Below are 65485 nucleotides of genomic sequence, written 5' to 3' on the forward strand. Positions count from 1 at the left end.
GATAAATCTTGGCAAGCAGGTATACAAACACCTACCCGCCAAGCCTGCTCACCGAGAGCCCCTTGGCGGGCAGGTGCATTTATACCTGCTCGCCAAGAGAAATCCTCGGCAAGCAGGCATACAAATCCCACCTCGCCAAGAGCCTAGGTATACTTGCACCTGCCCGCGGAGAGGCTCTTGGTGATCAGGCTTGGCGGGAAGGTGCATGTAGACCTGCTTGCCAAGAGAAATCCTTGGCAAGCAGGCATACACCTCTCGGCAAGCAGGCATACATATCCCCGCTCGCCGAGAGCCTTGCCTGCTTGCCGAGAAGGATAACTCTTGGCGAGCAGGTATACAAACACCTGCCCGCCAAGCCTGCTTGCCAAGAGCCCCTCGGCGGGCAGGTTCAAGTATACCTTCTCGCCAAGAGCCCCTCAGCGGGCAGGTTCAACTATACCTGCTCGCCGAGAGGCTCTTGGCGAGGTGGGATATGTATGCCTGCTCGCCGAGGATTTCTCTTGGCGAGCAGGTATAAATGCACCTGCCCGCCGAGGGGCTCTCGGTGAGCAGGCTTAGTGGGCAGGTGTATGTATACCTGCTTGCGGAGAGGCTCTCGGCGAGGTGGGATCTGTATGCCTGCTTGCCAATGGTTTCTCTCGGCGAGCAGGTGTAGATGCACCTGCCCGCCAAGGGGCTCTCGGTGAGCAGGCTTGGCAGGCAGGTGCATGTATACCTGCTCGCCAAGAGGCTCTCGGCAAGGTGGGATCTGTATGCCTGCTCGCCGAGGATTTCTGTTGGCAAGCAGGCACATATACATGCACCTGCCTGCCAAGGGGCTCTCGGTGAGCAGGCTTGGCGGGCAGGTGTATGTATACCTGCTCGCCAAGAGGCTCTTGGCAAGGTGGGCTCTGTATGCCTGGAGCAGGTATACATGCACCTGCCCGCCGAGGGGCTCTCGGTGAGCAGGCTCGGCGGGCAGGTCTGCTCGCTGAGAAGCTCTTGGGGAGGTGGGATCTGTATGCCTGGAGCAGGTGTACATGCACCTGCCTGCCAAGGGGCTCTTGGTGAGCAGGCTTGGCGGGCAGGTGTTTGTATACCTGCTCGCCGAGAGTTATCCTTGTCGGCGAGCAGGGATACATACACCATACCCGCCGAGGGGCTCTTGGCAAGCAGGTATATGTACTTGCGCCTGCCCACCCAGGGGCTCTCGGCGAGCAGGCACGGTGCACGCTTGTGCATGCCTATGTGGGGGCGTGCATGCCCTTGATAAACGGTGCGCGGTCCCACACGCCCTGTTCAAAAGGCGTGGTTGTGAGCGTGCCCCCGGAGGACAGGTGTGCATTTATCAATGCCTGTTCTTGCTCATGCAAAGGCTGAGCAGTGGCTTTTCCTGTGCCAAGACTGGAGGCAGCTGTGCCTGGGACAAAGCTGAGGATCAGCTCCTGAAAATTGCACTAGAGGCTGGATAGCCAGCTGGAGCAGGTGTCATATCAGTTGTCATCTAGTGACTACTGATTTTTCCTGGTGGTATTTCATGTTGAGTTCCAGATAGATTCTGGTTGATTTCTGGATGATTTCCGCCAAATTTCCATAACAGTTCCACACCAGTTCCAGAATCAACCCTCATATTTCATACTATTCTTACCAAAGGCATCACGAACAGTTACAGAAAACAGTTGTAGTATGGCACTCTCTGGAGAGTGGGTCAAAAAGATTTCTGCCACTGGAAGACTTCCCATTGAGTCTGGGAACCTTCCAGATCTCAATTTACACACCCAAATCCTTAATTTTTGACAAAAAGGGAAATGTTTTCCTAACCCTACAGTTCATTAAGTCCATGCGCACTGGTTGAGTTTTTGATAGGTGTCTTAATTTTGGATTTAGAGGGGCATCTAGAGCACTCTAAATGACAACGGGAAGTCATCCACTGTCTCTCAACCCAGAATAGGAATTTTTTCAACTCATTAGCACCAAAATGATCACAAGCTGTTAAATGATTTTGCAGTACCTATCACTTCACCCATTATGGCTTCAGATATTTCTGGCAGTAACACCAGTATTGATCTGCTGCATTTTGGCTTTTGGTGGGTGATATATTTACATAATGCGTGTTTAAGAGCTTTTGATTATTTTGGCACTAATATCTTGAAAGAATTTCCAAGAATAATTGCATTCTGACTGGCTTGCATCATTTCAGCTCTGCGTTTGGCTCAAACAGTGTTCTGATCATGTCTGACTTGTACCCATCAGCATGGCTCATGGGTTGCTTGGCATCACTGAGAGACACAAAACCACAGCTCACCAAGTTGAAGATATCAGAGACACACTGGCTTGTTAAAAACACCGTCAACAATCCTTTGCTCATTGAGGTTCCCCTGCACACAACCTGGGAATTTCTGCTAGTCATTCATTGGTCACTGAAAACATTTTTGAGCTGCCAGGAAAATGTCAGCCTTAGAGTCAACACAGCTGACCTAAAGTCTGCCTTTTCTACCTTTTTACATTTGAATTACTTCATATCTTTTTCATCTTGGGAGATATCCTTGTTTTGACTTTATGTTGTGTTTCCTCATGCAATTTTAACCCTAGTTACAACTTACTATTTCTTTTTCACTCTACTCCTTCACTGAGTTCTTGAGTTGTAGCGCGCATGCTCAGTTGTGACGTGTAAGCGCTACCAGGTGCGCCAAACCACATGTACATCTAAGTATATTAAATCCACACTTTTGTGGAAATTTAGATCAAGGGTTTCCCCCCACCTCTCTTAAGAAACCCCAAAGGCTTCATGTTTTGGCATTTTGCCTTGCATTTCTTTCTATTTTTCTTGGCAAAAGTAGGTTCACTTGATGCCGCAAAAAAATTATTTCAAGTCCCCAAACATTAATGCACTCGGACTGGCTCCCCAATTCATGAAACATGAATGAAAAGGTGCCGGATTTAACCACCTCGCCTGTTGCAATCGCAAGGGGTTGAAGGTGGGCGAATTTTTATAAAAGTAAAATTATTTTGATGCGTTCAACCTCGAGACTCCCGGAAAAATCTCTCCGCAAGTGCGGCCGGAGGTTGTCTCGAATACTCTTTTTATTGTGAAGTTCTACTACTGGCAAATGCACAGCGTACGAGTTGATAAATCTGGCACCCAAAAGATTCCACAAGTGTGTCTACTTTTTTCGGCCTCGACAGCTCCGGAAATATCCTTCCGCAAGTGCGGCCGGATGATTCCTCGAATACCGTATCTTTTTGCAAAGTTATACTACTGGCCATTTCAAATATTTATGTCATAGCAGCTCATCAAATATATAACCCGTTGGCAAATGCCTTGCAAGCTAATGTTCAAAGTAAAATTCTGAAGTTTATGTTCAAAGTAAAATTCTGAAGTTTAAAGTATGAACGGACTTATTTCAACCTGCGCACTTGCAACAGGGGAAACTTGCCCATCCCAGACAACTCGCCAAATTCAACCTCTCCTTAAATGGATGCTGTGCCCTTGAGCCAAGATCCGCAAGGGTTCACACAAGCCTGGCTAGCCCACGCTCTCCCAGAACTCGATACAGCGGACGCCCTAATGCTTTCCCCATTTGGACATCTGACGCAAGCCTCCGTGCTAACTACACGACAACTCCTATGAAGCCCAACTTTTTCCACCCCCAGGACTGAAACAAATACCAATTATCTCCCGCCTGGTATGGGCCTATCCCCACCGCAGAGGGTTGATGTACGTGTCACACCCTTCTCCCAAACCGGAATATTCATCCCCTTATCCTCGATACTCGCAACCAGAATAAACATTCACGCCTATCTGCCCCTGATTCGGCGAGTACTTGGCGCAGGTTTTGGCTTTGCCTCCCTCTTCAAGCCTGTTGTGCGTGTCAAGACCTCCACGTTTCATTTCCTCAGACGCCAAATCTCTTGAGCCACGGTCATCTCCATATTTACAGCGACGAACTCGGCAAACGTTGCCTGAAATCTCAAAGGTGTTGCCAACTCTCAGGCAAAGGGTTGAACAAGTCGAGTCACATGTCGATTGATCAGGGTCTAACAATCCAGTATTTGGCGAGTGTTCTTGCCTTGCCGACCTCTTCAAGCCCGTCGTGGGGATCAAAACCTCCTCGTTTCATCTACTCAGACGCCGAACATCTGGACCCACGGTCGTCTCCATATTTACGGTAACCCAGCAGGTGAACGTTGGCTGAAATCTCAACGGTGTTGCGAAGTTTCAGAAAAAGGGTTCACTATCTCGAGTCACACTTCGTTTCACGAGGGCCTAACGATCATGCTTACAGACTCGAGCTCTTTGCTTGAACGTGCACTCCAATCGGGGCCAATGTTGCATTATTTCCCTAAAGAACGGTCGCCGTGTCGTCAACTATAAATAACCCCTGTCTGCGCTCTTAAACTAACTCATTCAATTTCCCACTTCTCTTCAACTATTGGTATCACTTCCACCTTCAATCCAACAGTTACACTCAACATCCAATCACCCTTCGTCTACCGGTAATCCAAATTATCCAAACTTAATCTCCCCAAACTTTACAATCAGTTTCGCCGCGCAAAATGGCATTAAACAAGGCCCCCAACCACCCAGTCCACACGACTAGCCTATACAAACCTTTGGAAGAGGTTTGTTGATTATCGATAATCTCCGTACCTCTCCCACTATTGCTTTGCTCACATAATTGTCTTCACCCTGACGTTTTGCCCAGTCGATCCCTGAGAATATCCGAGCAAATCAGTACGGAAATGTGACGACTCAGTCGTTCTTTCAATGCGGCGGGCTGGACGGTTCTACCCATTGGGACTTCGAAGTCACTTTGAATACAAACACGGCCCTTACTAACCTGCTCCTCCCGAACAACATTTACTACATGTCAGGGAAATTGATTGCCACCAACAATGGCAAAACCCCGATTTTAACATACAACCAACACTCCGTCTCACGCATCCGCGAAGTCGGCAACGAAGGATTTGATTTTATCAATAAAACCAATATTCTCGGGTTAGGCTTGGTCATCAAACGCGATGAAATTGTCATTGGAAACAATAGCCGATTGGAAGTCATCATGGAACACAACGACTGGGACGCCCAAGTAAGCTTGATCTTCGTCTCATCGTTACATAAATTAACCTCTGTCTCTTCAGGAGCGCCGGCACAAAACTTTCAAAGTCAAGTATGTCGTCCCTGGCACGAAAAACTTCATTAAAACGCACTCGCTTTATGTCATTGGCCGAGAATGCGAGATCGCGGGCGTCCTTGTGGATTTTGATACCAAGGAGAAAATCGCAATTGTCCTTGTAAGATAATTTGATCACCAGCAAAGTAGCCAAACTAAAAAATTTTCTTACAGGTCAACGATTGTAGTATAACAAGCGGACACCAACCAAGCCGCGCTTCCGGATCTTCGTCTCCTATCAAGGTCGGCATCCACGGTAGAGGTCGTAACATGTTAGTTCCAGCCGTCTCTCCATCTTGACCCTGACGACTCACTGGTTATCTCAGAGTGAAACTAGGGAACACCGACTCGCCGTCGGATTCACCAAGCCCATCTGTGTCTCCAGCGAAGCAAACCTTCATTCAAATGACTCCCGAAGCAGGAGGATCGGACTCTAAAGGCAAACAAAAAGCCTTGCCCAAAGAATTTCTCGAAGAAGAACATGGGGTGGAGGATGAACCCCAATCTGAACCGGCGGAGGAGGAAGACGACGATAACTGTCCAAAAACGGGACGTGGCCGACCTTGTAAGGCAATTCTCAAGGATGCTGCGAAAAGGCTCAAGAAGTTATGAAGAGGGTTGTAACATCCACCAACAATTCGCCACCCGCCGGTTCCCCCAACACCAGTACTTCTTCGACTCAACTCATGCTTGGAATTTCGGCTCTTATAATTCTCACATCAAATTCATGCACGCTTTCTAGCTATGCTCCAGAATCCTTTCGACATCTCCTTTTTCAAAAGTGCTCTCATACTCGGACAATGAGCGTTGCCAGTCAGTAAAACTTTTTCATATTTCTTTGATAATCACTGTCAGATGCTTTCATTTTTTCCATTTCAGCATATCTCAGTAAGATCCTGCGTCATCAACTGTTTGATTGATCTTTTAGTTTGACCGAATTATCATGTAACCGTCAAAGTGTATCTGGCGAGGCTTACTGTCTGATCTAGCTGCTCGGTTGCTTTTAATGTGTCATGTAAGCCAGAGGAGAACGTCGAGTCAATTGGATAATGAACTTGCCTTTGTGAAAATTGAACATCAACTCGTGCCCGTGAGCTTATTCGTGTCGTTATTTTAACTGCCCTGTGCCCAGTTGAACTTCTGGGTATTGCTCGTTGAAATCGAAATACTCGCACACCTTGCCGCTAAATCTTTGCAGGGACTTTGCAGCAAAGGTCCGATAAAGTTGATTTTAAAGACTGTGTGCTGCTTGACCGCAGGGAAATTGTAACAGCTGAGACGTGCCTTGACTGGAACGGTGGGGTGAATTCATTTTAACAGGCGCTGCCACGGTGAGAGCCATCTGATTTCAAACCAGTCCACTGTCAACCAGACAGTATTGAGCGCATTGTTGACGATTGTTGCTCATGTATCAACCCGCGGTCTCCATCTATACATCACAGACACGGTTACGAGCCACAAATTGGCCTCAGAGGGAGCTTGAGGGTGGTAATATTTTCCAACAAATAATCCGGAAGTCTCTCCTTCATTCAACCCAAATCTTACGACCAATATTCCTAAACGCCACCTGGCAAGTTCCACAAGTCATGGTAGACATCAAAGGAAAAATAGTCACGAACACCGGCCGCAATTGCGAATCTCATATTTTATCTTACAATTTTGCTACGATTCCTGTTAACATAGGGACATGTAACCGTCCGTGTGGTTCCTGTGGAGCACTTCATTGGGCGTCTGAATGTTCTGTGGGCGATTGACACAAGGCTGTGATAGATTATACAATGTGTTGCGGAAAGCACAAGGTCCGCCTCCCCATCTTCGACAAAGCGGCAAAATGCTATCCAAATGTGCTCAAAAGTTTATTTACCGGCACAACACCTTGTAAGCGCCATAAATTACTTTTGTCATCAAAACCCACTAACAATCAACTTTTTAGCTGCAACCAACTTCCAAAAATTCACCCGGATGTACAACAATGCAGTTTCATTTACATCCTTACGAGCAAATATCGATTGAACAGTGCAAGGACCATTAGGTGTCAACGTCTTTAGGATGTCAGGAGGGTTAACCCATTTGATATCTAGCATAGAACCGGTTGACAAGTCGAACCCTGGGTTTGCCCAAATTTTCGTTGTCGGCGACCATGGTACCAACAAAGCAGAGCTCCGCGTTTGGAAAGCTGAAGGTATTGGGTTTTCCAATGGGCGAGTCGCCGGCCTTTTACCTTTGACTGTTTCCACTATCATGAGCTTCATGTACAGTCACAACCCCTATGCTAAAGTCTTCAAGTCAGCCCGGCAAATCCTCGACGAAGCCAACGCGAAAACACTCAAGTTAAAAGGAATTTTGCGACCTGGGGATGACCCAAAGAGGTATAATGAACCCACAATGAGTGAAGTCGCAGCTGTAGTTTCTGGGGATGGTGAAATCTTGGAAGAGAGGGATATCCTTCTTCATCAAAAGGATGACAAACTGGTCTCCATATCCGATACACATTCTTCCTATTTTCCCCTCCGCTACCCGCTTTTTTTCCCGAGGGGCGAACAGCAATGGCACCAGCTCTACAGATGCTCAACGGAACGAGGTGAGCACGATCTCTTAGTTTGAAGTTAACATTGCTGACAAGTTGTTCAGTTTGAAACAGGAAGGTTGGATCTCTTGAGTGGTATGCCCACCTGCTATTTGAATGTCCTGGTCACTTTTCAGCAATTCTTCGCGGGCGGTCCCTCCTGCAAGAACTCGTCGTTGACATGTACGTCTGTGTGGAGCGCCAACGGCTTCAGTACATCAGAAATAATCAGGCGGCACTCAAAGCAAGTCAATACAAGCAACTTATTAGAGGACTTGAAAATCAGAAAACATTTGACGCAAGAAGGGTCATCTTACCGGCGACGTTCATTGGTAGCCCCCGCGGAATGACTCAACTGTACTATGACGTGATGGCAATATGTAACAAGTTTGGCCCACCCTCGCTGTTTATTACGATGACAGAAAATCCAGATTGGGTTGCCATTTCAGCAATGATTCCAAAGGGCGAGAAGGCCTTCGACCATCCGACGATTGTTGCCCGGGTCTTCAGGTTGAAAGTCAAAGCGTTAATAAATGAACTTGTCAAAATGGAACGACTTGGACGTGTTGCAGCTTACGTATACACAATCGAATTCCAGAAAAGAGGCCTTCCACACGTCCACTTGATGGTAACACTCAATGATAAGGACAAACCTACTACACCTGAAAAGATCGATTTGATTGTTTCCGCAGAAATCCCGGATGAACTTGAAGAACCTCAATTGCATGCTCTTGTCACCCGGTTTATGCTGCACGGCCCGTGCAAAGGGAGGACTTGCTGGAAGGACGGGGTTTGCAAACTGGGATTCCCGAAACCATTTTCCCCGCGAACGGTCACTGTTGACGGAGCATACCCTGTTTACCTCCGGAGAAACAATGGACGATTCATCACTAAGCATACGACCCGCTTCGACAACGGTTCAGTAGTTCCATTCAACCGTGTCTTGACATTAATGTTTCAATGTCATATAAATGTTGAAATCCCAGTTCATTCTACGGCAATTAAGTATTTGTATAAATATATTACAAAAGGCCATGACCGAACCTATCTTGCCATGGAAATGGAAGATGAAACACAAGCTTACGTCGATGCACGTTACATTTCTCCGCCTGAAGGTGGGTGAATTGAATCCTTAAGAAGAAAGTCTGTAATGCTTACGCCAACTTCGTACAAAGCCGCTTGGCGACTCTTTAAGTTTCCTCTATCAGACAGGTCGCCGGCGGTCACAAGGTTGAATGTTCATGAAGAAGACGAGCATGTCGTCTACTTCAATGAAAACAAAGGAGCTGAAGGCCAAGTTAAAAGCGGCATGGCCTCTTGAACGACTTTAACCGGATTCTTGGAACTAAACGTCAACGATTCAATTGGGGCCGAGGGACGAAGGGCGAGGTCGCTGCTCTACGCCAATGTACCAACCTTTTTTTGGTGGGATAAGTCAACTAAGCAATGGAAACCAAGAAAGACAAGGTCCGAGTCCGTCGGGAGAATCTACTTGGTTTCTTATTTGGCTGGGGAGAAATTCTATCTCCGCCTTCTCTTACTTCATGTTCGTGGAGCTATGCATTTCGATGACTTCCGGAGGTTTAACGGCGTTCTCTTCAAAAGCTATCAGGCTGCTTGTAACGGCCGAGGACTACTTGCCAATGATTTGCTTTACGATCTTGCAATGACGGAGGCTGGATTCAGTCAGGATACCAGCTTTCCCAAATGTTTGCTATAATCTGTGTCCACTCTCCACCCTCCGATCCAAACAGTCTCTTTGAAAATCATGTGGATAACTTGACGGACGATATGATGAGGGTTGACATGACACAAAGGAATAGCCACCAGTTGAGATTGGACAAACGGCGGGTCATGGGACTGTTCAGACTTGAAGCTATGATTTTGAGCATGGGCTCTTCGCTTGAATCTTGCGGCATCAATATCACACGTGAAGAGAGGAGTCTCCTCAATGAAATGGCGCTGGAACGTAAGGCTCCCTTTGACCAAGATAAAGTCAAATCAAGGCTTGATGGGGCAAGATTGAAGTTCAACAAGGCTCAACAATCAATTTACGGCAAAGTTATCAATTCGCTGGGTTGTTCAACCGGAAAGTTGTTTTACGTGGATGGACCAGGGGGGACTGGTAAAACATTTCTCTTGAATTCGATCATTGACGCATCAGAACTCCGAGGGCATGTTAACATCGTTGTGGCGTCTTCGGGAGTGGCGGCACTTCTCCTTCGCGGTGGACAAACAGCTCACTCAGCTTTCAAAATTCCAATTGACCCTTTAGAAGGGGCCGAATGTTCAGTTGATGTCGACACTATATTAGGGGAAAAGCTCAAATCATGCAAACTGGTCATTTGGGACGAGATAGTAACGATCCATCGGTTCGCCATCGAAGCCGTTGACCTTACTCTAAAAAGGATTTGCCGTTCCGATAAATTATTTGGCGGAAAAACAGTTGTATTCGCTGGTGATTTTAGGCAAATTCTTCCTGTCGTAAAGTTCGACGAGTATCCAAAGTCGTGGGCTTCAACGTTGAAGTCATCACATATTTGGAAACATCTTGTTGAACTCAAACTGACAGAAAACATGAGGCTTTCAAAGGCGCTCGCGGATGACGGATCAGATGCAAATGTCAAATTTGCAAAAGGACTTCTCGCCTTAGGCGAAGGCGTTAATCAGCAAAATGACTTCGAAATCGTGAAGCTCAAGAATATCTCAACTGTAAACTTGGAACCGGATGAAATTACTTCCCACGCGCTCATCGATTTTGTCTATGGTTGCATTGCAAATCAAGCCCAAGCATCTGTCTCCGAGAAACTTGCGTATCTCAACAAGCGATGTATCTTGGCACCGCTTAATCGTGATGTCAAAGCTCTGAATGAAGAAGTAATGGCCAAGCTTCCTGGCAAAACATCAGTCCTCTTCTCAATCAACACGCCAGATCCCAATGCTTTTGAAAGCCTGCCGGAAGAAAACTTGAACAAGTTATCACCCCCTGGTCTACCGGAACATGCACTAAAGCTGAAGGTTGGTATGCCAGTTGTGGTAACTCGCAACTTGCGCATTGGGAGCGGTATTTGTAATGGGACTCGAGTCTTACTCACAAGGATTTCCAATCATGTTTTGTGTGGGATTCTCATGGGAGGACCCTTTGCAGGGGAAGAGGTTACATTGCCTCGCATCAAGCTCCAAAGCAAGGCGAATAAGCAATCAGGGCAATCATTTTTCCGTTTCCAGTTTCCCGTAAGGCCGGCTTACGCAATGTCAATCAACAAAAGCCAGGGGCAAACTCTGGCGTTTGTCGGCGTTTGCTCCAAACAGATATTTTTGCCCATGGACAACTCTACGTTGCACTCTCTCGCGTTTTGAACGTGAAGAATCTCCTTGTAGCAAAACTAGCCAATCAGGAAGGCGTGATAAATGTGGTTCACAAGTTCATCTTCAAGTCCGCAGTCAAAAATGGTTAGTCTTTTTTTGCTCAAGTCGGTGCTCAAGTCTGATCTTGATTTTCAAAAAACTCCACGAAAAAGTTTGCTAGGCGTGGGAGTGCTTTGATTGGTCACAAGGTACGATGTCGACGGAAGGCTGCTTTTACTTGGCCAATGTCAAATATGCTGAGGTTGAACCTGAACCACGCAGCGAGGGGGATAAGATGCGCAACTTAATCAACCACATCACCTGCGAATTGGAGCAGTTACATCACTTGTCATTGTATCTAGGTTATCATACCATCAATGGATCAGCTGATGAATTTCATCAATGCATCCACGTAAAAAGATGGTTCATCACAACAGGCAAAAATTAATTGTGACTTAACATATCTTTGAGCGGTTTATATCTAGGCAGAATTTGCCTGTCAAATTTCTGACCTAATTGGCATATTGTGTTTAATCAGGCGCAAGTTGCTGGCTTCTCATTGTTTTCATTTGGCTTGTGACATTATCCTGGATGAGCGCAAAATTAAGCGTATTGATTAAGGTCAAAATATTAAGATCAAGGTTGATCAATCCACATCGTCAGCCGTTGACTGAACTTGGGGTCACAGCATTAGCTAGGTTGTTGAGAGCTGTTCAACACATATCTTCGGATGGAAGCATCCTAAGAATCTTTTGCAAGAGCCAAAATATTGCAAGACACCTCAAAGCTTTAGCTTATTGTTTAGGGCCTGAAATGGTTGGCAGGCAAATGTGTCGTGAATGTATTATGAGAAGGGTTATGTGGTAAGATAATCATCAGTTTGAGGGTTCGAGTTCATTATCTCCTTCTCATTGATTAATCTAGCAAAATTACACATATGGTTAATCAGGAAATGACGCAATCGAGAAACATTCTTTTTCATGTGGATCTGTTTGAGATTATTGGTCTGATGTCCAATGGACCACCCGCAAGTCAAAAAATTTGCCCGAGGTGGGGTAACTCTGAATTGGTCAATCGGTGTTGAGGGGGATGACGCGCACACAAGGGGAAGGTGTAATGTTTGAGAAGAATAGTTGTTCGTTTTGATGTCTTGCAATGATAAGACGTTATGCCAAGCCCGGCGCCGTCATAGAGAAGCTACGTCCAAGGCTTCCGATGTTAAGGCGTCAGGCCAGTTGCTCTACCAACCACTTGGGCTTCAATCAACAGTTTTGATCAGGGAACAATGCTGATGGTCGGGCTGCCATGTAGAAGGAACCCGTGTGGTGACCGTGACATCAAAAGATACTTCAGTATGATCGTCAAGGGTCACTGAATGTTGACAGCGTAGGTTGTCCTCAACGCTTACAATAAGATAAGAGTTGATAGTAAAAGGGCGACGCCTACGGTTGCTGGGCCGTAGACGTCAACAGCTCAGGGGAGCGAGACGAGGGTTTCGACTGTAACTTGATGCCAGGGTTGGGAGCGGAAACGCCTCGGCTGGGTTGACTGTTGTTGGGCTTCTTAAGGGTCAATCTCTGCAGGTAGAGCGTTGAGTTTTGGAAGCGATTTCTAGCTTACTCTTTAAAAAGGGATATACTTCATCTGCAACCTTCACCTCAACAACCCGTTAAACTCATTCATTAAGTCGCGGATAATACATCAACTTTACCAGCAATCTTCAGTAGTTTACATGGATTCGATTTGTTTGGTTGAGTGGTTGAATAATTTGAATGAACCTCAAGACTTACGCTTCGCTGGAAAGTTTAAGGCGATTTCTACCGTAAGCCTGGATTTTTTTTTGATCATTTTGATTATGATTGACAGTTAGCTTGAATTTAGAAGCGAGATTATGAAGGTTCCGAACTTGAGGTTCAAGCAATCAGATCTTTGGTGACATTAACGTCGGCAGTTGAAAACATGATTCCCAAACTCTTGGTCAGCTTGTACCCAGTTTCTACTAGCGTCCCGCGGCTGGTGGCTGGTGAATTTTATAACCTTGAGGGAAGCGTCAGAGTCGTCGATCAATATGGAAACCAAGAGTTCGAGTATGTTTCTGAAGGTCTCAGGTGGAAACGCTTCACTCGTGCAACTTCGAAGTTGGAACCACTTAAGATTAATGGAACGGGGACAATCAGACGCATTAATCACGTGAAAACAGTGAATGATACATGGATTCGACTTGAACTCATAGTGGGGCACCGTGGACTTGTAAGTGTTCCTTTTACACGATGATGAAAACGATACTGACTTTTCCATATAGGCACTCCCGGATGGCGAATTTTATGTCAAGTACGTCATCGACCCATTGTTGGTGAGGCTCAGCGACGCAGTCCGTTTAGAGCCGGGTATAAAAGTTGATCTTGAAGGAGAGTTGGCAGACTTTTCAGCAAGTTTGGGTCTTCTCGTCGTTAAGGTAAGTCGGGTTGAATGAAGTAGTTTAAACAAGGCTGACTTTTACATTTCAGGTTTTCTCGGGCTTTGCGGGCTGGCCACAAGATTATGCAAATGGTCAAGTCAGGGAAGTGGTTGTTATCGAGGACTGACAACAAAACGAGGATGAGTTGGCAGGATGAGGGCTTGAACGTAGCACGATTTGCGCGAAAAAGCAAAAAAACTTTATGTCTTTTCGTTGTTCATCGGAGGCATATGCACAATCAGGATATGTTAGCATAGAAGAATGATGTTCAAGATCAAGCTTGTGCCCTCAGTGAAGTGTGGAATCGACAGACTATTTTGTTTAATTTTTTGCGACAAGGGACGTGCGATGATGGTGCGGTGTGTGTCGGAGAGTCCTTCTAAATAAGGGTGGTAGTGGTGGGCCCTGATAAGAGTTTATGAGTCAGACATCGGAGCGGGTTTGAGTTTGGGGTTTCATGGAAAGCGTAAGTAGCTTAATCGCGAAAGCAGAGACCAGACCGAAGCACGGCGACGAAATGAGAGCTAAATTGAAACGATCAGACGCGCTTTGGGGGCTTGTCGGCATGTTGCTATGAATTTTCATCTTAAAAATGGATGCATGACTAATGTGCATGAGTCGCAAAGCGGGTGATGCCCGTTGAAGGGGGTAGTTACTGCTTTGGCCAGGGCGTAAAGCGGCGATAATACTTTCTCGTGAATTGATGCTCCTCTGTCGAAAGGGCTTGTCTGGATCTCACGCTTCGTCTCTCCGTCAAACGTAAATTATTGCGGAAGTTGAAAACGTTGTCAAGTCTAAAAGTTGAGTATAGTAGTGTTTATCATGTGAGTCACATTGAGAGTTACATGCTTAAGAAGTTGAATTACTAATTGAAATAATATTGCTATTGGTAGAATAAGATGCCAAGTCTTAACAATCGACCCAATGACCTTTTGGACATTTGGTCTAGAGGTTATTATTCGGACGGGATTGACCGCGTTTACGGCGATCTTGCTTTGGTCGCGGCTTGCTTATACGGGGATACTGCTGAATACTTTTTGAACCGATCACTTATTATTCAAAACAATGATGAAAGACGTTCAATCAACACAAAATTGTCAAATATGCATCGCAGCGAGACGTTTGTTTGCGAGGCTCGGCTCGTCGATGAAATTGAGGGCGTACCAATCATGAGTACTATACCCAAGTCGCTCCTGCTCGACAAAGTTAGGCCGGACATAACGATTGAGTTGAAAGTCGGAATGCCAATAATATTGACTAAGGATTGTACTCATATTTGGCCAGGAGAAGAAATGGTATACATGAAGAAAGGATCAAGGTTGGTGGTTGTGGACGTTGACGAGTGGGTGGTAATTGCGAGGGGAATAAGTCCGGGGAAAATTGGGAGGACATTTAACATTGGACGAACGATGTTACATTGCGACAACATCAGCGATAAGGATAATGCCTACTTACGTCATCAGTTCCCTGTTGTGATTGGGTATGTGAATGCGGAAGGTTGCTGGGATAAAGTGGCTGAGTTTTGTGGAGGGAGTAGGATTCGCCCCGCTTGAGAACGGTGAGTCGGGTATTAAGTTTGGCTGGGTTTCGCTGTGTATTGACTGGTGACGGTTGGCTTGCGGGCGGTTGCTTTGGGTGTGAGTAGAACTGGCTGTATGAGCCTTGTGGTTCCGGCGGTGGTTGCGGGTAACCGGCGGGGGGGGGAGTAGGGGTTGCGGTTGACCGGGGGCCTCTGGCAGCTGCGGCGGCGCAGCCGCTTTGTACTCTAGTATTTAATTAAATAAGCAAACTGTCAAAATCTTTGAATCCAGGATCCCCCTTGTCTGAGGAGGATCTACAGACTTCAGACACCCAGAAACACACCCCCAGATAGCCCAGGATCACCACCAAAGAGGATACCACGCTCCCAGTATACCTACCGTCACAGGCACCTAGGATATTGACAGTAAGTATCATTCTTTCACTGAACCTTGTTCATCTCAGAGGTAAAACTCTGTTTCTCTTTGATTGTCTCTTTCCCTGTTCTTTTGCTATTCTTTTGATCATAGGTCTTCATATATCTTGACCTCATAACCCCAAATGATTCATCTGCTTCTCATCCTTCTTTTTTTGTGGTTTTTGTAAGAAACAAACCACAAAGGTTTCCCTTCAAAGAAACTTGACTATCTAGAGTGAAGTCTAAAAAATTGTGGCTGATTAGAATTGTCTAACTCAGAGGCCCTCCACGTTTCTTTGGTAAGAGGAGGCTGTTGCACTCTCTATCACAGCTTGGCAGCACTCCTTTAAGGAGGTAGTATTGCCTGTGGAAGTTATTCCCCACCAAAATAACCTTGAATATCTGCTCAGTTTCTCTCTCTCTCTCTACTGGAGGACTTCCTGTCGGTTCTGCGGGCCTTGCAGAAAATAATTTACAAAGAATAATTCTAAAAGTCTAGATTTGTGCTTCCGTTGCTTGGAGTTCCTAAAATTTTACAGCTTGCTGGCTTTCCCCCAAAACTCAATCCTGACTCAAACATAACCCCGCACCTGGACCATCCATTTTGCCACTGATCCATTTCACCCTCAGACCATGGACGGACTGAACTTGCCAGTACTCATTTCTGATGATGAAGAGTGAGCCCTTCCGCTTATTATACATGATCTCCTCCCCAGAACTTTGCTGACTATCCCTTTAGTGTTCAAAACGCATACTACAATGGCTGGACATGCTCACATTATTGTAGCTGTATCCTTGTTTTTGCGCCGGATGGAACAATCATGTATCCTATACTCAACGCACCAGGGTCTTGGCATGATTCAACAATAGCTGACCTGCTCTACAACCAGCTTCTTGAGCGGACACCACCGGGGTATTGGATCATCAGCAACACGGCCTTCCCGCGCAAATCCAAAAGGCTCCAAAGTCTGATCCTTGCCCCAGTCAAGCGGGGGGATAGCCTGCCAACCAACTCCCTTGATTCCGCCCGACTACAGCTGCTCAATGAGCAACTTGTATCTGCACACCAGGCAGCCAAGTGGGGCATGCAATTGATTCAAGGATTGATTGCTCAATTGAAAATTCTGCTTCCTGCAAGCAATCATCAATATTGAGCAGACCATCTGCAAGTTGTATGCCACCTTCACCAGCTCTGATTCCAATTGGTAGTGATAAACAAAACAGCCACAGTGTATCAGTCTGTATGGGATGAAAATCACATCCTATCCTGCAAATTTCACAAGATGCTATTTTTGGAAATCCAAGTTTGATGCCACATCTCTCAATACTATGATGGATGGCTATGAATCAAAGGGTTCCTTTTCTTCTTATGTTTTTTTGCTTGAGTCTGTACTTTTGTTTTTCAAGCACTTCATCTTGTTTGTCAACCCAAGTCAATCAAGGTTTCTTATATATTGGTTTGTTTACTTCAAGTTCTGCTACTCTCACTCCCCAATTTACTCCTGTTTTCCCTTTGTTGTTTATGGCTGAGAAGCAGTTGAATTCACATGTCAAATAATAATTAAAAAAAATTGTGTTTCTACATGTGATATACAAAAGGACCAAAAAAAAATTATTTGATTGATTGGAAGTTCAATGCTTCAATTCCATTTAATGAGACTTATGAGAAAAAAAAAGCACACCAAAGATGAATGAAGAACAGAAACAGACAGGAGCAGATATGGTTTGATCAGAATCATTGATTGCAAGGACTTTGGCTGGTAGGATTGCCGTCCCAAGAAGATTCCCAAGAGGATGATGGTTGATGTGGACCCGACTGAGGCAAAGAAGGAGCGTGATGATGAGACAAATGGTGATACACCCCACCTTGCATCATACTAGGTGGGTGCATGTACAAATTGGGTTGTTTCAACTCCATTCAGAGTTGCATCAGCTTGATCTGATGTCTCAAATCCTGATTTTTGGTGGTCTTGTCGGCCAGTTCTTTTTGGGCCTGCTGAAGATCATCCTGTAAGGAGGTGGTTTGCCTTGGCCTGAAAGTGGCTGATAGTCAAGTTTGCATTGTGTAGCTGTAGAGCGTAGAATTGAGACATGCTGGTCTCATGCTGATGGGCCTCACGTGCTTCGGGATCAAAAAAAAGAAGTCAGAGAGGCTTGGAGGCTTGCTTGAGACTGAGGCCCTGGGGAGCAATGGGCGGGGCTGCTTGGTGGTGCTGTGTTGGTCAATTGGGAAGCTGGATTTGCTGATGGGCCGCTGGATTCTTGGGCCGCGGGTAGATTGCGTGAGACCGTGTTATCAAGTGGGTGAGGAGTGGATCAAAGATCTGTTGTTGATAATTGGGTGGTGCTTGCTGATCTGGTGGAGAAGCCAGAAGGGATGAGGATTTAGAAAATCAATGGAAACCCTTGTGTAAATCAAGAAGCCAAAAATTTAGCTTTTTCTGGTCTAAACTGAGATCTGCGGGGCCAGCTGAACCGACAGGAAGTCCTCCACTATTTGTAATTTCCTTATCCCAAGAAATCCAAATCTTACCCCCCATCTTCTTGTATCCTGTTGTCACTATAGAGACTCAGTCTCACCATTGGGGGCCTCATTGGGAAATTTACTCATCCTTTTCATAATTCTGGAATGCATAAAGCAAAAGGACTGATCATCCTGATAAAATAAACAAAAAATCACAAAAATTACTAAAAGAAAAAGAAAAAAATTACTCTCATCTGACACTTTTCTTTTGGCCAAACTAACTCCTAAACAACTCTAAAAATCAATCAAAATCTAACAAAACCCTTGAAAAAAAAATTTACCCACTCTCACTACCAACATCGATGAATTTGCAATTTTGTATATTGATCAGTATAGTGTATATTGATCAGATTATATTGATCATTTTTCTATTCCTCTTGATACCATTTTTCAAAAAAGGAAAAACATTGACCCCTCACCTCTCTCATGATACCATCCTTCATGTATTGTTAATTTGGTGTGACCTTATATTTCCTGAAGATATTGCATATAACCATCCTTGATATGCTACGTGCATACAAGGCATTTTGAAATTAGTTTACCTTGGTTCAGCATATTTTTGTCAGGGTCTTTTTTTTATCTAATTTTGCTATCAACCACAGATTAATTGGGAGTTGCCGTAGCGTAGCGGAGGTGGCTTAGGTCCATGATAGGAACTTGCCTCTGACTGCAGAGGTACCCACAGGGTATCCTTAGGTCCCTGCAGACTGCAGAGGTACCCAATGGGTATCTGTAGGTCCCTACACTCAAGAAAGAAGCAACAAAGAGATATGCACACTCACAACGGACTTGGCAATACAATAGGTGAGCCCTCAAGAACCAACCCGTACCTAAGGATGGTCCCTTGAAGGACCCAGTTGCCTACAGGGAAGAATGAGGACCAAGGCTGAAACCAACAGCTACTTAAACCTCCGAGTTCAGTAGGTTTGTTCCCCAGTCCGTATTCCATCCCATTCATTCCGTCTCCAAGCGCGTCTCTGCTGCAAAATTTTTGTTTCAAAACACAAGTCAACCACTTAATCCATTCCGTTATACATTCATTCCCACTCAGACTTGATATTAACCATCAGTTCTGACAAACCGCATCCATTCCTTCATATCTCCCATTGCAAACACGCCAGACTTCAGAATGACCAACAACACTTCCAAATCTTCCTTGTCCAAGAACCCTACCAACAGCGCACTTGCTAAACCTACCCCTACAGGAGGAACAGCTGCACTAGTTGACACACCGAGTCAAGAAGGATCCCCTAGTGATGATATTCCTCTCACAATAGGCAGCGAAGCATCACAAGTTGAAGCTCAAAGGGTTGAGGCATCCTTAATTCCGCAAGGTAAGTTTACCACACCATGACCCTTCCCGTAATGGTTGGAATAGCTCTTAACAAGCTGTCATTTAATTAGAATCCCGATCCCGCTTTGGGCCCCGCTAAAAACACTCGCACGAAGGCAAATCCAGCCCCAAAACCAAAGAAGAGCACTCAGAAGCAACCAGAACCAACTGAAAAGGCATCCACCTCAAAACCAAAAGCTCTCACAGATGATCCAGACCACAAGATTCTTGAGGTCCTAGGTGATAGTGACAGCTCTGTTTATGAAGCTTTGGGCAAAAAAACCCGTCAAAATTAAGGGTTTTGGGCCCTAGCACTATAACTGTGCTGATGTAAACACTAGTAATGTAAATTACTAAACTTGTTACATGGTAATTTAGCCACTACAAGGGTTTTAAAAACTCTTTTAAAAAGAGGAGGATTTATTATGTAATTAATAATATATAATTATTAATTACAGGGAATAAATTTGGTGTAAAAAAGTAGGTGGTAAGCGCTTAAGCTGATTGGCTACTTGTCAGAGGCGGAGGTCTCACGGCAACCACTTTTAAGGATAAAGCTTGTAAATATGCTAATAAGGGATTTTTGATATTTAAAGGTTTAATCCAGTGGATTTTACGTGCTGGGGATGGTTTAAAGGGAAAAGGGGCTTCAGTAGTAGCAGAGGAGAATATGCACTGCAAACTTACGGTTTATGGGCGGTGAATGGTCTGGGGGATCTTTTCCTGAGGGCCAAATAGGCCTCTATTTATAGAGGGGACTTCAGTGGGTGTAAACACTGAGTCCTTTTCTCCCTATGGGAGTATCCAGGGGTGTAGCCGTGAAAAGGGCTTGGCTGTGGGTAATTTAATTGTATTGTAATAGACTAATTTCCCTGACTCTGTCACATGACATGTTTATAACCAATTGTCATGTCAAAGAGCTTCAGTAGAAGTCTACATAATACTTTCACGGGGTATTTTTACACAAGTAATATTACTCATTAATGTACAACAGTTTAATTTTATGTACATTGTTTGTTTTACTAAATTTATGTATGTAATATTATTTTTGGGCGCTTTCTGGGGCCAATTCTTATTTATACAATTAGTACATGAAGGAATAGAAATAAGGGGGTACTTTAAGTGGGTGACCCCCCTTAATTTAAGATGAGGAATCTGATTCTGCAATAATAATTTGATAATTATTATTATTTACTAAGTTATTGCAGTCTTTTGGATACTTGATGTATCTCTAAGGCTGACAGATAGAGACTGTACCAACGCAAATGCTTCCCAGCCTCTGATTGAAGTTCCCCAAGTTTCCATTGGGAGCGGCAATAACAGAGAGGCAATCTGGTTGAAAGCGGTAGAAGCGGAAAACAAAGGAGATTTAGAGAGATCAAACATGTCCTATCAGATGTTCACATCCATCGTCAACAATCATCCGACCCCACTTCCCCCAGCCGAGATCAATGGGACCACCATCAGACCTTCCCTCTTGTCCAACATCATCTTGTAATCCGCCACACCTCCACAATCCTTCCCAATCAGAACCAACCTCTTCACCGCTGATCCATTGGTTGGCCAATCCAGCAAGCAGAATGGCCTTGGTTTCATGATTGGATGTTCAAACCAGCATGGCAGCGTAGGATTCACTCCGTTTTTTGACAAGAACCTCAAAGAACTGAAGGCTCCTATCCCCCTAACTATCTTTAACTGGAAGTGGCAGGCGGACACAATGTCCTTTCACGCGGTCTCTTGTTCAAAGTCTGATGAGAATAGTTCGGAGAAAGGGCTAAGATATTACAGATATCCTTATCCAAATGAATGGAGTCTCACGCTCGGAGCATTGCCTCTAGTGTTGTCAAGGGTGTCTGCGGTACCCGCTTGCCAGATGTCCCTATCTCTGCCGTGGGGGATAAGGAAGGGGTGGGAGACTCAAATTGGGGGGTGTTATTGCACCTAAAGTGCACACCCCCTGTTCAAATTGCCTCGCTGGCCTCACAGGCTCCTTCCCGTTTACCAAGGCTGGATTTGGCATTGACAAAGCTGCTGATGCGGCTGCAATGGGTCCCTGGGTGGCGGGTGCCCCGTCTCCATTGTTTTTGATTTGGTGTTGTTGCCAGTTGATCAAGTGTCCAAACCGGCTAATCCACAGCATCCCCAGGATGCTTTCATAAGAGTCTTTGAGTTTGGTCACAATACAGTGCGGGACGTCACTTTTGTGCTAGCCCGCGCCCGCAAAAATGTTTTTATTTTTTGAGACCTATCAGGGTTTACATATATCATGTACAATACACCAAAGTGACATTTTTGAGCTCTACAGAGCTAGGGGATTCTATAAATATCTCGCCAGCTCTGTGGCACTGCTCAGAAAAAAGTTTCACTTTTTAGGTGGTTCGGATTTGGGACACATGGACTTACAGGCCATAGTATGGCACTATGGAGGTGCATTATGCATATAGACTATGTATTAAGTGTATATTATGCACTTATAGTGGGTTTTGGAGCATTGCGGTACAAAACCAAGGCCTTGTATTCATAGGAAAAGAACAAGTTTCTTTGAGTTTGGGTTGGAGCTAGGAACTGGCATCTTGTACTTTGAATTTCCACTTTTGAGAATTCGCCTTCTCTTCTGCACTTGCTCTTCTTTATCCTTTGAGTACAAGATCGGCCACAAGATCTTCCTGGTAGCTCTGTCAACTTCATCATTTTTGTCGGAGGTTTTGCCATTGCAACACCAATTAAGCATCTGTTGAGTCTCTTCAGCCATAGCAATTTATTTGTCTTGATATTTTTCTAAGAGAGGAGTTTTGAATAGACCAAAATTATCCTCATTGTTGCTTTCAATTAAAATAGGGTCGTCTTTTTCAGCAATAAGGACAACAGGCGGTTTTCAAGGCTGCAAGAAGGGTTTCAGCGGCTTTTTTGGTTGGCTTGAGGAGGATTTTCTTTGAAGTAAGGACTCTTTTCTTTGTCTTTCAATCTGAGCTCTTCGTGCTGTTGTCTTAGGCGCCATCTTGGAGGCTGGGGAAAGACATCTTGCACTTGGACTTGTGATTTTTACACTGGTCACCCCCCTAACCCTCCCCAAAACCCCCGGGGTATCGGGGGATTTTTGTGAATTTCTCAAGCCCAACATTTGGGACACCCCCAGGGGGCTAGCACAAAAGTGGTGTCCCGCACTGTAAACCTGGTTGGATGGTTGTTGCCTCTGAGGCCCAGTCTGATCTCCTGGGATGTGTGGCTCTTTGAGCCATCAAACCCGTATATGGTTCTCTCAGACAGGGTGGGCGTGCGCTGCAGGCGGGCCATTTCAACAAATCTGTTGCTCATGATGTTGTGGGTTGCCCCTGAGTCAATGGGGAAAGTAGCGGTGGGGGGGGGGGGGGGGGGGGTTGTGGCTAAGTGAGGAAGTATAGGCTTTATTTGGGGGTCAGCAGTATGGGAATTACTAAAACTACTGGCCCTGACTTCAGCTAATAAAAACTTGCTGTTGCTCAGGTGCGGCACAACCGTCACTCCTGAGCGGTGTAAGACTCAAAAGTGGTTGTGAAACCCTTTTGCTGAATGGAGAAGTCAATGAAGGAGTTGCAAGCTCTGCCCTTCTATACTACCAGCTACAAGACCCACCAAGCTCTGCTTGGCAAGTTTTAATGTGGTGGTAGGAGTGGATGCTCAACATGAGTTTGTTTGATACACCGTATAAAGAGTTGTTATTGATATGTAAGGGTTGTTATGAGTATAGTTGTAAGTTGTAAGTGTCAAGAGTACAAGGTGGTGAGTGAATCACTGATGAGTAATAAACTGAGGAACAAAATTGGGGGGGAGGGGGCTCTTTATATAGACAAATGTGAGGGATTTTAGCTCCAGGGCGGCCCCAGTGAGGGATTTTTGTTGGCCTGGGCTGTGTACAATTTATGCAAGGAGTGCATGCATGATGCGGGGAACAATGGCATGTGATGCAATAAAACCAAACAAAAGTGGGGCTGAAAGTTCTAGAATGCAGAGAACAATGGCACAGACTACAGGGGCAGTGCTGAATGATATCATGCAGGTAGAAAACAAAGGCAAACTAATATATGCAGTGAAGATAACATGGAGTAAGGAAATGTATGTGTATATTGGGGAATCACAGGGTGCTACAGGTTGTCTGGAGGGTCTAACTTCCAGTGCAGTGGGGCTCCAGTTACACTTTCAGCAGTGACTAGGGGTTACTGTGGCTGTAAAATCTGATTAAGGGGTCTTTTTGGTTGTATATTGAGGCCTTCTATGGGTGAAATATACTAGTGAGAGAAAACTTTTGATTTTTCCCATTTTGTATACCACATCCTCCCCCAACTTATTGTCTGTCCCCAGACAATTTGCCATTAAAAAGTGCTGCATTTTAAGTTGTGAAAGCTTGAAAGTTGAGTTTGCACAGCTGTCATTCCAGAATTCTTGAATATTGGCTGTTTTAGACGTTGCTGGGGTACTGCAAAGTGAAGTTTTGCACAAAAATTGGATTTTGTGATTTTTGAGTTGATTTGTGAGCCGGAAAATTTCTCATTTCTGGGAGTCAAGGTGCTGCGCAGTTGCGCAGTTCCGCAGCATGTGAATTTGTGTTGCCGCTGTATATAGTCGCCGTGCTAGAGCTCCAGAGTGCACGCGCTTGAAGCCGCAAGCCTGGGTCAACAAGTATTGATTGAGGACCTGTACCCTGTTTCTCATGAGCCAAGTAAACGGGCCCTGGGCCCGGTGTGGAACTACTCAATGACAGAATAGAGCTTGGAAGGGAAATGGATAGCAACACTAGTACTAATGTAAGCTATGCAAAGGGTGCTGATGAGGCTGCCTTCCTGACTAATGCTGAGGGGATGAGAGTAACACTAAGAAAAAGAAGAAAAGGTGTGGCTGATTTCTACTTGATCTTAGGAGCTAGTACTATGAGCTGGCTACTGCCTACTTAAGGTGAGAGGGTTGGAGCAATGGTTGAAGGGGGAAAGCAATTGGAAATGATTCAATGGCAATGGGTTGATGAGAATGGGCACTATAATTTCTGTATCTAAAATTCTCTATAAATTCTGCATAAGGTACAAGTGAGGAGGGAAGGACAGTTCTTATATGAAGGAAGGATGAGCACAGACAATGAGGAGTTCTCTGGCTATGGGAATAAAGGAATTTACAAATGGGGAAGAGTGATGTGAACATAGTAACAGTATGTAATGATGAGCAATGCTGAAAGGGGAATGCTGGTTATGGGAATAAAAGAATGTACTAATGGGGAAGAGTGATGAGAACATAGTAACAACTTGTAATGATGAGCACTACTGAAAGAGGTAAGCACAGATCCAATGATGTAATGTGTACAATAGGTATAGTACATGATGAGAAATGTATGTAAAGGGTTTAGTATGTGAGAATAAATATGTAAAAGGAATGTACTGTAATGATTCAAGTAGGTTACTAATGAAATGAGTATTGTAACTAATGAAGACTGTAGGTTGTCTGTAAGTCTTATATACTCTATAACTACTGAACCATTGAAGATAAGGGGGTACTATGTGTGAGTGACTATAGGTAAAATCTGGCGTAGAATCTGAATATGCAATAATAATGAGGTATTTGTGAAGGGTTATGGGGATATGGGAAATGTAATGATGAATATATGTAAAGAAAAGCAATAAAATACTACTTATGGTTTGGAATGGAGCACCACACCGGCAAAGCAAACCTCTGCTGTTTTTTTTTTTTTTTTTTTTTTTTGGAAACTGTTACATTTGTGTGTGTATCAACTGATCATGTTGCTCTTCTGGAATGGTCTAATTGGTCTTGTGGAGGGAATTTCAAGCTGGCTTGTGCAAATTTCAGGCTGAGGGCCCGGGCTAGGCTCACCAACTGGTTGGTCAGGATGCTGCTCTTTGTTGAATACATGGTGGTTCAATTGGCCCTAAATTTTTTATGTAGTGAGTGATTTAAAGTTTTTAAAATAGCACCCTCCAAGAATACTGATGTTTCTGGCTTTTCTTGTATGTCTTTTGACATACCTATCCATGTTCACTTGCCTTTGACTTGTTGGCACCACAGCTCTGATGGTTATGAGTTTTGTGAACCAGCTTTACCCAACATGGATAATGCACCCAGGCCAACAGACCTTTCTGCTCAATGTGGGGTAGAGAATGTCAAAATGGACCTGGGTACCAAATTTACCGCCGGTACCTGTGTGTTTTTTGCAAAAAACGGGCACCCAGCACCGCATCCGGCAATGCCAGGCGGGTACCACGGGTACCAGCCATTTTTCTTTTGCAAAATCAATCTCCAGTCCCAATGTCAGATAGCTATTGTATCAGAGCTAGCTGAACAAAGAAAAAACGCATAAGAATGTGTTTCATTTACGTGTATAAAAAATCTAAGAATAAATAAGAAACCTACTTAAAAAGAAAGGATGCACCTCCTTGAACAAAGTAATAAGGAGGCTCAACTACAAATGGAAAGAGTACATAAGCCAAAAAGTTAAAGGTCTGCGACTATGATTGCAAGTTACAACCTGTCAGCCTTAGAGTCAGCACAGCTGACCTAAAGGTCCACCTTTTCTACATCTCAAATTATTTGAGCACAACGTTGATCTGCAAGCTCTAATTGAGTCCTGCGACTCAATGAATTAGGTTTAATCTGCCAAGTGTTTAAACTATTGAGTCATGCGACTCAATGAATTACAATTGGGTCCCACAACTCAATGAATTACAATTGGGTCCCGCGACTCAATGAATTACAATTGGGTCCCGCGACTCAATGAATTACAATTGGGTCCCGCGACTCAATGAATTCCAATGGGTCCCCCGACTCAATGGATTACAATTGGGTCCTGCGACTCAATGAATTATGATTGGGTCCGGCAACTCAATCTACATATCCATCTCCAAAGCGGGCCCTGAGCCGGGGCTGCCCCCTGGGGGATGGGCGGTACCCGGGTACCGCACCGCTTTTTGCCAAAAAAACGGACACCCGGCACCGCCTGGTGGGTGCGGGCGGTACCTGCTCGCGGGTGCCGGGTACCTAGCAACGTGTACCCTTTTACATTCTCTAATTTGGGGTATCTGGTTCAGTGTGTACTGCTGCTCTGCATGGCACCAATCTGCTCCCCTACTCTGGAAGATCTTTGGGGCACTTCCAATTGTCCAGTACTCGATGATCTGTTTTGGTCTGATTGTTGAGCCGTGGCTTGCGGCCTATCATCACCACAAACCCAAACACCTTGCCAAGGTGGCCGTGACCTTCCACAACAATGCAACCTCCAAATTGTGCCAAGTCTTCCGCCCATCTTGCCAAAAGCTCCTGCCGCTATTGTCCCAACTACAGTGAGGTTTTTGCCCTGCACATGGGCCTTGATGTTTCTCTCAAAAAACCAGCTGACCTTGTACCTGCCATAATTCTCCAGCTTGCCAATTTTAAGCTGTTCCTGAGTTTACACTCCCCTTGTCAAGGTGTAATTTTGGTCATCAAGGGGATTATATAATTTTTGGTACTTGATACTACTAGCCATCAAGGCAGTGTGGGTGAATATTGTCCTGTCCAAGACCGCCCCTGCAAAACCAGACACTTGCACTTGCCAGCGGGTAGCTGGAAATTTCTGTGGCTACCTTCCAACGGGTGCTGGGTACCAAGTGCCATTTGTAACACCAACTCACAAAAGTGGATGTAAGAGGCACCTGTCCACTTGAAAATCTATTACTATATTTCCACTTCCTGCTTTCTGTTGAGCTGGACAGGGGTCTGAGATAAGTGGGCATGGGGCATGGGTGAGTGGAGGGGTTTTTGGAAGGATGAGGGAGGGATCCTTCCATGTCTGGCAGTCTCAGGTTAACTACCTGACATATGATATGTGGGTGGAAGGGGAAAGAAATGTATTTAGCAGATGAAACACAAACAACCTCAAAACTTTCCACATAGCTTGTTCTCATTGGATGAGCATCCATAACCATTTGGAAGACATTGGTTTGCTTTCTTTTTCCCTTTTCCTTAGAGATTGAATGTTGAACATTGTACCTCAGATTTGCAGTGGCAAAGCCACCTTGGACTCTAGTTCTTATCATAATTTTAGATGAACTAGAGTCCAAGGCGGCTACGCCGCTGCACTGGCAGGGACCAAAATACAAGTCTCCCACCCCAGCCCACCACCCTGCCATGTGCCCCTGCCTGCCCAATGTAAAGATGCAAAGAGTACCTGGACTTTCCTCAGAAATTGAGGATATTAAACTCTTAATTTTTTCATAGAGTCCAAAAGTAAAAGTATGAAATTTGTCAAACAAGAGTAAATAAAAAAAGAAAACATGATAAACCCCATGAAGACCAAACCAACCAAGACTAAAGACTGGAGTCTTTATAACAAATGATACAACAGTTGTTACTCAAACATTTCTTGACAAATCCTCACAACTGAGTTTGTAACAAAAAAGGAACTACTCTAACAATCCTCAATTTGTAACAAAAGAGCTACTGTACTGTTTAAGTAAATGTGGAAAGAATAACTAAACTGTCTGAATTTAAATACCAGAGTACAAGGCCACTACGCCGCAGTACTCCCAGGGCAGCTCCAGAAAATCACCAAAGCAAATAACCTTGTAGCTCCCAGCCCGCCCTCAACTTGAGAGCACAACACTTTTTCAAACTCAAGTGCTGCCAACTCGTAACACAAAGGAGGCTTGCCAATCTAAATCCTACTCATACTGGCCATACAACCTTTTCCCAAGTCAAGAATGCAGAGAGGGAAAGATGTTTTCTGAAAAAAAATTTCAATGGAAACTTGTCTCAAGTAGATGTTTTTATAAGTAACCCCTATACACATCCAATTGCGGTCCCTACACCAGAAGAATTGATCACGGAAATCATACACATAAAACCACCACCTGTTTATTCCTAGGAGTGCTGAGAAAAGAGCCGCCATCAAGTGAGCTTGAGGTCCCATTGGAATCATTGTCCAGCACATTATCAGACAAAACCGTCACATGGGTTACCTGCAGCGGACACAGTTCAACTTCAAAGCACATCACCTTGGACTCGCTTGATACAAAGGGCACACCCTTTTTTTCCTATGCCCACCCACACATGCCCATTGTTGGGCGTGTGCTTTGCACAGGTGTGGGTGTGGGTGTGCGGGGGTGTGCACGCCCCTGCAGGGGCGTGTAGGGGCGTGCGAGGGGGTATATGTATGGCGAGCTGGTATGTGTGTATACCAGCTCGCCAAGAGGGAAACTCCTCCCAGCAAGCTGGTATGTGTATACCAGCTCGCCAAGAGGGACTCTCCTCTCGGCAAGCTGGTATACGTATACCAGCTCGCCGAGAAGGACTCTCCTCCCGGCGAGCTGGTATGTGTATACCAGCTCGGCGAGAGGGAAACTCCTCCCGGCGAGCTGGTATGTGTATACCAGCTCGGGGAGAGGGGGAAGTTCCTCCCGGCGAGCTGGTATGGGTATACCAGCTCGGCGAGAGGGACTCTCCTCTGGGCGAGCTGGTATATATTTATACCAGCTCGCCGAGAGGGACTCTACTCCCGGCGAGCTGGTATGTGGATACCAGCTCGCCGAGAGGGAACCCTCTCGGCGAGCTGGTGGGCGAGCTGGTATATATTTATACCAGCTCGCCGAGAGGGACTCTACTCCCTCCCGGCGAGCTGGTATGTGTGTATACCAGCTCGCCGAGAGGGAAACTCCTCCCAGCAAGCCGGTATGTGTATACCAGCTTGCCGAGAGGGAAACTCCTCCCAGCAAGCTGGTATGTGTATACCAGCTCGCCGAGGGGAAGTTCCTCCCGGCGAGCTGGTATCGTCAAGAGGGACTCTCCTCTCGGCAAGCTGGTATACGTATACCAGCTCGCCGAGAGGGACTCTCCTCCCGGCGAGCTGGTATGTGTATACCAGCTCGGAGAGAGGGAAACTCCTCCCGGCGAGCTGGTATGTGTATACCAGCTCGGCGAGAGGGAAGTTCCTCCCGGCGAGCTGGTATGGGTATACCAGCTCGCCGAGAGGGACTCTCCTCCCGGCGAGCTGGTATGGTGTATACCAGCTCGCCAAGAGGGAAGTTCCTCCCGGCGAACATATACCAGCTCGCCGGGAGGAACTTTCCTCTCGGCGAGCTGGCGGGGCAACGGTTTGGAAGGCACCGCTCCCAATGAGGGTCCAGCCTCAAACACACCTCCGAAGCGTTTCGTAGACGACTTGCTTGATACAGCAAGTGATGACATCAATCCCTATCGATCCTCCTGCCAAATCAGATGGGGCGCGGTGGCATACCCTGTATTTGGTTGAAGGTCCGAAACGCGAGGCGCTCGACGCCGCGTACAGGAACCAGTTTGAGGTTACTTGTATTCCAAAATGACTTCCTGCCTGAAACCAATCCCTTGGTTCAGGCGCCTGGGGAAGAGCTTAAATGTCAGGCTCCCTGACTATCTTTTTCCCCGGCGGTGGCTCCAGCTCCACTGTTGCATTTGCGCAGTTTGAGCAGACCCCGTCCTTTCCCCCTCCACCTTTGCACTTGCAATAGGCCCAAGGGGAACAAAATTTTTTTACTGCCCTGTTGCATTTGCACAGGTTTTTAACCCCCCCTCCGTCAATTACAATTGTTTTTGACCTGAGGCGGACATTCTCTGCAATTGCACGCTGAGCTTTTTTTTTGCCCCCCTCCTGCCCTTGCAATTGCAACAGGCACAAGGGGGTTGAATCCTGCCCCTTTTCATTCCTGGTTCAGGAATTGGGGGGCAAGTCCGAGGCATTTATGTTCGGGGACTTTAAATTAATTTTCTTGTGGTATTAAGCGTAATATGCTGATACCTGAGAAAATTGGAGGTTGGACGCAAGTGCTTGCCATTTGCGCACAGGGGGCTAAATTTTAAGCCCCTTTTCAGAAAATTGCAGGGGAAACCCTTGATCCCAATTTCCACAAAAGTGTGGATTTAATATACTTAGATTTTGATATAATTTGTGTTGCGTAAAAATAAGCAGAAATAAACTGGGTACAGATGCAGAAAAGGGGGTATGCAAAAACTGGGCATGAACGTGGAAAAACCGGGTACGTTTAGTAACCACCAAAAAAATCAACATAGATTGATCAGTATCACTTGCTGCTGTTCATTTTACCTAAAAATCTGTTCATAAAGGCCTTATAATTGGCTCTAAAGTTTTTTTTTATCCTATTGTGAACCCCCCTAATATACCTTGGGGAAAAATGAATTGTGCTTGTGTAGTTTATGCTTTTAGTTTTTGAAGCCAATTCATGCTTATTTTGTTTGTAATATTTTGCAGACTTCAGGTATACTCCAAAATGTGCTAGGTTTTGGTGCACCCAATGGTTCACCCCAATTTTCATATATTTTGAGTAAACACCAATTTGTGAAGTAAAGGACTCTATTTAGCATGACCCTTTATGTTTTCTTGTGCGTACCAAGCTACTAAAAAAGCTTGATTGCAATGAGTTTGGTTTGAATTTAAAGGAGTGTGCATTTTCTCAAGTGGAAAAGAGGAAACAATCAAATATATAGAGAAACAAAAAGCAACAATCACCAATAGAATCAAGCCAGAAAAGAACTAATAATTTAGAAAGCAGAGGAAAAAAGCAAACAGTAGGAGGTATTAAAAAAGAAGTGGTGTTTTGGATGTGAATGTACTTGTATATGATCTGAAGTGGATTACCAATAATTAAGTGGAGGATTTTATTAGAAAAAAAGGAAACCTGATTTTGTGTATCTTCTAACCAATGCTTATGGTGGGTAGTATCAGATACCTCACAGAAGAGATGCCAGTAGTAAGCTGCCACTACATACATCGGGGTCTCTCGTTCCTTTGCCACCAGACATTCTCAGCTCTCAAGATCGAATATACTAGTCAGTAAAGCTCAGCTCAAGGCGACGTTGAGGGGAAGGAAGAGATGGTGGAAAGAATAAATAAAACAAAGCACAAAAATCAAATCAAAAAATCAGAGACCACACCCATGGCTGTATCGAGTGGGGAAGGAAGACGGGAAAAGATATTCTCAGAAGAAGAGCCTTAAGAAATGAAAGGAATCGCAGGAAGGAGAGGTCAGTTTGTACTCCCAGTGCGTAGCAAGGATGGATCTTAGCGGAGATGGAAGACAGACCATGTGAAAGCAAATACCCCGATCGAGATCATGACAACAGTTTGAACCGGAACAAGACCCTCGGGGCCTTTGAGGCCATGGGAGTCGAGGGAGAGCATGTCTGCGCTGTGGACGCGTTGGGATTCATTGGCAGACGAGTTGGGAGTGCGTTTTCGCAAGCCTTGGTCCCGGGAGGTGGCCAAAGCTTTCAGTCTTTCGACCTCAGCCAGTGCAGCGGCGAGTTGGGATTTCAACTTATGGATGTCGTCGGTTGACGAGCTATTGAGCGAGCTAGCACCACCCTTAGTTCCGCTATTGGACAGGATGGACGACGCGGGACGGTGGTTGGGCATCTCGTTGACTGCAGTCGAGGAGAGATGGGATTGGGTCGAGTTGCGCGCTTTGAGGACTGCCAGGGACGGAGTGGTGGTCGAAGGACGATTGGGTCGGCCATCAAAGGTTTCATCCATCGCAATGTCGTAGACGGTGTTTTCCGGGTTATCGTTCGTCGGTAGGTCCGGGGGCGAGGCCTGGGGCCGGATAAACCCGGAGGCTGGATGGCTCCGAACGGAGTTGTAGCGAGGGTCCTAGAACCACAAAGAAAATGTTAGAGATACGATAGTTTCTTGGCAGTCTGACAGTGAGATTAGATGAGGGACATGGCCTACATCGTCTTCATCCCGATTTGTGTGGTTGTTGACGGGAGGGGAGGTGTGATTAAGATGAGATTTGTGGGAGGCAGAGTTAGGGGATTGTTGGCCGTCCTCGGAAATAGCGGAGAGATAGACACATCGGATCTTATGTTCAGATATGGATCCCTTGCTTTCTTTTTCGATTAAAGACCACTGGATGATGGCAACATCAAGGAAAGGGGTGGGAAAGGGAAGAATACGCAAAGTAAGCCATGATCCAGTTGAATCAAGACACGGAGGAGCATACCAGATCAGGGAATGGTGTAGATTCTCTTTCGGGGGTGATGATGATACTCTGAACGAGGAACTTGTCTCGACATTTCGCGCCAGGCTCGGGGTCCTCTTTCATGGGTTGAAGTAAGACTGGAGATAGAGAGGGCAGGTGATTGGTCAATGGCCTGGAGGTAACGGGGCATCTAGTTGGCTCGGTTTACCTGATACATCGACCCTTTCACCCGGTTCAATCCTGCCACTGTTGGGTCGAACGCAATACTGTTTGGGTGCAGTCGTCTTGACCTTGAAAGCAATCGGTTGCGGATTGGGGTTCGTGACAGTCAGAATGCGTTTGACGAGTTGAGTAAGTGGACCTAATGATTTCCAATAGCAAATCAGTTAATGGTTATCTTGACACGTGACTCTGTGAGAGTAATAAGAGACTGCTGACGTTGGAAACCCAGCTGGGAGGGAGATACTTCGACGGACATGATCGATCAGGAGGAACTGATAAGGTAAAACCAGATCGATTCTCTCTTCCTTAGGCTCGCCGGTTCTTCCCAGTCGATATTGGAGGGTGTGGTGGTGGTGGTCGGTGGTGGTGGTTGCTGTGTTGGTTTCGCTGCTGACTGGTCGACGGTTGCTTATGTCATCACAAAGTCAGAAAGCGAACAAAAGTCAGATTAAACCCAGTTTATCACACTGTGTATGCACTTAGGAAACATGCAGAACACCCCCAAACTGGAGAAAACAAATGTGACGAGATCCAGAATATCGATCATCATGGAAGCCCGTCATAGTCAGTCTTGTCTTGTGCTCATACATGCTAACAATCCTCACAGACAAGGCAGCTTAAGCACCATGACAGGCACAAACAATCCATCCGAATAGTATATAGTACGCGTGCTGAAGGCTGAATCCACTGATCAATTATAGCTGCCTTGAAATGGTAACAAAAGGAAAGAAGGGAAGAATACGAGGACAATCTGGATCGACTGCTAGCTGATAGGAGGGGTGCATAGACCGAGGAAGGTTTACTACATACCTCTTGAGTATTCGAGTCACAAGGATAACGATTGGTTTTGTATAAAACCCTGCTTGATGTTTTTTATTGGGATGTGTGTGGAAACGAGAGAAGCCGGTTTGATTCTGAGACTAGGCAGGAGGAAATAAAGAGAATGGGAGTGTCAGTAAAGTCACTGCAAGTCAACGTCTATGATAATGTAAAAGAGGTCACAACTAGAGCACCCTGCTACTTTTGAGGAAAGGATGTAGACGGAGATCAAAAGAAAGAGGAAGACAGCCGAGCACAACTACCTCAGGTGTATAGTTTTAAGAAGCCGGGCTGGTTCTGAGACTAGACAGGGTCCTTACACAAAGTCAACAGGAGCACAAGTCCCCCGGCTTTATACCGCTGGGTACTTGGGGGAGGTAGAATAACAAGAGAGCAAGATCAAAACCTTGCGGCTAAATTATGCAAGGAGCTTATTCGGTTTGCTCTTGAAACGGTGAAAAAAATCCATATGCCTTGTTCATAGAAGCGAAGAAAATTGGGGCCCGAAAGAGAGAAATAATCTTCCCTATCAGCATCCCCGAACGTGACTATATGTTATAATGGCCTAAAAGTAGAGGGAAGAAAAAAAAAACTTGCGTCGTGGACACTTTTTCTTCACAAATAAGAAACCGATGAATATGATGAGGAGGATGAAAAGTTCGCAGTTGACCTCGTATGAGTGTGTCGCTCCGTGAATCGGGGCTTTTTGAGACGTAAGATGGATCGTAGATCCAGTTACAATCCAGTTGCGCAAGCTATCTGATACGTTTTGAGAACCAGCAGCACGAACTTCTGGGTTGGTTATAGAATACCAAGCACGCGGTTTTTACTCCCGGTGTATTTGAGGATTGTTCCCAGGGGTTTTTTCCCATGTTAACAAAACCCGGAGTGTAAATAAGGGGGTTTTGAGTAAGATAGAATCGTAGATCCAGTTACAATCCAGTTGCGCAAGATATTGGATAAGTTTTGAGAACAAGCAACACGAATTTCTGGGTTGGTTATAACATACCGAGCACACGATTTTTACTCCCGAGGATTGTTCGCAGGGCTTTTTTTCATGTTAACAGAACCCCGAGTGTAAATAAGGGGGGTATAGAATTTTCACTTGCAACACGTGCATTGTAAAATAAAACCTACAACTAGACTTTCAAGGCGGCTGCGCCGCCGCCTATCGCATATTATGTCCACCAGGTCATTATACACGCACATGTGTGCCTTGCAAAAAAACAAGGGGTGTAAAAATACCCATCAGAGCCAAAACCTCCGGAATTGCAAGGCTGCTGTAAAATTCAAATAACAGCCAGAGTAAAATTTCACAACGGATATGATTTTGAATCTGATTATCAGGCCAATGCATTTCCTGCCTTGGCCACCCTTTGGGTACGACGTCCAGGCCCGCGAGTAGGGGCAGGCACGGAAGCTACAGCTAAGGTTTCTTGCGGCTTCGCCATTGGCAAAGCCGACACCGCTGGCGGTTTAGGCCGTGCCAGCTCAATGTTAATCTTCTGTATCTTTGCGGCAGCCGGCTCTAATTGAGTAGCGGGGAAGAGACCTCTGCTGGGTTTGCGGGCTTCATTTCAGTTGCCGGCCGGGACCTTTGCAGGCTTTGCCGTATCCGTTTCCGTCCGCGCGGGGTTTCCAGGGTCAATTCAGTCAGCGCCGAGACTGACCGCGACGGGACACATCCACCTAGGGTAGTACATTTTCTGTCTTGCAATGAGATTGGAGCCGCATTTGTCAGCGCCGAGTCTGACCGCGATGGGACTGTTCCGCCCAAATCCCATTGGCTGAGGCAACTGGATGACTTCCCGTCGTCATTTAGAGAGCTCTAGATGCCCCTCTAAATCCTAAATTAAAACACCTATCAAAAAATCAACCAGTGCACATGAAATCAATAAATTGTAGGGTTGGGAAAACACTTCTCTTTTTGTCAAAAATTAAGAATTTGGGTGTGTAAATTGAGATCTGGGAGGCTCTCAGACTCGACGGGAAGTCGTCCACTTACACAGCTGGCGAAGCCGGTGAAACCTCAGATATCTGGTCTTCGCGAATTAAAACAGTACATCATTAGTATAAATTGAAAAACAATCACAAAAAATCACACAGTTGCTTGCCATTGTCAATTATTTCACCCGTGGATGCAATGATCAACTTCTTCCCGAGTCAAGCAAGTCAGAACTATTTGCAAACAGTATTTGATGAGAACGTGCAGTTGGGAAATCTTTCTTGATTTGCAGTGTGCACAATGCTCTCCTCAACGTATTTTTTCTCTGAGGCCGTCCTGACCATACATGCAAGTCCATCATTTTCCAAACTTAAATACCCAAGTCCCTCTAGATTTCCTGAGGCTTTACCGGAGGTACTTATGACTTATCAGGAATGTTTGCTTGACAGAAATTTGGGTTTTGGTGGTGCTTTTCTTTGACCCACCAGAGCTCAACCTTGGAAATACAAAATGGCTAATTTTGAGGTGGTTGGCAGGCCTACATCTTCCCCTCCTGATATATTTTGAAACCACCTCCCCTTAATCTAGCTTTCCCCACCAATGGGTTTGCTCCCGTGTTGGCTTTAACAACCAATTGAGCTGTGGATACCTTTGGAACCTTTTGTGGCACCAGAATATCACTGAATAGCTCTCTGGAGGTTAAATTGTTGGTGAATTGTTCCTTTGTGAAATGTTGGAAAGCGTCAAACAAATTTTTGGCACTAGTAGATTGGGGTTGCAGTTGGAACACAAACACTTTTTTTTTTTTCTTCCTCTCTCAATGTTTCAAGTTTCACATTTGGGTCTGAATTATCTAAAGAAACATATCCTAATCTGTGAAATCAAAAAGAATTTACATTTAGAAATCATGATCATTGAATTTATATACATACAGTCCAAAAAGGAGACTCACAAGTTATCAAGGGACTTTGCAATGCGGAGCCAGACTGGGGTGATGGAAAATGCATACATCTGATCATCATCAGATTGCTTCAATGCATGATGGAGTCACAAAATCACTGATTTTATTTTTACAGACCTCCAATTGGGCTCAACAAGCATTAAAGCCAGACCCAAAGTATTTTCCCCACAACCACAACTTCCAATCATCTGGCAGATTGATGAGTGGTTACCTCAACAAAAAGGGACCACAGGCCTCACCTCCTTCCAGTTCTGGCCCAATCCAAGAGCCATGGTGCATAAAATGATTTGGAACTTTTGTCTTCAAAATCATTGAATATATCAATTTTATCCAGTTTTCCAGTACACAAATGATTGGAGGGATTGCCTTGTTCCCAATTGTTTTTCTGGTTGAAGAGACTTTTGAGTTCATTGCCTGATCCAAAGATGATTTCATTGGAACACAGATAAGACAAATTTCTGGATGGGTGAGTTCACCACCAACTAGCTTAATTTTTTCTGGCAACATCTTTAAACTGTTCAGTATCTTCTCAATTGCAATGTGTTTGCAGTTTGCCATGAGTAGAAGGATTGGTTTATCATGCATTGCAAGAAGTCTGGCACCCAAGACAACATACAAAGGCCAAAAGATTCCTCTATCTGGGAGGAAGTGACAACTGATCTTTTTACCAATTCTGCTTGCAGCTAACCCCTGCACATATGCCATATGTGCTTCATTGAAAATTTCAAGGACTAATCTTGATTGGAATCAATGGTCAAAAAATATTTGTCAGAACATTGAATTTTTCAAAAGACCCTTGGGGCTCTGAATTTTTGAGGCAAGTGTTAGCTCAAGTTTTAAAGATCAGTGATACAGATATCATGTATCTGAAATTAAAAATCACTAATTACGTCGGCAACTCCTTTTTTCGCGCAGCAATTCCCCATGTAAGGGTCGCGCAAGAAGGAGTTGCCGTCGCAATTAATGATTTTTAAAAAGAGGATGCCATTGAGAGGACGACAATAATGGCCAAGCCAGTCAATACCCCTCAAGCTCCGTGATTCAACATCCGGTGGGTGGTTCTGCTCCCTATTTATATTCCACAGAACAAAGACGTCTCCATACACACATGACCGATACCATCCGCACACCAAGTCAACCTTTGTTTCCCCTCCACGATCTGTAAACACGAAAGCGCAACGAACCCCACCCAATCCATTTCTTTATTTGGTACATGATTGAGACATATCACCATGGCGCATTACACCTGGAAATGCATAACACAATGCCAATTCCCATATTTGTAAAAACTTCCATTTCCGCCTCCCGAGCACTGACCAAGGCCATAGGCAAAAGTAACTGTATAGGGACGAGAGCGGCAAACAAGAATTTGACTACAAAGCCAAGAGTGGCGAAGAACAAGGCTGAGAGGCCCAGAGCGGCCAGAAGAGAACACAAGAGGTGGTTACCCAAACTGGAAGACTAAGGGCTACTGCCTTAGCCGGAAGCCAGCTTGACAGTTGGTGGAGCTCAGCTCCCATATGCTTTCCTCATGCCCGGATTGAAATTTTGACGAACCCAAATGCAGGACACAAGGGGAAAGTTTTCCTGATACATTCTCGCGTTCTCAGAGAACGCAGGTATCAGGAAAACTTCGTGGTTAAACTGGGGGTCCGAGCACAAACTGGGTTCCTGCTCCCCCATGTTGCCGCTGCTCAGCTCCCATATGCTTTCCACACTTCCTGATCAGTGGTCTCAATTTACACAGTTCTTGAAAATAGATACTTCGTCTGGATTTGTTTCCAATTCAATGCCGGCTTGCAACGATTGGACCTCGGGTAAGGTACTTTGCAAGGTTTTTGTGCAACACCGGCAGAGATTTGACATCCCCTCGCTGCCTTACCCCAACATGTTCCAAGGGTACCTTTCTGCTGAGACCAGTGTGCAACCGCCTCGAGAAATCAGCCTTGGAGTCAAAATTTTGCGAGCTGAGTCCCTCATGTACCACCGGATCGCTTCACCTTTGATCCAACTCGCGCTTAGGTAGTTGGGATGACCACTTCACCAAGCCGCACATTGTAACCGTCTACTCTTCGCCTATCCAAACTGAAGATGGGCCTTGGCTTGGCCTGAGCTTTGTTCTGGAGCTGACAGCGGGGAAACACAAGAGCCAAAGTAGTTGGGCGGAGGCGGCGGCAGAGCCCTCAGGCCCCGGCCAATGCCTTCGTCAACCGTCCATACCGTCCATCTCCTCGTGCTATTTGTCATCTTCAGTCATCATTTGCCTCGCCCACATGCTCTATCTCCGAAATCCATCCCATCGCCCGTGTTCTCTTGGGGGAAGAAGGAGCAAAACATTTACAATTCACAGACTTCGCGGAAAGCAATGGGTGAAGAAAAAAGTGTTGAAACTGGCGCTTGTTGCGCAACGGCAATCACTCTTGAGCCGCGGCTATTGTGCAAATGGCCGCGCTACTCTCAAGCCTCGCACGACCAACTCTCATCAAGATTCACCTAAATTCAGATGAGTATCACCTTCCTGCTCCCCGAGCTTCCTCCTATCTTGACGAACCTCACTCTGTTGTCCATCGATCCTCAAGACTGTATATCAGCTTTCAAGCTCATCAATCCTCAAGATTGTCAACTCGCTATTCTTTGAATACACCTCAAATCCGCTGAATCTCAACCCGCTGAATCACGCGCAACAAGTTGAAGACATCAACTTGGTCAGAAGCTGACCTTGATTCATTGGCTTCCACTCACTGAGTAATGTAGTATTTGAGGGATTAAGAATCATGACGATGAATGACCAACCAAATTGAAATTTAACTCCATGATTGTCCAACAACACATGCTATTCTTGTGACACAAGAATACAAGACTTGTTTATCTTGAAATTTGTGGTTCATGTAGTTAAACATAATGAACCACAAAAATATACCCAAGGAAATTCACAATGATGATTGATCAGCTGCTGTAAATCTTATATCCTGAATTCCTTCTCCCTACAATTTCATGACCTCTATTTTTCCTGACAAAAACAGAAGAAAGCAAAATAATTTGCAGTAAGATACAAGTGTAAGTTTCACGCCACACCACAAGTGTAAGTTTCACGCCACACCACAAGTGTAAGTTTCACGCCACGCCACAAGTGTAAGTTTCACGCCACACCACAAGTGTAAGTTTCACGCCACACCACAAGTGTAAGTTTCATGCCACAATTTAGAGAGGACCAGAAAAGTTGAAAACAAGATTTGACCCTGAAAATTGGAAGACTTCCCATAGGATCTACAACCCCCGTACAGACTAAAATTTCACAGATCTAAACCTTACTTGCTGCTGAAAAGTGATTGAGATCAAGTTCTCACCAGCCAGTAAGGTTTAACCTGGCCTGACAGATCTGGCTTTTTAGCCCATGGGAAGTCATCTTGACTTGAGACACATAATATAACTCAAAATTGAGCAAGAAAAGAAAGAAGTGAGACTAAAACAGTTTATTACAACTGCTATTTGATAATTTTTGTCTGAGTTTTCAACTCTAACTCTTGCAAGTAATAAACTGATGATTATTCTTGGACTGAGGTATCTCAATACATGAAGTCTCCACATAGCTTTAAGCATTTGCGGTTTCTGACTGGCCTAAAAACAATTGCTCCACATATAATCACAGGTAAAAAAATGGCTTGTGAGTCATAGTAATATTGCACGCTATTGTCTTAATTTGATGTTACACATTTGAATTAAAACCAGTCACCATAAATTGTGCTGCTGCTGTGTGACTGGTTTTTGTTGGTGTGCACTCCATTACATTTGGAGGAACAAAATTTACCCCTTCTTTTGTTGCATGATGATTGCACCAAAGAGAGCTGTGTGAGTTAATTTACTGATTTTTTCCTCAACTGAGATGTGCAAGATCTGGTTGCTCAGAGGGACCTCTGTGAAATTCATATTCTGCGGCGCAGCCGCAAGTTCCCTAGTACATGATAATTATGCTGAGGTGGATGCCATTCAGTAAAAATGGGTTGCTTGACTAGGGGTTGAGCATTGAATGAGCAGTAACAATTATAACAATCAGTGTGGTACATTTTCTGGTTCTTTCATGTGAAGGATCCTGATAAGTCATGAGTCCCTCCTGCAAAGCTTCAGGCAAGGGAAACTTTTAAGTTTGACTGGGAGCAGTGTGTCAAAAAATGTCATGTCAACAAAATGGCTAGAGCAATGGGATTTTACTTCCAAGAACGAGCTGGCTGGACAGTCAAACCTCAGCAGATGCAGCCTGATACTTCGGGTAAGAGAATATACTACTATGCCAAATCTTCGTGACCAACTCTTGGTAATCGACCCGAGTTATCCCGGAAACTTGCACGTCAACCTGCTCATAGATACACAACCTTATATCTTGTACTGTCCACGCTAGCAACTGTGCTCTTGACCGACCAGCGCAACGGCTCGCAACTGGTTATTCATCTACAACAACTAAACAAAAAAACATGGGAGATATGAATAGCTGAGAGGCTGCCTTCATGGAGAAGGATTGTGCGCGCAGCTCGAGAGACTATAAACGCGGAGGGAAGAGATTATATAGTGATATGCAACATTGGTGAATCTTGTTTCTTCATTTCTTTCTTCTTATGTATCTTTGGGTGCTCATTTAAACTATGCGCAGCGGACGATCACAGGAAGAGTAGACTATCGTCTAAGGGCCTTCTCCAAAACTACCGGCAAGCCAACTTGTATCAACAAAACACATCATGTTCTAGTGCCCATAATAATAAATCAGACGGACCTGTATCGTAGGACACCTCGCTGGCATCCGTGCCCTGAATCTCCAAGCCGATACCCACCAAGGCTTCACGAAGAGCTCTTTTCGAGGCAGCGTAGACCATCTTGTTTTTGATTTTAGCATCATCGGGTGACCTGCAGGCAGTCCAGAGATAGTCTCAGCGATCCAAAGATTGGATTCTCCACGCTCCCGATGATGGGATGATGTAACCTACCAGGTAAAGAAGCACAACTTGTTTCTTTTACCCTCTGTTTCTGTGAGGGCATATTCGAAATCGTAAACCGCATAACGACAAGACCCGGAAGGCAAATCCTCCAAGAAAGTATCGTAGGATGTCGATTCCGAGACCTTCTCGACTACGATCTCTTTGGAGTCATCCGAAATCGCATAGATAATGTATTTACTTTCTACACGAAAAACAAAAGCAGGAGTGTTATTTGTACGATCGATTTGGGCATGTGTTGCTGTTGATAATTAAGCGATGATAGTGATCGAAACTTACTCTTTTTCAATTTGAGATCGATGAAGTCATGCATGCATTGTGGGTTGACAGTAACGCCTAAAAGCTCAGATTTAATCTAGTAAGACTTGATGGACAAGAATCAGAATGGAGAGAAAGAGGCATGGGGTGGAAGATTTACCGGATGCCTGGGGGGAGAGATGTCAAGAGCGGTCAGCTGCGATGAAAAAGACGATGAGCGAAGAAGACGCGGGAAAGGCAAGAGCGGACCATTTTGGAGCGACCAAGTTGAGGATAGGGGAAGTGGCTTGCGGTACTTCCAACTGACGAGGCAGGGCAACACCGGTGAGGATGGTTAAGCTATCTGAGTTTGTATTGTTGGGGATCGACTTGAAGGGACTGGCTCAGGCTAGACGGTCAAGTGCAGTGACTGTGGCGGTCATCAATGGTTTCATGACGAACTCCGAGTCCGGGGCCCGGGCTGATCGGGGCAAAGCCGGGTTTACTCCCGGGGGCACTCGAGCTTTATTCTGTCACCGCGGGCCCCGGGGGGCGCTTAGCGCTTGGAGGGGGGCGCGACCTGGCGCGACGCGACGGCTACTCCCCCTGCACCAGGGGACCAGGACAGACCAGTACTCGACCAAAAGTTTTATCAGCTTCGAGATCTTTTAATTATTAACAATTTGCTGAAAACGGACCCAGAAATTTTCAGATCCTGCTGGGTAAAGTCTGTCTGACAGCTGCTTCGGCAGTGTTTCCAAATTGCACCAGCTATGGGGCAGGTTTCTACTTAGCTGAAAAAAAAATGGCGTTGGTTATACTTTATCAATTATGAAATCTTCAGTTTACCTAGCAGCTGAAAAGCTCAGGCACGTTGGCTACTTTGGGAGTTATTTCTCCAATATTTGGGTATTGACATTAACCAAGGCCCTTTTTCATTGCATAATCAACATATAACAATCCGGAAACATCGATTTCAAAAGTCATAATTATTCAAGAATACTTGCCTCTCCACTTGAACACGTGCAATTCGGAAGCCGAAGGGTCTCATACAATTCAATAGCATCCACAAGATTCTGAATAGCTGTAGTAAATAGAGAACTCCAAGTAGCAAACCAGGTCTTGAAGTAACTCGAAGGATGATTACCGTCGGTATCTGTGACGTCCGTGAAAAGGTGTTCTGCGATGATCAAAGAATCACTGAAAATTCTCCTGATTGTATCGGTTGCTAGATAAAATCGGTGACTGCTTTTTCGTTGGTCTTCCTCCAAAGTAGTAATGTCCAAGATATGGGCGAAATTTGCGATTTGACTGACAAAGTTTGTAGGTGACTCGCCTAGGTCAGCCAGTTGACGGGAGGTCAGGTCTGAGAATTGTGGCCGGGGATCTTCACCCGATAGTTTCTTCAAAAATACCCTTGAGAGCTTCAAGGTCGGAATGATTGATCTAGCCACGCTTACCAATGGGTGGGCTTCGATTAAGGCTGGGCATTGATTCATTACTGTTTCTATTTCTTTGGTCACCTGGAAGAACACGAACAACTCGGAAGCGATCCAGTTCATTTGCGTGGGCCAATGATATCGGAGGACATAGAAGTCAGATCCTCTTGTCAACCTCAAGGCCAAATCAATCATCCGAAAGATTTCAGAGGTAGCATTAACCACCCCTGTTCTTGCAGAGGCTATGTCGGTCGGATCTCGAAATCTTGGCCAGTCATCCCGCAAGCATATTTTAGTGAAGCACATTTCAGTCGGAGATTCAGCTTGGAAATTTTCCGAGGAGAGTCGCAGCAGTTGAATAAGCTTCGAGCAATACTTGAACGCAACACACATTGTCGGCCACAAGTCATCATGAATGCAGCAATCCAGCTGGAATAGTCTATACGACTTGATGTCTTCGAGGTGTGCGTCACTGGATTCGGTTTTCGGGCACGTTCCTCGAGATAGGACGCCCCTAGCAGATTGAAGTTGAGCAAATGTGTGCTCAAGTTTAGATTGGGCCTCTAGGAGCAGCTTAAGTTGGGCACCTGGCCGGTTCCTTAAGTCGATCGGGTCAAGTAAGTCCGATATCTTTTTGAACAGCTGATGTAGCAGAGGTAGAAGTTCCGTCTGCAAACGCTTCAAATGAGCTTTTTTCGAGTTGATCAGCTGGATAGGCATCTCCTGGGTTTGGCGGTAAGGGGGCTCTTCGATTGTTGTATTATAGTCGGCGACCAGGTTTCGAAAACCTTGGATGACCAAGTCTGATAGCAGGAGTTTTTTGAATGGTCAGTTGATGGCTTTGATGTAAAACTAGGGGAACAGATAAATACCTCCTTGTTGCTGATGGTGTTGCACTTCTGATGAGTCAGGCTCCAGAGTGCCCGGACTGGTTGAGCCGATCATTTCCTGCGTCAGTTTTCGCTATATCGAATGACGGTTGTTGACCAGTCGGATAATCGGATTGGATGGAGATGGGGGGGAAAGTCTTGCAGATGACCGCTGGCTTATCTTGAGTCAGTCAACACCGTTCAGGCCAATTCTTTAAGCCTTGTGACTTAAGTAAAATGAACTGTGGGTAATCTGCAACTGATTTACGATAGCTTGTAAAGCTGAGCTAACCACTGCCCCCCTGACCTTTGGAATTTTAAACAGGCTAGCATATGGGATCACCTCTGCCGGACTGGTTTGTCAGCTGTGGCACCCTAACCTTACGCTAGTCTGTTAGGAATCATGAGGGAGAGATGCTCTTGATGAATATGTTCAGCAGCTGTCGGCTGGTCTTCCGGTAATTACGGCCTAAACAAGAGTGAAGACACCCCTAACGAAATAGAGCCATGACTGGGGTCTGAACTCACATCCCGCCCAGCTCACACAAATGCGTGAACTTGCTGCCAGGGCCGCTGCTAGCCACTACAGTAGCACCGTTATATTCCATACAAGCATTGCATAGGGTTATTAGTCGATCTTCCAGTACCCTCCCTGGGTTCGGTTTGTTTTTGCTCGGCTCTATTCTTATTTTTTTTTTTAAAAAACTCCTGTAGCCTTCATCCTAAAGCGATAGAGGTGCAGGGGACTTTGTCTAGAGAAAAACTCAATCCATAGTTTAGCCACCACTGGACCACAACTGATGCTCCGGGCTTGACCAGTCGACGACGTAGGACACCCTTTGAGGCAAGTTGTGAGGCCCGGGCTACTTCTGTTCGCTAGTGACTATGAAATCTATCCGGGAGGAAGATTCGTCTATGCTAGAAGTAGCTTATTGGTGAACTATGTATGCTATCTGCAATACAAGCTCAATAGGGGGGTTCACAATAGGATAAAAATAAAACTTTAGAGCTAATTTTAAGGCCTTTATGAACAACTTTTTAAAAAATAAAGATGTTGCTCTGATTCTCAGGGAATACCCAGTCCTGTACACCTTGCCAGATTTTTAAAAATTTGTTGATAAAGACCTTAAAATGGACTGTAAAATTTTACTTTTATCCTATTGTGAACCCCCCTAATAGGGGGGTTCACAATTGAAATTTACAAAACTTTGGGACACATTTTAAGGTGTTTATGAACATTTTTTTAAAAAATTGATAAATTGCACTGATTGATCTGCATCACCTGCTGCTGTGCATTTTCCCAAAATTTTGAAATTTTCTTCATAAAGGCCTTAAATTTGGCTCCAAAGTTCAGTAAAATTCAATTGTGAACCCCCCTAATAGAAGGGTGAATCTTGTTTTATAAGAGTTATGAATTACTCAGATAAGACTCTTGAGTATGGTAAAATAAAGAACAAGAATATCGGGATGAGGAGAGGAAAGAAGAGAAGAACAAGAGCGGAAAGGAAAACATGTAATAAGATCAAGAGAGTTGGTAAAATGAAACCCAATGATTTAATTAACAGAACTCCGCATTCAATGAAACATTAAGAGATGACATCATAACCAGCCGATCAAAGCAATAAAGCTAATAAGATGCTGAATAATCACAAAAGTAGATTAGCAGATCGTTACACAAGTCTTCATTGGATGGATGTAGGGATGCTAATTGGCCAGGCTTGCCAACAGGCCGCCCGAGCCCAACGGGGTTCAGGCCGGGTTTAGGCCAACCTTTATCGGAAATTTCTAATAGCACTGTTCACGTAAGCTAAACATCAGCAAGATTCAAATAAAGTTTATCCCATTGTGCCAGCCAATTTGGCTGGGAAAGTATGCTGATGTATATCTCTCACATGGTCATAGATTTCTTACGTGAACAGTGCTAATGCTGGCCTGGCTCAAAGGACCCAAGACTGAAATTGGGTGGGTGCGGGTATACCGGTTGCGCGCTCATTGGGCCACCCCCGGTCGCCCCCGGTACCCCCCAATGTTGACCTGAGCAAATACCTCCCTTATCAGCTCTGATCAGAGTCCTGCACAACTCCTTGATTGGATGGATGCCTCTGGTCAAAAAGGTTTACTACCTCTTTGAACGGAGGAAACCCTCTGGATGAGGCGGCATACATACCCCCTCAGCCAGAAGAAATTCCTCTGGTTGAAGAGGTATGTATTTCTCTTTGACTGGGGCATGGAAATCCACAATTCAAAACCAGTCAGTTAGCCAACAATGGATCCCGTTCCCAAAATGGGGTATGTGAAGGACTAACATGCAATTATTGTCTTTTTAGTAAAGCTTGGACTTTCCAAGCATTTTTGGATGGTAAGGTTATGGACTTTGGGGCAGAGCACCCATTTAATCTTTGGGTATCTGCCTTACACAGCTCTGGGATCAATCTTCCCTGATTATGACCTTCTGAAGCCAGCTGTGTGGTCAGGAGGTGGCAACCATCATCAATCCCACCGGATATTGAGTGATACCAATACCAACACCTCCGCCAATCAATACCAACAATTTTATGGCTGTCTAGTCTCACTCAGCACCGAGGCCCCTCACAGAAATCTTGTGGAACATCAATGACCCTGATCAAGAAAGCCAATTTGCTTTGTTTTTTTGCTTCAGTAGAGATTTCTTGAGGAGGAATCAGAATGCACATCAGCTCTCTGACCAAGCTTTCCTTCACCATATCAATTTTGCTTGGTCAAGTGCCCAGCATGCAGAAAACTCTCATTCTTTACCCGCCACTTTAGGGGTCTCAGGACCGGGCAAGTCTTCGCCCTTATTGATGCTCTTTGCAATTTTCATTCTGCTCCTACCCAACTCACTCGAACATTTATATCTAGATCCAGATATGCACTTGAATTGATAGATTCCCGCCTGTTCCCGAGTAAAAAATTGATCCTCCCACAGAGAATTGAAAGCGAGCTCTATTACACAGAAAAACAAGCCCAAGGAGACATTCCTCCTTGGAGATGAAGTTGAGCAACACAGGCTGCTGGTTGTAGATACAGGTGGAAGAGTGCCGGTTTGTATGAGTGCTTTCAATATTGATGCAGCGGGGGAGGAGCTCCCATTCGCCGAGCTGCTCGTACCTAAATGGCTCCTCCGCCTCCTTATTCTTCATATGGGGGGGGGTGAGGTTGGGGCCGGATGATGGGGTCGGCGGGATGAGGGGGCGGTGTAGACAAGAAAGAAAGAGGAAGGACAGGCCAAGCAGCAGGGCCAGCGAGTCAAGTGTCAGGAGCGGCAGATAGAGCCGTTGTGGCCGTCGCCTCTCGCTCTCCTCTTGCTTGGCCTCCACCCCGCTCTTTGTCCGTCGTCTGGACTCTGGCCAGTGGGATCAAGTGGGCTGGGCGCAAGCTGACCAGTCTCCCTCGGCAATAGAAGACAAGGTATCCAAAGCGGGCCTGGTAGACTCGCCGCTTTTTTTTTCAAAGGATGTGGTTTGTGAATTGAAGGGAAGCTGGATTTGGTTTGCTTGGGAGTAGCTTCCCTGTTGACCATTGACCGGCGAGTTGAGGTAGTGCAGGAATGATGGCAGCTGTTTGCCAATGGCAACATCAGACAGATCATGGCTTTCAAAGAAAGGTGACAAAATCAAAACCTAAAATTGTGATTTGAGGATTTTGGTGAACCTTGCTGCAAATCAGTCCAAGCGTTCATGAAAACACAATATAAAAATGATGGGGTTTTCAAACCTATCAATTACATAATGGTAGAATTGGTTATATTTGATATCCCTTATTAAGGTATTACTACACATATGAATTGAATATTTGTAACAGTATTGAGATTTTTCTGGCTCTATTGGGCTTTTTTTTTTTTGCTTGGGTGAAATGATTATTATATTATCTGAGTTACCATACCAGTAATGGTCTTAAAAAACCCAACCTGTTTTGATACATGCAAGGCACAAAAAATACCATTGAAAATAACAACCAAAGAAAAGTAATACTGGGGACTCACAATGTGAAAAATTACCAACCAAGTATCAATATCTTGCAACTACCCAGTGTTGCTGTAGGCCAGCTCCTGCATGTGCAGGCCTAGTTAAACTCAGGCGCAGGGTGGCATGTGCAACTCTACCGCCAATGGTAGAGGGACTTGGATGCAATGACAACTTCCTGTGCTGAAGCTAGCAAGTGAAAGCATACATACCTAGCATGAGAAATAGTTTGAATTTTGATCAGAGCCATGTAAATCCAAGCCCCAATTCTCACTTCTAGAGACAAAATTTTCACACTGAAAGACTGAGTTTTCCAACAAATCTTCAAACCATACTTTAAGGGATATCAACCTAAGATATAATTATTTCATCCTAAACTGATACAAAAGCCAACTTTTCAGAATTTGTTTTTGTTGAAACTCACGCTGGACTCGCACTCTCTGCGCATTAAATATGTGACATCCACTATGTCTTGCATCATCACATCTGACCTAACCTCAATCAGTATCACTCATTCAATCTTGCTTTCCTGCTTCATCTCAGTTCCGCCAAAAAGGCCACCAACTTGGTCCATCAAGTCCGCCATCAATACACAAACTCATTCTGATCTCAACATCTGACACATTTCTTGTCAACTTTGTGTGAAGCTTTAACTCAGAAAGCCTTTGTAGCTTCCAACTTGGTGAGAAGTGAAATCATTGCATTTCTTATCAACACTCATCTCATCCTCACTTAAGCCATTCACTAACCCTTTCCTTTCTTTTCTAACTCAGTCATCTTGGCGCAGATTGCTCCTTACTCCTTATTCTTCCATATCTTGTTTATATCCTATTATATTTGGGTTTATTGTTTATTTATTGTTTATCAAAATTCTTCTTCTTGTCAACAACTAATCATCAGTTCTACATCTCTTAGTCTTACCCGTCTAGTTCTCCAGTGTTCACTATTCAGTTATCCCTATTCAATCAATCAGATACATTTCTAGGGTTTGTTTCATTCTTTTATCATTGTTCTCTTCTGTTCCTTTTTCTCATTTGGTAGAAATGCACAAGAGGAGACTCCTAATTTTCACAGAAACTTCATGTAAACCCCCCTCCTCCTCTGGGGTTCACAAGGTGTCACCAATGGACACCTGCCCTGTCACTCTTCCCTGGCTCAACAGGCATCTTTTTCTCTCCTCTCTGAGTCAGGTAAGTCCCTCCCCCTTTCTTCTTGTATCTCCTCTCTTCCTTCCTTGACTGAGAGATCTGTTTCTCTCCTCTCTGAGTCAGTCCTAGCAATAAAAGCCCCCAGTTTGGTCCTAGAACTCCTCCTCCGTGCCCCATTCCACTACTCCTCCATCATCAGCTCTAGTGAAGGGATTCAACCCTTACACTTCATCAAACATTGTCTAACTTGACACATAAGTCTCTCAAGGACACATCCCCATGGCTTGTCTACACTTTGTATTGTGGTCATTCTCATCTAATATTGTGGCTGCACCACCTCATCTTGATTTTGAAAATGATACTCAAACTTGTAGCTTTCTCAGGCTTCCTTGCCCCTTCCAAACTCATTCTTGGAGATGCTTGGTACACCTGATGAAGTATTGGTGGAATTGAGATCAGGTGCCACACACACAAAAATTACATCATTGTGCTTGCAATATATCACTGACAAAACAAGGCCTTGGATGTTGAGCTTATCAATCCATGGCTTCACAAGCAAGGCCTACCTGTGAATACCATTTTGATTCCTTGAAAAAATTATCAAAGCTGGATGTATTGTGATAGCAAAATTTGGGGATTCCAAAAATTGAAGACATATGAAACCCCAGTGGCACAAATCACAAAAACATAAAACCTCCTTTGTGGATGTTATGCTGTCAAAAATCTGCCTATTTAACCTGCATGTTGATTTTTGAAGAAGTTATTATGGTGTGCAAAGAAGATTTCCACAATATCTCAATTTTTGGCTGTGAGGAACCTAGCCTACATAGTTCTGAGCTGGGAGGGGAGGTGCTGAGGGATCAGGTGGGCAGGAGACTGCAGAGGCTGGAGGGGAAAAATATAGAGATCTGCAAATTTGGAAAGCCCGGGCCAGCCAATTTGCCTTTCTGCTCCTGCTCAAATCTACAAAGGCCAGCTTTGGGGCCAGTGCGAGAGTGCATAGCAAACTTAATTGAGTCCCAAAGGTGGAGGTGTTTGCACCTCCACTGGAGGGACTTGTGCAGTATTGGCGATTTAGGACTGAGAGCAATGGTCAAAATCACTGCATACTTCCCACAAATGTTTCTATGGCTCCGTCTGATGGAGCCACATCACCTTCACCAATCCCTGCAAATATTTTGAGTCATTGGCAAGCACTGCATCTTGGCTAATTTTTGATGCACTAATACAACCGTGGGCCAGCTACGCTAACCATGGTGTAACGTAGCTGAATTCAGCTAACCTTTAGCCCAGCCAGAACAACAAACAGCAATGCAGTGGCTGTTCTAGCCATCACGTAGTTTGCTGGCTACGTTCTTTATATCTTGGGTTTGTGAAGGCGTAAAAGGTGCCACAAGGTGGCAGGAGATAGCCAGCCTTCGAACAAGTCTACTTATACATGTAGAGGTGGATCACAACAAGCCCAAAAGGGCACCAGAAGATGTGGTATCAGTAGCCCACGTGGCCGCCTGATGTGTCCTCCTGTTGATCTGTCTCGGGGCTGCGTTGGCCCCCATCCATCAAGTGCATGCAAGCCCTCCTCCCCGCCGCCCCACACCCAAAGACGCCCCGGCCTGTACGCCGGCCCGCTGTTGCCAATCCAGCCCGCCCCAGAACCGGAGGCCCAGAACCGGCGGCCAGCAATGGAGACACCTCTCCCGCGGCAGAGCCCGTCGCTCTAGACACCCGCCCGTCTCTGCACATGTGTTCCTGTCATGCGGCAGCGGGTGGCCCGCGGCCACACAAAGCAGACCCAAGACACACGGCCTGCCGGGGAAAGCGCGCCAAGAAGCGGCGCCCGGCGCGCCCTGCAAGCACCCTGCAGAAGCACGGCGGCCCCGGCACGCGCCGGCTCTGATCCGCCACACACACACACAGGGCCAACACAAAAGAAGGAGGACAAGGACGTGGACAGGATTACGGTATAGCACAACACAAGCACGGGTATCGAAGAGCGTCCAGACGGCGAAGAAGAAGAAGAAGGAGAAGAAGGAGAAGAAGGGGGGTCAGGCGGGGGGTCCGGCTCCGTCGAGGATGTGCGCGGGGGAGAAGCCGAAGAAGCGTTCGAAGTCCTGGACGGAGAGGGGGCAGTCGAGAGGCAGGCCGGGCTGCTGGTCGGGCGGCGGGCCGGCAGAGGTCGTTGTGGAGGCGGCGGGAAAAGGGGGAGGAAGGTATGGGGGCGGGGCGGCGAAGGGCCCGGCCGTGGGGGGCGGGGCGGACGTGGGGGCGAAGAAGTCGGGCGCGGTGAGGAAGGCGAGGGCTGGGTCGAGGGATCCCAGAGGCTGCTCCCCCTGCTGGTGGTGGAGGGCAGCGGGCGCAGGGATGGCGGGCGGGCTCGGAGGGTGGGCGTGCTGGCGCGGGCCGGGGGCCGGGCCGGGGTCGTCGAGGGCGCGGAGGACGTCGGCGATCTCGTCGGCGGAGATGCCGGCGCTGATGGCCTGGCTCAGGGCGGCGATGATCTCGGGGGCCAAGACGGGCTTGGGGGTGGGATGCTGAGCCGGGGAGGGGCGGTTGAAGGAGGGCGTGATGTCGGCCAACGAGGCGCGCGTGGCGTGGTGTGCCCGCTCGGCGTCGCGGCGGACGGGACGGAGGGAGAGGCCGACGGTGGATGTGCGGGGCGGGACGCGCAGGGCCTCGTCGGGCTCGTCGCTGGCCGGGTCGGCGGAGAGCGGGGTGATGCCCTCGGAGCAGTCGCTGGGCGGGGGCAGGACGGGGGGGCTGCTGGTGGCCAGGGCGTCCGAGCGGCCGGGCTCCCGGGCGCCCCCCAGCCCGGCATGCAGCCCCCGGACCACCGCCGCACTCAGCCCGCGATCGTCGCCCGGCCCGTCGTGCTCCATCCCGCCCTCCGAGCACGCCGCCTCCGAAGACGGCCCGCCCAGGGCCGGCCCCAACAGCTGCTCCATCGCCCACTCCGACGACGACATCCCCCCCGCACCCTCCTCCAGTCGCCGCGACCAGATCGTCCGCGCCATCGTCTGCGTCCCCGTCGTCCGACACCCCCCACTCGTCGCCCCCCCTGGCTGGACAGGTCTCCTGGTGCGCGACGAGGCGCCGAAGGCCGGCGGGGACAGGGGCTCGAGGAGCGCCAGGTCCAGCGGGGCGCCGTCCGTGTCGGCCGGCGGGGGTTTCTTGGGCCGGCGAGTCTTGGACGGGCCCGGGAAGGGGAACTCCGCCGGGGCGGGTCTGCGGGGGACGGCGGGCAGGCCCCTGTGGGGCGCCTTCTTGGCTGCGGCGGCGCGGGAGGGGGAGAAGATGAAGCTGGGGGCAGAGGAGGAGGCGGAGTTGAGGTGGGCGTCCAGGAGGCCGACGGAGCCGGCGGGGCCGGCCGAGGGCGGCGAGGGGTCGGCTCGCTTGACGGGCTCGGCGACGGGCGGGAGCGGCTTGGCGGACGCGCCCAGGAACCGGCTGGGCGAGAAGACCTTGTCGGGCATCCCTGGCGGCGGGAAGTCGGCCAGACAGGAGGCCTCGGTGTCGATCAGATGCTTGTGCGCGTTCAGCCGGCGCAGCAGCGAGTTCGGACTCCCGTTCAGGAACGAGGGCGACAGGATGTTGCACAGCTGCCCCGGCGAGTCCCGCGCCGCCTGCGGGGCGTGGCTTTTGGCGGCGCTCGGGTGGAGCTGGTGGGCGCTCGGCGGGGGCGTCCTCGGGGGCGAGACGTAGAGCTCTTGTTGCTCGGCGGGCGGAGGGTCACTGGACAGATGGTGGTTCGAGAAGGAGCCCAGGATTGGGCCGCCAGGATAGAGGGCTGCTTCTGCGGTAGGATGGCGGCTCGAAGACGCAGCGACGGGGGGGAAGGTGTCTCCTCTGGTGGACAGTCTGCCGACGGAGGTGGGATCGATTTTCTGGGAGATGCTGCGCGAGGCTCTTCGGGCGCTGTGTTTGGTTGGGCGCGGCGGGGGGAGGGGGGGAGAGAGGCGGGGGTTGTCGTAGAGCTCGTCGTCCTCCTCGGAGATGTAGGCGAACTTGGGGGGCTCCTTGCGCAGCCTGAGCGCGTCGGACTTGGCGTGGGCCTTGGCGAGGCTCTTCTTGACGATCCGGGCCTCGCGCTCGGCGGCCAGGGTGAGCTGGGAGGGCGAGCGGGAGGGCCGGGGGTTGCGGGCGAGGTTGGAGTGGAGCTTGGCGATCGACGCCGTGGGGCTGGAGAGGCCGGGGTTGTTGTAGTCCGAGGGGCATGTTGTGCGGCGGGTGCGGGACGAGGAGGAGCGGGTGGGTATGATGGCTGGGGCACGAGGCTGGGCAGGGGGCTGCTTGGGTGCCCGTGGCCGGACGCTGCGATGATAGCCGTTCTTGTTCCAGTGGACACTGCATGCTGTGGGGCACGAAAAGAAGACGCGTCAGGCCAGTGCGCTGCGCTGGGTGCTAAGCAGGACGCACGATTGCAGAGCTTCTCGTCTGGGTTCCTCTTTTTGTACCAGCAAGTACTCTGCTTGGTGCGGCAGTTCGAGCAGCCTTCGGCGTCGTGTTTCAGCGCCGAGCGGGATTGTTCTAGCGAAAGACGCGTTGGTCAGCGGGCACATCTCCTGGGGCGAGAGAAGGGATGGGCTGACGCGAGGCGGTGGAGGGCCTGGATGGGGGCTGGCTGCTGTCGATGGCCGCGGCGGTGCGTTTGCGCTTGCGTGCGTGGAGCAGGGCCTGGTCGATGCAGGCTGCCCGGGCGGAGGCGCGCCGGTGGGTGTCGTCGCTCTGGATGTAGAGCGCATCGTCGTCGCCGACCGGGTCCCAGCCGGGCGAGGTGACGGCGAGGGTGCGCTTGGCCGGCTTGGCGGGGAAGGCGTGTTCGTCGCTGGCTGGCTGGGCGGAGGAGGGCGGGCAGGGGCGGGAGCGGCTCATCGTGGTTGCAGGCAGCCTCAGCAGCCCAAGCACCCACCAGAACAACACACCCCCGCAGCCACTCCCAAGCACCACAACACCACCCATCTAACCCCAGTGCCCGGGTATCAGGGACACCCGTGTCACTACAAAAAAATACTCCAGCAGATGCAGAAACTCATAGGGAGCTTGGGGTGATACTCAGGCCCTTCTCAAAGGGTGTTTCAACAATACACAGGCACTGTGCTGCATGAAAGGATGCCATTTATTCATGCGGAGTTAAAATGGCAGTACCTAAACTGGGTATTCAAATATATGGGTTTCAGGAAACCCATTTTTTTGTCTCTGAAGGGGCTTTGAGGGTTGTGAAGGGGGCGTGATGGTGGTCTACCCCTCCAAGCAATCTGTAATTCCTGTGACATATTGGCCAAATTTACAAGTGATTTCAACCTGATGGATGGCTTTCTTTTTATAAAAATTTGAAAATTTCAGGAAATGTTATAGGATATCACAAGGATTCCTAAGGTGCTCTCATACTTTGGAGAGCTAGGGGGTCATCTGAGGGGGTTCATGGTCTTTCCAGCCATTTGGCTGCTGCTGCTCCCGCGAGAACCTCGACATTGCGTGCAAGTCCCTTCACACCTAGCTTAACTAAGCCTCTCGAACGGAGGGTCTGGGGGACCCCGCCCGGAGGGCTCTCCGTAGGAGAGGCTTATGAATAATGTCTGCAGGCTGGCAGACAAAGGAAGGATTTTCAATCCTAAAAACACAAAAACAAAATTTAAAATTCACCAAAATATGTACAAGAAAAACTGAATAGACAGTTTTCTTGGCAGTGCTGATGGGCACCCTCCCCCAAGTTTTTGAGGCATAAACTCCAAAACTGATTGAAGGAATCCGTTTTGGAGGTCAAAGGAATCCTGGAGGATATTCCATTGCACTGAAGATCCAGTTTTGGATTTTCTGATAATATGCACAATTGAATATCCTATCTGCAACAATTGGATGGCCACAGGTGTAGGATCTTCAGATATCTGCAGGCTTGTGAATCCAATATCCACAAGGCATGATGGTTGTAATTCCTTGGTTTACATTTCTTTGTGTTTTTTTTTCATTTTTAAAACATTAGTACAGCAAAAATGATAAGGATTGGGGAGATGAGACCAGTGCCATTTGAAAGCTGAGATTGAGAAGTGTAATTTGGCTCTGGGGCAGGTCCACAGGAGCTGAGGGGGAGGCTGGGTGATGCTAAGTATTTTTCCTCCAGCCATTGGTGATTTCTTTCTCAGCCAAAATTTTGACTTTGTGCACAAGTCCCTCCCTGCGGGAGGGGCCGCTTCGCGGCCAGCCACAGCGAGCCTCCCACCAGGGGGGACTTGTGTCAAGTTAGCTTCACACTGACAGGAGGGACTTGTGCTAAGTTCAAAGGCACCACGCATCTTGCTGTTACATAGCCAGACCTATGTAACCCAACAGCCAGACAATCTATCTGACAACCCCTTACCCTCATGACATCATAGATACGGAACACATCAGCCAGACACACACCAACAGGAAAGTTCTCTCCCCACTCTCCCAAAAAAGACTAAAAGCAATCAAAATATACCAAACACATAACCCCAGGAAACAGCAACAGCAGCAGCAGTAAAAGTAACAACAACAACAGCAGCAACACATCAGAGCCAATGAGCGTAACAGCAAACTCGTTTGTGTCTTTAACCAAAACGAAAAGAGAGTGAGAGATGTATTAAGGAAGAGGAGAGCGGGGGAATATGGTGCTGATCCTGTTCCACGGTTGATGATTACGAAGAGGAGGTCTCCCTTGGCTGCTCACATGTAGGATGAGAGACACGAGGGAGAGGGTATCACAAAGAGGGGGAACAAGCGAAGAGGACATCGGCCCGCACGCCATGAAAGCGATCCGGACCGTCGACAGGGCAGACACAGGAAAGGCTACTTCTGGTGCTCATGATGGCCTGTCTGGTCTGAGGGGGGCTGGCTGGGAGGGTTGCTGTTGTGGGACGAGCCGAAGACGCCGCCGGCTTTCCAGACGATCTTGACCTTGGGCAAGTGGTGCTGTTGGGCAGGGGCAGAAGAAGAGGCGACGGGCTGGGCTGGAGGAGGGGGCGGCGGAAGGGAGGCGGGGCCGAGCTGAAGGCCGGAGAACAGGCTGTCGATGGATGGGCCGGGCGCCCTAGAGTCCAAGTCGGGGGCGTCATCGGCGGAAGATTCGTGGGCGGAGGAGAGGGGAGAAGAGAGCTCTGAGGCCGGGCTTGCGGGGGCGGAGGGTCTAGGAGGAAGGGGGTCGGGCTTGGGCGGGGTCGAAGGGAGCTGCTGAGGCCTGGAGGCGCTGGCATGGCGTTGGCTGCGACGGGGTCCGTGGGGCGAGCGGGCGTCGAGGAGGCCTAGGTTCTGCTGGAGGAGGCGCTGTTTCTGCTCGCGGCGGGCGACGGACTTGAGCGCGTTCTGGGCCTGGCCGAAGCCGTCGACGGCCTCGAACACCCGTCTCGTCTCCGCCAGCCACCGCCGCTCGGCGTCCCCCGGCTCCTCGCCGCCCTTCGCCGGCTGCCCCCGCCGCCCCGGCTCGCCCCCTCGCTTGCAGAGCCGGACCAGCCGCTCCAGCCGCCCCGCCTCCCATGCCACGCCCCCCTCCGACTCCAATCCCCCACAACCCATCAGCCCAAGCATGTAGCTTAGACTGCTCCCCGTCAGCGCCCGCTCGCTGTATCCCCCCTCGAGCACCGAAATCAGCCGTCCGCGACAATGGGCCTCCGAGAACCGACTCATGTCGCCCGCAAACCGCTGGAAGAACGCCGTGGGCAGCTTCTTCCCGTAGCGCGACATATCCTCGCTCTCGTGTTCGCAGGCATCAAATCCTGCACATCGCTTTCCAACAATCAGCATCTCCTGCTGAAGAAAAAAAAAAAGGAGAAGGTGGCCTACCCGCACTGACAAAGATCAGCGACCGGTCTGGGTCGGCAGCAGTGATCCGGAAGAAGGCCGACATGTGCTGCTCGAAGGCTTGCCAAGTTTTGGGGTACAGTCTCTCGAAGAAGTCCGGCTCGTCAGACCAGTCCTCGAGGTGGAGGTTCTGGATGAACTGGTTGATCGCGTTGCCGACGCAGATGTTGAGGGAGGCATCCTTGATCCTAGCGGGGTCTCCGTCCTCGCAGGGATAGGAGTTGATGTCGTGGAGCGAGCTGTAGCTGATCAGGAGTCTGCGCTTCTGGTCCGCTGGGCCCGACGGGGGGAGCAGGCCGGCTTGCTCGTTGATCCGCCAGACGATCTCCTGGCTGCCGTTCCCGTGGTGCAGGTCGATGTCGACGATGCAGATCCGGTCGATGCCGTAGTTGAGATGGCTGTACATGCACCCGATGAGCACGTTGTTCACCCAGCAGAAGCCCATCGGCTCCGCGTTCGTGCAATGGTGCCCCGGCGGACGGACATTGACGAAGGCCTTTTTGTACGTTCCATCCTCCCCCTTCTGCTCAGCTTTGAGCACCGAATCGATGGCCGTGTAGCAGGTGCCTATTGATCCCAGGATCGCCGCCTCGCTTCCCGGCGAAAGATAGCTAAGCAGAACACGGAAGCACACTCAGATTTTTCTCTTTTTTTTGCATAAGTTGTGGAGGCGAATTGAAAAGGGGAGATATTTACAGATCTCCTTGGGGTAAATGCTCGGGCACTTCAGACAGGCCATCCAGATTGAGGTCCGAAGCCTGAAGACACAGGCTGATGAGTTGTTCGAGATAAGTTTTGGAAGAATGGAAGGTGGCAAAGCGATCTGGGTGAGGTTGCGAGCTGGAAGCGATGGCGGGATCAGGGGAAGGTGGGCGATTAGGCTGGTCGTGGATGTGAGCGAATGCGGGATCGTGAGGGGCGATTTTGCGAGTGGTTTTGGTGAATGTGACTTGGGGGGTGAGGACGAGTGGGAAGGAGGATGGGGGCTCGTCGGTGGCCGATGGTGGGGCTGGGAGACGGGCGGGGGAGTCGGGGTTGCGGAGCGAGTGCCAGGCGAGGGCGGCGGCGAGGCCGAGGTTGACGAAGCGCAGCCGCTCGGGCCGCTCGTAGATCGTCGAGCGCTCCTTCGTCCGCCGGAACACGTGCTTGAAGCAGTCGTCCTGGGTCACGATGTGGATCGTCGGCTGGCTTGCCACGCCTGGCCTGTCGACGGGCGAGGTCGGCTCCGGCTCGCTTGTGTCCGGACGGCTACGCGCTGGATCCATCGGGAGCCCAGTCAATGTGCGGTACGGGTTTTCTGTGGATCTGTTGTGGACAGGGATGGCCAATCAGCACGTGTGGGTTGGGTGCTGGCCGAGGGTCAGGAGGACACTTACTATGTCGCGGAGGTCCGAGGGGAAGTTCGGTTTGCCCCAGCTGCGACTCGGGAACAATAGTTCGGTTGGAAGCAGATTCTAGTGCTCCCAGCAATCCAGTAGACATTGCTGCTGGAACTTGCAAGCTTGCTCCGCGCCGGTCCTCATCCGATCGTCGCCCGCCGCATCGCCAAGAGATTATATAACCTCTGCCTTGGGTGTGCTCTCCCCCAGCGAATGGAGGACTTGCCGTCAATCTGCCCCGCAGAAATCTGCAGCCCCTGGGAGAGTTTCAAAATCTGGTTCCCTCCCGGAAGAACCTGAATTGGAACATTCCACCCACATTCCCATCACATTCAGAGCACACGTGTCTGGTCTGTGCTGCAACAAAACAGGTTTTCTTGGATGTTGTTCATACCTGCAAGAATGATCCTCTCTTCTTCTCTGGGCTTGTTTTCTGGAAAATATGCAGACAACTTTCATCCTTCAAAGAAGCCCTGGTGTACTTTGGTGTCAGCTACTCTTCTAATTTCCTCATCTTGGACTGTTTAAAAGGTAAAGAGGGGTCCACATAGGGTGGATTTTGGAATCAGTTGTGAAACCTGGTGAGAACTCTTTTTCCCTTACCCTGTCCCCGAGCAAGTTTTCAGGTTTGGCAGGCAGTTTCCCATTGGAAGGAATTTACCATCCATAAAACTAGGGGGTTGAGAAATCAACTCTCATAAATTGCAAAATTCACTCCCAAACGGAGTTTACGTTGCGCGGACCACTTCGAGACGTCTCCCCGGGTCCTCATGACCCAATTTTGACCCAAGGGCATTTTAGGAGTTGGAATTGTAAGAGCATCCACCACCGTCTAGGTAAATCTTTAGGTAGCCAGCAAGTCCCGCAAGGCTTGGTTGCTTAGTCAAAGAAAAAACTCACCCTCATCGCTAGGTAGCGGCTCGGTAGGCAACACCAATTTAGATAAAGACACCACCGCCACCCTGCTCTGTACATATTTATGTACACCCCTCTTTAAGCAACACACACAACAGTCATCCTATTGATTACCGGTCATCCCATTGACAACGGTGGGCCGTTACAGTTAACCGTAACTGTAAAGTATCGTAAAGTATTGAAAAATAAGTTACAATACAGAAAATTAAGATTATCGAGTGTATAAAATAAGTTAACTATAACACCCACGGGTGCAAAAATTTGCAAAAATACCCTAAATAACAGCAAATATTGGCCATTTTTCATAGATACAGCCAAAAATGTATCGTAATTTATCGTAAAGTATTGAAAATTCAATATTTTTTTGATAAAATTAACACCTTTTTCTTAAAAATAACGGTCAATGCGTTACACGTTTAGGCCTAAATATCGTAACGTAACGCATTGGCCCACCGTTGCCATTGATGACCTGTCATCCTACTGGTCACATTGGTGACCGGTCATCCTGTTGGTCGCATCAATGACTGGTCATCATATTGACGGTCACATTGATGACCAGTCATCCTATGATCTATCTGTCACATTGATGTCCGGTCATCCTATTGGTTGCATTGATGACCGGCCATTGTATTGGTCACATCAATGACCGGTCATCGTATCAGTCACATTGATGACTGGTCATTGTATTGGTCACATCAATGACCGGTCATTGTATCAGTCACATCAATGACTGGTCATCCTGTATTGAACAACATGACGGTCATCCTATCAATCACCGGTCACATTGATGACCGGTCATCCTAGTTTTGTCATGACTGGTCATCGTATTGATGCCCGGTCTATCAATGACTGGGCATCCTATTGATACCCAGTCTATCAATTACCAGTTGGTCTGAGTCATTGTATCAATGAACAACCAGTATATGCGGTGGTCCGTAGAGATGAGCGCAGAAAAGGGGATCGGTGATAGCTGGTGGTTGGGGTGGTTTTGAGATGTTTGCCAGGGGTTTGGATCCTCGCCGGCGGTTGTTTTGTTTTGAGAGGCTGGGGAAATGTGATCTTAATGATGAGGAAGAAAGGGATCCAGGAAACTTTGGATGAAGGTGATCGGCGAGCTGAGCTCTAAGGTTCTGAACTCTGATGATATGATCTATATACTCAATGATGGTCCGTATTCTGGGGATCAGAATGCCATGCCTCTCCCATCATCCAAGTTCGGCAAACTTGGACTCCGGGAGAGCCACATGTCACATAGATTTCATCACATCCTCCGCGCGCTACGCGCGCACACACTCACAACAAACAAGAGAAGCAGGAGAAAAGAAGACAACACAAGGAAAGAAAATAAAGGAAATCACAGTGTGATGACACAGAAAGAAAAGAGGCAGAGAGAAGAAAAAAAAAAGAAAGGAAAGAGAAGACAGGAGACACTTAAGACAGGCAAAACAAACAGAAGGGAAAGAAACCAGAAAAAAACCAGGGAATAAACCCACAGCAGATGCTGTGTTAGGACCAAGAAAACTGAAGAAGGCTGGGGAGTGAGAAGGAGGGGAGATGGAAAGATGGAAAGAAGGAAAAGGAGGAGGGGGGGGGGGAGATCTTGAAGGGGGAGCCAGTTGGAAGTTGGAAGGTTATGAGGAGGGATGAGAGGGGATCTTGAGGTCTTGGATTCTTGATGCCTTGATGAGTCTTGATGATCCTGGTGGTGGTGATGATCCTGACTAGCTGGCCATGAGAGGGGCCACCACACCGGTTGTCGAGTCAATGACAGTTATGTTGTGAGCAGTCTATCAATTTCTGGTCATTGTATTGACGCCCTGGCATCCTATTGATACCCGGTCCTCATGTTGATGGTTGTTATGTACATCGTGGTCTATTGATGACGGGTCATCCAAGTTTTTTTTTTTTTGGTGGAGGCCCAGAGGGGGGGGGGGGGGGGGGGGTGAGCGTTATACATATGAAGCTATGTAGGATTATGCAGGCTCAGCAAAATTTTCCTTACAGAGGCTCTTTAGCGGTGGGTAAATCTAGTGAGCCTTAAAGATTTACCAAACAACCATTTAGCTAAAGAGCCCTAAAGAGGTCACTGGGGTTTAAAATCCCTTACATACTCTGTAAATCTGCCTTACCAAGCGGGTTTACAGAGACAAGGGTGGATGCTCTAATTCCGTGATCCCAAACGGGAGTCCGTATTTTAATTGTACAAAAAATCCCACAAAATAAAATAAAAATCATATCTCCTCACTGGAGCACTCAAATGATCCCAAAACTTTACAGCCATCTAGATACACTGTCTAGACAATATGTTGAGATTTAAAGCATTAGAAACCATCAGGAAGGCCTTGTGGAACAGGGGGGGTTAATTTGGCAGATTTCTTACTAAGGCAAACCCCAAAACCTCATCTACAGTGCTCCAAATGGCCCCAATTTTTTTCTGCCATAGGAATACAATCTTTAAAACATATGTTGAGCTTCACGGCATTAGCAAACCTCAGGGACACCTTGTGTAGCCGGGGGCTGATTTGGCGGATTTCCTACAAAGGCAATCCATCAAGTCCCCAGCTATGGTGCTCCAAACACCCCTAGATTTTTTCTGCCATAAGGATACACTCCTTGAAATATCTGCCAAGCTTTACGGAACTATCACACCTCAGGGACACCTTGTGTAGCTGGGGGCTGATTTGGCAGATTTCCTACTAAGGCAAACACCAAAAACTTATCTACAGTGCTCCAAATGGCCCCCATTTTTTTCTGCAATAAAAAAACACTCTTTAAAACATATTTTGAGCTTAACAGCATTAGCACACCTCAGGGACACCTTGTCTATCCGGGGGCTGATTTGGCGGATTTCCTACAAAGGCAATCCACCAAGTTCTCAGCTACAGTGCTCCAAACACCCCCAGATTTTTTCCGCCATATGAATACAGCTGTAAATTTTGGGAGCATTTGGGTGCTCCAGTGGGGAGATAGGTTTTTTTTTTGTGGGATTTTTTGTACAATTAAAATCCAGAATCCTGTTTGCAATTGCGGAATTACACTTCCAACTCCCAAAACGCCCCTGGGTCAAAATTTGGTCATGAGGACCCAGGGGAGACATCTTGATGCCGTCTGCGCGATGTAAACTCTGTTTGGGAGTTGATTTTGTAATTTATGGGAGTCAATTTCTCAACCCCCTAAAACTAACTGCAATGTGCATCATGGGCAGACAAACCATCCACAAAAATCCTTTGTTTTGGGGGCATGGGGCAAAATCAAGTCTTGTGAACCCATCAAATAGCTTCTGCAGCTTGAGTCCCCTAAAAATTATTGTAGCCTGACTATAGGTTGTGCCAGTGGTTAATGTATGTTTATAGGGGGGTCCTAAGTTGGCCAGGTCCAACTTGCATGCACTTTTGCAAGTCAGCATTCAAGTCAGATCTTGAACACAGAGTTGCAAAAGCGCATGCAAGCCACATTGTACTTGGCTCCTGAAGCCTTCCTGATTTGGTTTTGCCAGTTGATTTCCAAGAAAATTCTTAAACACCAGCTTGCAAAAGTCCATGAAATTTGGACCCAACCAGCTTTGAGTTCCCCTGTTGTATGCAGATTCAGTGACTTTGACACTAGAGATGGCACTTTGCACCCGGGTACCCGTGGCGGGTGCGGGTACCTGCCCAAATTTTCACAAAATTTGGACACCCACACCCGCACCTGGCACCCGCTGGCAGGTACCTGCCACGCCAGACAGGTACCCGCCTACAGGCGACAGGTACCTGCAAAATGGTACCCAGCGCCATCCCTACCCTGTAGGACGGCACTTTGTGTGCAGGTACCTGTGGTGGGTGCGGGTACCTGCCTGAAATTTCACTGATATTGGACACCCGCACCCGCACCCGGCACCTGTTTCCGGGTACCTGCTCCTGAAAGCAGGTACCCGCAAACGGGTAGCGGGTCATGGAGCCAAGAAAGGTCTATATTCTGGATGAGTTCTGGATAAATTGTAGGTTAGTTCTGGATGATTTCTTGGCAAGTTATGGTTTATTTCAGGATTATTTCCAAGTGATTTCCACAGCTGACTTCCAGTCTTTTTCATACCTATCCAATTTTTATTTACCAAAGGCCTCCAGCACAGTTATGGAAAAAAGTTACAGTAGGGCACTCCCTGGGGAGTGGGAACATATCTCCCCTGGTGTATGTTTACACCTGGTCAAGTGCGTTACTGCGGTAACCAGGAGCAAAAAAGTGACTATACCTGTATTTTTTGTTTCAGAAAAAAAAAAAAACAATACCATACGGGCCACTTGGACCAAGGGCCAATACTAGTACAGTTATCTAAGTATATTAAATCCACACTTTTGTGGAAATTGGGATCAAGGGTTTCCCCTGCAATTTATTGAAAAGGGGCTAAAAAAATTAGCCCCCAGCCCCACACGGAAAATTGGAACTTTTGTCCAACCTCCAATTTTCTCAGGTATCAGCATATTACGCTTGATACCGCAAGAAAATCAATTCAAAGTCCCCGAACATAAATGCCTCGGACTTGCCCCCCAATGCCTGAAGCAGCCATGAAAAGGGGCAGGGTTCAACCCCCTCGTGCCTGTCGCAAATGCAAGGGCAAGAGGGGGGCAAATAAGACACAGAAAGCGCAATTGAGTAAAACATTTGCCTAATGCCACTTGCAATTGCAAAGGAACACGGCTTGCTGAAAATCCTGCGCAAATGCAACAGGTCAGATAATTTTTTGACCTCGGGCCTATTGCAAATGCAAAGGCGGAGGGGAAGGGATAGATATGTATGTTCCCTTCAAAACCAATCCGACCGATTCTGAAAAGATGAATCTGGCCAATCATGCGACAAGGGGCACCTCTTCTTTTTGATATGATCCACAAGGAGACATGTATTGAAGTGTTTCATCTCCTGGTGGACGCTTCCTGGCTGACCTTGCCACACGACTCCCGTTCAAGCCCGATTGGGGGGACAGTAGGTGGGCTTCTGTTGTTGACTTCCGAGCTTTGCCTCTTCATAGGCGAAGACCCCGTCCCCTCACCACAGCTAGCCCAATGCAACAACCACCTTCAACTTTGATGCAGCCGGCGAGAATTGGCCTGGACTTCTTCATCGCGTTGTCTCTCGAAGCTCTTGACTTTCCGGAGGAATAAGGGCGCTTGAACCCCAATGATCCTGCAGTCAACGCCTTGACAACCAACAATTGGTTGCCCCGGGTCAATTGAATCGGGACACCCAAAGTAGTAGCCACCATCAAACGTTAGTAAGAATTGTTCGATATCCTTGTCGGGGGTTACTGACCGCCACGCCCCTTGAAACCTAACGTTACCGGGGCAGGTCCGACGCAAAGGGGAACTCTACGCTGATAAACAAACCCTTTTTGATTTCCTTGGCGTCATGGTGTTTCCCTCATTGATTGGTTTATTCTTGCTGGATCGGGTATGAAACGCTCACGAGGCGCTTCGCTTGACAAATAGGAGTAGTGTGAGGCCTGGCCTACTAAACAGTTCGCTATAAGTGGCTATGAAACTATCCGAGAGGATAGTTCGCCGATTGCTTGTTTAGTAAACTTTAGGATTTTTAAGATTTGAAGTTTTCGATCACGATGATGATATAATGTGGATAGTATTTTGTTTTGTAGAGTTTATAAGAGTTTGAATTCTCAAATAACAAAATATAATGTGAAGAAAAGACTATAACAAAGAATATCCCGATGGGAGAAGAGAGAAAGAAAGAGGGAGCAAGAACAAACAAAGAGAGCAACAAAACCAACGGAGTAACAAAGCGCCGATGACATCATCAGAAAAACCAACACGTCATAGAGATGATCATGCTAAATGAAATCAACGTTTATCGGAGAAATCCCGATGCCGATCGAGCTGCATAACAAGTCACAAACTTCAAGGCTTAATCAGCATGTTTCTCTTACAATCAGTTAAGCTAACCACTCCGGGTTGTTACAAAATAAGCCTTGCCTACTACCTTTTCAGCTATTATTAACCTCTTTTCTTCTTACCCTTTTTATTTTGCAAATCCGTCAAACGGCGGAATTCCTCCAAAAATTTGTTAGCGGAATTCGGGATATGATTTTGAAACACCCACGTGTCCTCCCCTGGTGTAGAATTAAGCCAAGATATCAAATAATCGAATTTTCCCTTTCCCGCACTCCTGACGTCCAGAACCGCTTTGATCTTAGACCAATCCACGACCTGTTCATCACTGTAATACTTTTCCTTTATACCCAAATCTGACAAACGGCCCTGCACAGTATTAGGACTTACATAGTGCGTCAGTAATGAAACATTGAATACTGGATGCAGCTTTGGATAATCAGCCGCCAAATCTAACTCTACCGCATTCGGACCCACCATTCTTACCACCGTAAAGGGTCCGATGTATCTATAATCAAGTTTAGAGTTCACGCGCCTTGATTGAATGAACTTACGAAGCAATAACACCAGCTCTCCTTTTAGATATACAGGAGCATC

General features: G+C 47.1%; 7 protein-coding genes across 7 annotated transcripts; 3 read left to right on the forward strand and 4 right to left on the reverse strand.

Moving 5' to 3' along the window:
* Positions 1-5558: 5558 nt before the first annotated feature.
* PtA15_9A534 (uncharacterized protein) lies at positions 5559-5765 on the forward strand (the record flags this gene model as incomplete). The annotated part of the gene is made up of 1 exon (XM_053172753.1): positions 5559-5765. The coding sequence occupies one exon, from the start codon at positions 5559-5561 to the stop codon at positions 5763-5765; it is 207 nt and encodes a 68-aa protein (XP_053023962.1).
* Positions 5766-13026: 7261 nt separating this feature from the next.
* PtA15_9A535 (uncharacterized protein) lies at positions 13027-16142 on the forward strand (the record flags this gene model as incomplete). The annotated part of the gene is made up of 3 exons (XM_053172754.1): positions 13027-13317; positions 13370-13522; positions 16092-16142. The coding sequence occupies 3 exons, from the start codon at positions 13027-13029 to the stop codon at positions 16140-16142; spliced, it is 495 nt and encodes a 164-aa protein (XP_053023963.1).
* A 15240-nt stretch (positions 16143-31382) lies between these two features.
* Positions 31383-32779, reverse strand: PtA15_9A536 (uncharacterized protein; the record flags this gene model as incomplete). The annotated part of the gene is made up of 5 exons (XM_053172755.1): positions 31383-31970; positions 32052-32228; positions 32323-32438; positions 32510-32662; positions 32740-32779. The coding sequence occupies 5 exons, from the start codon at positions 32777-32779 to the stop codon at positions 31383-31385; spliced, it is 1074 nt and encodes a 357-aa protein (XP_053023964.1).
* An 8137-nt stretch (positions 32780-40916) lies between these two features.
* PtA15_9A537 (uncharacterized protein) lies at positions 40917-43854 on the reverse strand (the record flags this gene model as incomplete). Its single annotated transcript, XM_053172756.1, has 8 exons — positions 40917-40942; positions 41014-41144; positions 41225-41417; positions 41513-41588; positions 41652-41658; positions 41741-41869; positions 42587-43712; positions 43782-43854. 8 exons carry the CDS (start codon positions 43852-43854, stop codon positions 40917-40919), a joined length of 1761 nt encoding a protein of 586 aa, XP_053023965.1.
* A 6622-nt stretch (positions 43855-50476) lies between these two features.
* Positions 50477-50806, forward strand: PtA15_9A538 (uncharacterized protein; the record flags this gene model as incomplete). Its single annotated transcript, XM_053172757.1, has 1 exon — positions 50477-50806. The coding sequence occupies one exon, from the start codon at positions 50477-50479 to the stop codon at positions 50804-50806; it is 330 nt and encodes a 109-aa protein (XP_053023966.1).
* A 148-nt stretch (positions 50807-50954) lies between these two features.
* Positions 50955-53778, reverse strand: PtA15_9A539 (uncharacterized protein; the record flags this gene model as incomplete). The annotated part of the gene is made up of 3 exons (XM_053172758.1): positions 50955-53085; positions 53319-53433; positions 53496-53778. 3 exons carry the CDS (start codon positions 53776-53778, stop codon positions 50955-50957), a joined length of 2529 nt encoding a protein of 842 aa, XP_053023967.1.
* Positions 53779-55710: 1932 nt separating this feature from the next.
* PtA15_9A540 (uncharacterized protein) lies at positions 55711-58200 on the reverse strand (the record flags this gene model as incomplete). The annotated part of the gene is made up of 4 exons (XM_053172760.1): positions 55711-56633; positions 56701-57329; positions 57415-58015; positions 58095-58200. The coding sequence occupies 4 exons, from the start codon at positions 58198-58200 to the stop codon at positions 55711-55713; spliced, it is 2259 nt and encodes a 752-aa protein (XP_053023968.1).
* Between the last annotated feature and the right edge of the window lie 7285 nt (positions 58201-65485).

The sequence above is a fragment of the Puccinia triticina genome, chromosome 9A (genome assembly GCF_026914185.1).
Source record: "Puccinia triticina chromosome 9A, complete sequence".
NCBI lineage: Eukaryota > Fungi > Basidiomycota > Pucciniomycetes > Pucciniales > Pucciniaceae > Puccinia > Puccinia triticina.